Source organism: Pseudoliparis swirei, chromosome 12, assembly GCF_029220125.1.
Source record: "Pseudoliparis swirei isolate HS2019 ecotype Mariana Trench chromosome 12, NWPU_hadal_v1, whole genome shotgun sequence".
NCBI classification, from domain to species: domain Eukaryota; kingdom Metazoa; phylum Chordata; class Actinopteri; order Perciformes; family Liparidae; genus Pseudoliparis; species Pseudoliparis swirei.
The window spans coordinates 5,444,928-5,517,016 of record NC_079399.1 but is presented as its reverse complement, the minus strand read 5'-3'; the positions used below and the strand labels follow the sequence as shown (position 1 = coordinate 5,517,016).

General features: G+C 42.8%; 1 protein-coding gene across 1 annotated transcript; it reads right to left on the bottom strand.

The window, feature by feature from the left end:
• Nucleotides 1–23,193: 23,193 nt before the first annotated feature.
• On the bottom strand, nucleotides 23,194–57,070 carry syndig1l (synapse differentiation inducing 1-like). Its single transcript, XM_056428381.1, has 4 exons — nucleotides 56,982–57,070; nucleotides 49,818–50,486; nucleotides 31,839–31,976; nucleotides 23,194–23,409 (listed from the first exon to the last, which is right to left on the bottom strand). Exons 2-4 carry the CDS (start codon nucleotides 50,346–50,348, stop codon nucleotides 23,251–23,253), a joined length of 828 nt encoding a protein of 275 aa, XP_056284356.1. The 5' UTR covers nucleotides 50,349–50,486; nucleotides 56,982–57,070; the 3' UTR covers nucleotides 23,194–23,250.
• Between the last annotated feature and the right edge of the window lie 15,019 nt (nucleotides 57,071–72,089).

Here is a 72,089-nt window from a genome sequence, read left to right as displayed (position 1 = left end):
CCGTCTCAGTCTCTCTGTTCTTGCAGCGTGACTACGGAGGCGCCTGCCTGACCGCAGCAGCTGAAACAGTCTGTTGTTGGGGTGGTGAGGATCCTTCATGATCCTGCCGGCTCTGGTTCTGCACCTCCTGGTGTACAAGTCCTGCAGGGTGGGAGTGTAGTTCCAATAGTGCGCTCAGCCGAACGCACTACTCTCTGCAGAGCCTTCCTGTCCTGAGCGGAGCAGTTGCCAAACCAGGCTGTGATGCTTCCTGTCAGGACGCTCTCTACAGCTCCAGAGTAGAAGGACTGAAGGATCCTCTGGGAAACTTTAAATTTCCTCAGCTGCCTGAGGTGGTAGAGGCGCTGCCTTGCCTTTCTCACCAGAGTGTCTGTGTTTGTTGACCATGTCAGATCCTCGGTGATGTGGACTCCCAGGTATTTATACCCGCTCACCCTCTCCACAGTAGTCCCGTTAATCCCCAGTGGTGAGTACGTCCTCTGTTGTTGTGCCCTCCTAAAGTCCACAATCAGCTCCTTAGTTTTGGTGACATTCATGATGAGGCTGTTGTCCTGGCACCAGAGTGACAGATCAGCAACTTCCTCCAGGTAGGCCTTCTCGTCGTTGTCGGAGATCAGGCCCACCACCACTGTGTCATCCGCAAACTTGATGATGGTGTTGAGCTGAACCTGGCCACACAGTCATGTGTGTACAGGGAGTACAGTAGGGGGCTGAGGACGCAACCCTGGGGATCCTGTGTTCAGGGTGAGGGATTTGGAGGTGTGTCTGCCCACCCTGACCACCTGTGGCCTGGCGGTCAGGAAGTCCAGGATCCAAGCACACAGGGGTGTTCAGTCCCAGCTCAGTCAGCTTGCCGGCCAGTCTGGAGGGAACTATGGTGTTGAAAGCTGAACTATAATCAATGAACAGCAGACTCACATAGCCACCCCTCTGGCTGTCCAGATGAGAGAGTGTGGTGTGCAGTACCTGGGAGACAGCATCATCCGTGGATCTGTTTGGGCGATAAGCAAACTGCAGCGGGTCCATGGAGGAAGGGAGGAAGGCGCAGATGTAGTCCTTTATCAGCCTCTCAAAGCATTTCATGACCACCGAGGTGAGGGCCACCGGTCGGTAGTCATTCATACATGCTGGAGAAGCATTCTTGGGCACAGGGACAATAGTGGATCTCTTGAAGCAGGCGGGGACCACGGACTCAGCCAGTGAGAGGTTGAATATTGTGGTGAACACTGGAGCTAGCTGGTTAGCACAGGTCTTCAGTACTCGCCCAGATATGCCATCTGGACCTGCAGCTTTCCTGGTGTTCACCCTCAACAGAGCCCTCCTCACACTGTGCTCGGTCACAGAGAGTGTGTGTTCATCCCCAGCGGTAGAACTCACCTCGGCTGCGCTAACGGTGTTGTTGTTAGCCGGCGAGCTAGCGCTGTTGTTGCTAGCCTCAAACCGTGCATAAAATGAGTTCAGGTCGTCCGCTAGGGATGCGTCGGCACTCACCATTGCGGGGTCTGCTCTGGTAGTTTGTAATAGTCCGTAGCCCCTGCCATAGGCGCCTGGTGTCGCGCTGCTCCATCTGTGATTCCACTCTGTCTCGGTACTTCCTCTTGGCCTTCTTCACCGCCCTCCTCAGTCCATAGACCGCTGCCTTGTACTCGTCCATGTTGCCGGATACAAGACCGGAGTTATAGGCAGCAGTACGGGCGTTCACAGCTTCACGGATGGATCTATCAACCCACGGCTTTTGGTTAGGAAAGTCCCTAACTTTTACCGTGGGGACGATGGTGTCCGTTAGCGTTGCTATGAGGCTCATTGCTACTTCCGCAAACTCGCTGACGTCACTGGAACTGGATTGGATCATGTCCCAGTCGACAATACTCAGAGCGTCCTGTAGCTCAGCCTCTGATTGGTCAGACCACCGCATTACGTTCCTTGTCACTACCGCTTCCCGCGCGATCCTTTGTTTATACTCCGGAAGCAGAAAAATGGCGGCATGGTCTGATTTCCCTAACGGAGGGAGAGAGACAGCCTTGTAGCCTGTCTTGAATGGCGTATAGCAGTGGTCCAACGTTCTTTCCCCTCTGGTAGCACACGTAATGTGCTGGTGAAAGTTCGGCATGACTTTTTTTAGGTTTGCCTTGTTAAAGTCCCCAGCCACCACCACAGCCGCGTCGGGATACTTGTTCTGATGCCGACATAACACATCATGTAGGTCCGATAGTGCTACGTCGGTGTCCGCTTGTGGTGGAATGTAGACGGCTGTGGTGATGACCGAGCTGAACTCCCGGGGAAGGTAGAATGGGCGGCATGAGATCGTCAGATGTTCCAGGTTCGGCGAGCAGGAACGAGAAAGAGTCTTAATGTTCTTGGGGTCGCACCACATGTTGTTCGTCATGAAGCAGACCCCTCCACCCTTAGATTTACCAGACTCTTCCGTTCTGTCTGCACGGAAAACAGAGAAGGACTCGGTTGGGCATATGGCTCGATCCGGCACCAGCGGGGTCAGCCAAGTTTCCGTCAGACAAAAGATGTTACAATCCCGCATGTCCCGTTGGAATCTGATCCTTGCCCTAAAATCATCCATCTTATTTTCCAGAGACTGGACGTTAGCAAGAAGGATGCTGGGCAAAGGTGGACGGTGGGCTTGAACTCTCAGTCTGTTCCGAATTCCGCTCCGTTTCCCTCGATGTTTTCGTCGTCTCCCCGTAGTAGCGGCTCCACTGTTGTTGTTGCGGTTCGCTCGTACAATCTCCGCCGGCCACGCTGGATCGATGGAAAAGTTGACAAAAACCCTTGTTTTGCGCAAAAGTTTATGTCCAAAAGTGTGCTGCGGTCGTATGTTGTTAGTGCCGATGTGTTTGTGGCAAAGAAAATATTAAAAATAAACACAAAAACTAAAAGAGCGCACAATCTCCGCGGAGCTGCCGCGACGGCGACTGGACCCAGCCGCGCCCACAACCCGAAGGAGAAAAGAGAAAAATATATATATTTGTGAGCATTTAGATGCGGTTGATGACAGGTACGCAGACATTTGATACCTCCACATTTGTGACTTGACTAGAGAGAAAGCGCAGGCCGGGTCAGCAGTGAAGTCTGACAATAAGCAGGGGATTAAATATGATAACTTTATAAGCTTTTTATTCCGCGGCCACACCGGATAATGTTTAATCCGCGCCGTATCCTATAGAATTGTGACGCACATTTGTTTCCATACAGTGGGATATTGAGTTTGTTTTGTTTCTTCACAACTGCGTAGTACCACCAGTAAAACAGAGCCGGTGAGATCAACATATTAGGGGTAGTGGTGGAGTTAAAGCCATTTTACTATCACTTAACTTCCCTTTTATCTATGGAGGACTTAAAATGTCTTATGTATCAATAAATAAATAAATGCATGAATAAATACAAGAATAAATAAATAAATTCTTCAATAAATGTATACATAAATAAATACAGGAATAAATAAATGAAAGCTTAAATAAATGTATAAATAAATAAATACAAGGATAAATGTATTTATTTGTACATTTATTAATTTATTCCTTTATTTATTTGTTTATTTATAAATTTATTTGTTTATTTATTCCTATATTTATTCATGCATTTATTTATTTATGAGAGTCACATCGGCGTAATATTACCGAAATAATTAGCCATTGCGGGTTATTTTGACTTTCGATTAAACCGGCGTATTATGTCACCCGTCGACTGCTCTGAATGCTCAGGACGGGTTTAAATATGTATGTGACGACAAAATTAAAGCACCAACAAAAGAAAAAATCACCTGCAAATGTTAAAAGCTCTAAACACGAAACCCAGGATTTGTGTTATTCCTGATGTGGAGCCACACCAGCATTTAAATCCTGCACGCTCTCGCAGTGAAATCTATTCTGAGGCCTCGCTCGGAGGCGTGGAGTCGACCTGCATTGACTCGCCTCGACAGCGCCGACCTTTAAGGGCCGACATTTTTAGTTTGAGCTTTTTCTGGGGTGGTCGTTACAAACGCAATACAATATCACAACAACGTAATGATGCAAGACAATAGATATAATGTTTGAAATTGGAGTACATTAAAAAAAAAAAATAGCTTCATAGCAACAGCTTCAGATGAATTCATCACGTACAACAGATACTCGTCTCGCGGGCGCTGTTTCCTACTTCCTACTGTGTGACATCACCCGTAGAAACAGGCCCGGTCGTTGCGTGAGGTCTAAAGATGACGGCATCCTCCGAGCGATGGAGGGAATATCTCCGGTTCATTGTAATAATCAACCGATTAATGAGAATAAAGAGTCGTCTTTCACCTTTCCATCGAGCTCGTCCGTCTGGACGTGCATACTCAACGGCGTCGCATTTTCTCCGCATGTTCTCCCGCCCTTCCTTTTTATTTATAGTCCCATAATTGCTATTGGCTGAGGTAGACGAGGGAAAAAGGCGAGAGAACGAGAGACTGACTAATTGAGCCTTGGCAAAACTGCATGCGCCGTGTTAAGATGTAAATATAGAATAATAAGCTTTAATTTTTACCTCCACCTGAACACCTTTAGTGACAGCTCTGAAGCATCTAGTGTAAACGAATGGAATTGGGAGCCTCATTATACCAGATACAGACCCTTGTTAAACTGAAGTTGTTTTTGTGTGTGTTACCTTCCGGCGGAGAGATTTGATTCTGACAAAAATGTATCAATTAAAGATGAAAGTCCACTTTGCGATACTTTCTTCCACGACACGTAAAAAGACGAGAGCTCCTAGACGGCGTCATCGTTCCGTACGGAGGATGTGAACATGAGAACGCTTATCCCTCCTTCATGGGGCAGTGGTGTTGTTGAAGCCATTTTACTACTACTTAATTTCCCTTTTATCTATGGAGGACTTAAAATGTCTTAAGTATAAATAAATAAATAAATTCATGAATAAATACAAGAATAAATAAATAAATGCTTAAATAAATCTTTGAATGAATATGTAAGTACAGGAATAAATAAATGCTTAAATAAATATAAATAAATAAATACAAGAATAAATAAATACATTTATTTAAGCATTTATTTATTCCTTTCTTTATTTTTACATTTACTTAAGCATTTATTTATTCCTATATATTTTTACATTTATTTAAGCATTTATTTATTTATTCCTGTATTTATTTATTTAGACATTTATTCATGCATTTATTTATTCATACTTAAGACATTTTAAGTGCCCCATATTTATCAAACATACACACACAATATCACCAAAGCGTAATTGTAACTTTCCATTTCGCCCGGATATCTCTGGAGCGTCCACATTTTTTAAATACTAAACAATGAAGGTGAACTCTGCTCCCTCAACCTCGTTAGCATCTCGGTTTTTCCGCTGATGATTTCCAGAGGAAGTCCGTTTTAACACAATTATTAATTGTGTTTCCATTTTCTTGGTTGACATTTATATGACGAATGAGGGAGCATGTGAAATAATGATTTTTAGGATCCATCTGGTGGTGAGTTTTTCTTCTTTTGCTTTTTTTCACAGAGCAAATGTTTGGTTGGCTCAAGCTGTGAGGAACAAAGCAAATATTATTTAAGCCACACTTGTAGCCCAAACGCAGCATATTCTCCAACTGACAAACATTCCCAAATCTGTGCCTATATCAACCATATTTCCCGTAAGTATTATACAGTTTATCCTCATTATCAGCACAGAAATCCATATAGCCAAAATATCATGAGCAGAATTCGATACTGTTTCTTTCTCCGTCAATAAATATACACACACATACACACATGTGCAGTTATGTGCATATAGAATGTTATAGGGAACATTCATTTTCAAATTTAGTTTTATAATTTTACTTTTTATAACTTGACCACGCCCTGAACATATCTAATTTCCAACTGACCCATTGACTTCCTTTTTTAAATTTCTAGATTTCTTCCTTCCTTCTTACCTCTCTCTCTCTCTCTCTCTCTCTTTCTCCGACTTGATGACAGGAACCACGTGGGACTCAAGGGCCTCCCCTCCCCCTCTTTACCTCCTCGCTTTTTTACTCCTTTACTCGACACCCTTCCATATACATCTCTTAATCCCTTCATCCCATAACCCTCATCCCCTCATCCCCTTTTCTACATCCCTTCATCCTTGTCCAATACATCAACATAGTGTATACATTTCATTCATTAGAATTACATTTTTTGCATTTTCATTTATTTTCATTTTCAATTATTTTCATTTTCATTTCCTTTATTATTTTAATTCTTAATTGTAATATGCCCTGCTATTTTATTTAATTGTATTGTATTTATTGTAAACAAAGAAATGTTCCCCTTGGGATGAATAAAGTACATCTAATCTCATCTAATCCCACTTAACTTTAGATATTTGACATTGTTTTTGATATTCTGTGGAGGCCTTGAGAGCTCAAATAGTCTCACATCAAGACAATAAAGAAACATATTCACCAACGCGTGCACAGCATTTAGAAAACATTCACCTCAATTCAATTAAAACACATTTATAGCGCCATAAACAATCTTATTTAACTAGATGTCCTCCAATTAGCCGACTGCAACACCTTTGTGTGCCAAGAGCATGCATCACTTTAAAGTGTCCCCGTGGGAAAAAAACGGTTCCCGTTGTGTTTGTGAGCTCCTCGCAGATTAAAAAATAAAGATAAAAATGAGAAAAATCAACGCGCTTTATCAACTGACGTTTCCGTGTTTGTGAAGACGTCTCATCATGTGCGACTGTGTCTATCCGCAGTGCTTTGAGCTCTTGTGTCTCCCTTATTTAAAATATATATATATGTATCTATTTATTACATTATTCAACAGCTTTTTTCGGAGGATTAAAAAAAATAAAAGAAAAACACCGGCAAAACTTCAACAACACGGCGAGATATAACAAACAAGAAAGTCAGAAGCGTATTGTGAGCTTCGCTTTAAATTCCTCCTTTGAAAAATTCAAACCTCCGCCCCCCAAAAAAACTACAAAGACAGAAAACAAGAGGTCTCCCTTGTGAAGTCTTTGCATTGATTTGAACTCATTTGTGTCTTCATAAGCTGCCCGCTTCGTTGTGACACTTTTCATTTTTTCGGGAGATAAACAAAACCCACTGAGAGACAAACAAACTCCGCGCCTCCCCCGACGTGCAGTGAACATATTCAGTTTACTTCTGGCGCTGGGCTTTTGTTGTGAAAGAGAAAGGTGGGGGGGTTTTCTTCTTCAATATTCTGAATAAATACCAAAAAACACATATCTATTGGCTTCTTGCCGTCCGCTGTGAAAACCGACTGATGACTCCATCACTTGACTCCACCGAAGAGTCGCAAGTCTTCGCCGAGTCCCACCGAGACTTTTGATGACGTTGGGCGAGGCGCGCATGATTGTCAATGAACAATGTGCAGTTATCAATATTATCCGTCAGAGAAATTGACCATTTAGAAATGGTTATTTCCTTCTCAGGAAAAGTCTGAATTGGACGTTGGGATGAGGTTATAATAGCCCTGTTGTACACCCACATCAATATGATTACCTTCGCATTGAAAATGCGGAAGGTAATGTTTTGATCGCCGTGTATTTGTATGCGTGCGTGCGTGCTATTCGCATAAGTCAAAAAGTATTAAACCGAATCGCATGAAATTTGGTGGGATGATTGGTTATTATCATTTGATTAGATTTTGGGATCGATCGGGTCAAAGGTCAAGTACAAGGTCATGAAAAGATCAACATCTTCTTTGAATCGCATGAAATTTGGTGGGATTATTGGTTATTATCCGGGGACCATTTGATTAGATTTTGGGATCGATCGAGTCAAAGGTCAAGGTCATGAAAAGGTCAAAATCTTATTTTTACCATAGCGCGGTCAATTTTTATCCAATTGGCATGAAACTAATGCCAAAATGTTCATAACTCAATGCCCAATCTTGTGATATGCGAAGGTATGCACTCTACTGAGTGCCCGTTCTAGTTTTAAATGGATTGAGGACAAATATAATGATTCCTATTCAGCTGTTGGCCCAACAGACATATCAGGTTGACTCAACAGCTAATATCAAAAATATGTTCCTGACACACTACGTGGCACAGGTTTTTCATTTGAGGGGGGGGGGGGGGGGGCAAGTCTGAAATCTAATGGTGGGTATTTTATTGTATTGTTAAGATGCACAATATTCCGAGGGTTTCAAGGTCCATTAAGCGAAAGGCCTTCTGTCAGCGTGCCACCGTCTCTCTGCTCGCCGTGCTCTGCTTTTCAAACACCATATAAAAAAAACCTCCTTTAGCTGAAGCCAAAAGCTTTTTCAATGGCATTTTCATCCAATACAACTACTTTCGTCATTTTACGACGATGATGCAATGATGACGTCACCCGAGTACAGCCACGTGTGTTTGGCAGGAGAGCGGAGAGGTAAACTATTATTCAACCGCATTTAAATACAGAGCGAGGTGTTTCTGTTTAAGATGAGTTTCATTAGAACAATAATGTGTTTATTGATTATGAAAGTGTGAACCAGGGACGTGGTTGACTGACTATTATGATAGATCTTTAAACCATATATGCCGATAGTTTATGAATACTTCCCTTGTACCGTCGCTGCGAAACTACCATAAAAGGTTAAAATTCGAAAAAAAGAAAGAAACCCTTGACATTGAGCAGAACGGTTCCCTATTGACGTTTCTCCTCTTCCTCTCCAACCCACGCCCGGAAGGTAACGCAGCCCTTTTGTCTGGTGCGTGTGCGCTTTGGCATGTTGTGCAGAGCATGCGGCGTCTCACAGCAACAGCTGCGCGAAGGATGGGAGGGGGGTAGGGAGGGTCGTTCTACCACGATTAGGGTGACTTCAGGAGCGACAGTGGACGCCCGTGTGGCGGTGCGTCGGTCCGGTTCTGTAATCTCGTATCTCCGGTGAAATTGAACGGATCTTTCCGAGGGTTCGTAAATAAGTCGCGGCGCTCGAGGCATCAAGCAGATTTTTCTAAACCGCCAGATTGCCCCCGATTTACTCCAATTAGCCGAGTATAAATATCCCATTTTGTCAGGTTCTTGTGACGGGGTGAGGCTCAGGCGCAGAGAGACAGGCTGGACGCAATATAAATAACAAAAAAAGCACTCTTTAATGAGGCAAAACAGTTTACAAAAACACAAGGTCCAAACGGGGCAGGCAGAGAATCCAGGTTCGGGGCAGGCAGGGTCAACAGGCAGAACCAGGAACACGGACAGGACGACGGGAAAAGGACACGGAACTAGAGACGACAATCCGACAGCAGACAAGGGAAAGACTGACACAATATATAGGGGGGGAAACACAGGTGTACGACATCAGACAGTAACGAGACAAGAGTGGCTGAGGGCAGGTGCAGGGAATTAAACAATTAAGACAGAAGACACAGAGGAGACATAGGAGACACGGAACACAGGAGAAACAGAACCGGGTGTTACACATATTGGACATGGAGTACCCTCTTGGTTCAAATTGATTACTGGGCATATTTTTTATTTATTTATTATATTTATTTGACCCATTGTGACTCTAGCTGTCTGGAGACAGGCCTTCAGTGTGTGGATGCAGTCCTCTGCAGTGGTAACAATCAGGTAACGATCACGTTTGCATGTTGATAATTGTAGAATTATAATATAGCATCAATCCTGATCATATTTGCTCTGTATATTTCGTTGTATGTTCTTTATCTGTAACGATGTGATTCTTGAGATGATTTTAACAAACTCTGTTTTCCATTCAAAGGCTTTCCTCTGGCATTAATGAAAGACATTTCTAGATTGTATCAAAGCACATATTTGCATACTGTGTCTGTTTGTGCGCGTCTGTGTTTTTCTTTTTAATTAAATCATGTTATTTCTCATTCAAATGAGTGTGAAGCGCTGCGGGGCCGCCAGCATTGTAAACATTCAAACAAAACAGCGGTGGCGGTGTGAGACGGAACAACACAGGATTAGGCGTGTAAAAGAAAACAAAGTGCCTTGGATTGGGAAATACTCAAAGCGTTTATCTCGACCACTTTTTTCCTCCAATATCTGGATTCCAACTGTTAAAAAAAACAGGGGGCCATAGAAGAGTCGCTGCTTGAAAGAAAATGAAGGGAGAGCGAGCGCAGAAAGGCAAATCCCATCCCTCTCTCCGCACCCTGATTAATTAGTTCCAAGTTATCCATGAAAGTAATACACTGATAAGGCCGGGAACAAACAGAAGCCAATTACCAGCGTTTCCCTCAGAACACCGGCAGCTCTGATGGAAAACATCTGAGGCTGGGTCGGGTTGGCTGATTGGACAGGGGTAGGAGGGTGTAGGGGGGGGGGGTGTAGGAGTGGTATGAGGGTGTAGGAGGGGTGTATGAGGGGGTAGGAGGTGTTGGAGAATGTTGGAGGTGTTGGAGGTGGAGGAGGGTGTTTGCGAGCGTCCTCTTTTGCCTGGCAGTGAGCGGCGTGTCTTTTCAGCCTCATCAGCTGTTCTGATGAGACCGAGCATAACGCCGTCGTCACAACAACAGAGTGTGAATAAAGGGACCTGACCTCGAGGACACACACACACACACACACACAGCAAAGCCTTGCTAACGCCTCCCAGTAACAGCCGTGTGCTTCGCTCTGCTGTAATCCTGCTGCCGCAACACCGTCGATGCTTCGACCCCGCTGACCTTTGACCCAGACGAGAGTCTTCACAACAACCCGACCCAGCTGGACTCTTATGCCCACCGATATGAAGAGATTGATTAGCGTCCGACGCTCTGCTCATGCATCATGCTCAAAGAACCACAGGGCCGCGAGGCTTTTTCAAGCATGTCTCCATCTCACTCCATGCCGCTGGAAGCTCCGCCTCCAACCGGGCCATGACCTTCCCTTCTCCTTCTCCTCCTCGTCATTGTAACATGTTTCAGGCCGTTACCCGTGGGTTTTCCCCTCCAGCACCAAGGATCGGCCAGGCACCAAGACACACAACACTCTGCAGACCGCAAACCTGCGCCTCTGCTCACTCCTCCTGTCTCCACTCTCAAGTGGGAGCTTTTATAAGAGTGGCCTCGGCTGCTGACTGATTGCCAATCATCAGCAGCCGAGGCCAAATCAGAGACAGCTGCCACAGTCATCCATCCTTCTGAAACATAACAATCAAGGCCCATCACTCAGCCTGCAAGCACGGTTTAAAATGTGAAAAACACCTTCTGCTTCTTCATCTACTTCTTCTTCTTCTTCCTGTGGTGTAGGTGTGTCCCCAGACATCCCTCACACACCTTCCTTTCCCGATGTGCACAAGCAGGATTGATTGGTCACGGAGCCGCCCCCCGGGGGGGACTCAACAAAGCCCTCGACGCAGGCCGGCTCGCCATTGGACGGGCGGCGCCATCGGGAGGTAATTGACTGTCAATTAGGCGACCGAGACAACGACGTCGGAGTCGGCCGCGAGGCAGTAAATCACTACCTGCCTGTCAGACGCCGGTCGGCCGCCCCGGGCCTCGCGGTCGCTCTCTCTCTCCATCTCTATTTCTAGCATGTAAACGATTCCCTCTGAAGGACGCTGCTCTTTCGCTTTCTCCCGTGTCGTTTTCTTTCCCGATGACGTTTACAGTAGCTAATCACTCTACATCCAGACTGTTTGCTGTCCTGGCTCCTCAGTGGTGGAACGAGCTCCCCACCGACATCAGGAGAGCAGAAAGTCTCTACATCTTCCGCCGGAAACTAAAAACACATCTTTTCCGACTATATCTGGATTAAAACACAGATTAGCACTTCAGTGGCACTTAAATAGCTCTTATTATGGTACTTTTGTAGTTCGACGATGTTGAGGAAATGTTACTTTCTGTATTCTTGTTGTTCTTAGTTTGTACTCTAGGTTGAATGCACTTATTGTAAGTCGCTTTGGATAAAAGCGTCTGCAAAATCACATGTAATGTAATAATGTAATAATACATTAAGTACGGCTCCATTTTTCGCACGAGAACGCACCTTTTTTCCCCAGGAGCGATCGCTTCGTTAGCCGCTTATTTTTTTTTAGCAGACAAGGCATTTTCCTCCGTTGTGTGTGTCGTCTGAGTGCTAATGTGTTTGGAATGGAGCGCTGATCCCAATCAAAGAGGCTCCAGCGATGCTGCAATTATCCCCGCGCATAATCAGACTTTATTCCAGCTTCCTGAGCTGTAAACTGGGGGAGCTAATGCTAGCTCCACATCATCAGAGGAGAGGAATCCCACCTGGTACTGGCCTCTGGGAGACCTGAAGGAAGACTCTTGTTTGAGGGAAGGAACTACGAGTCGAGAAAGAGAAGAAGTTGCGAGTGGCGGCTGCAGGAGATGTTCCAGAGCTAAGGGTAATGACAGTATAAAGTGTGTGTGTGTGTGTGTGTTGGTGCATTTTTACCTTAGCATTGAAAATGCGGAAGGTTATGTTTTGATCGCGTGTATTTATTTATTTGTATGCGTGTTCCTCGCATAACACAAAAAGTTTTAAACCGAATCGCATGAAATTTGGTGGGATGATTGGTTATTATCCGGGGACCATTTGATTAGATTTTGGGATCGATCGGGTCAAAGGTCAATGTCAAGGTCATGGAAAGGTCAAAATCTTCTTTTTACCATAGCACGGTCAATTTGTATCCAATTGGCATGCAACTAATGCCAACATGTTCACAATTCAATGCCCAATCTTGTGATATGCGAAGGTATGCGCTCTACCGAGTGCCCGTTCTAGTTCAAAGTGTTACACTTTCCATTTAATATTGCTAATAGCCGCGTGCTACTGTGAACCTCATCTCGTCTACAGCGAGAGAGAGACTGGCGTAAAAAAATTCCCGCCGAGATGCCGCGAATTCCATCGAGCATGAGCGCACTCGAAGACGAGGAGGTCCGGATGCCATTTTAAAATCCTGCAGTCTTGTCGGAATCATTAACGTGACGGTTGTCTGGCCGGAGTCACGGGAAGTTGGACGGATTCATCAGTTGAGAGCTTTGCTTATCATTCTTACCATTTAATGACACTTTATGACCACTTTATTACAGAGGTGAGCCCATCTAGCACGGTCGCTCATCTAAATGACTCACACACACACACATACGTGTAGACACACACACACGGTGGCATTTGACGATTTGTGCGAGATGATGGAAAGTTGTTGAGAAAAAGAGACAAAATAATTGACTCGGTTCCCTCTCTCCGATGGGAGCGATATTCTCGCAACCTTGACATTCGAAAGTCGGTTTTGCCTTGTAGACATTGGATTGCTCTCGATTAACACCTGCAGAGTGACACCGCGCAGTCATAAATGCAACGGATGCCCACGTTTCCCCCGCAGTGTGTTCGCCGCTCGAGGCAAACTGCTGTTTTTTGATTAGCGACAGCTATGACGACGCGAAAGGTCTAAGCGCCTCTAACTGCCGCGCTGATTCCTTTTTAATGTCTCGGTTAATAAAACAGCATTTTAATCCAACTCGTGACACAGGGAGGAGGCGTCTGCGTCCGCCTTCCCCGTGAAAAGCGTTCGAGGTGACGAGTCTGCACCCTGTCCTCTTTATTGAGGGTAGTCTCTTTTTTATTTATTTTTTAGGGCCGCCATCTGTCACCTGACACCCGCAGGTTTCCGGGGTCGCTTTGAGATGTCCGTTTTGATGATGTTTCGTCCGAGTCCTGCTTCCTCTTCGTCCCCGAGGAAGACGGCTTTTTGAATTTCAGAGACGGAAATGTTTACGGGGCGGACGAAGCCGAGCGTCGCCGCGGAGGCGAGAAGAGATTAGTTTCCGCTTCTGCTGAAAAAACATGAACCGATGTGCTTTTGCCACGGGCGACAGATTTAAACGTGTGTTTTGGTGTGTATACCCGGTCGTATACACGTCGTCTCTCTCTGATGGGTTCCAAGGTGGATGTTGGTGTATCGTTAGGCCTATTTTAGGGGGCCTTCAGCCCCACTAAGATGTTCTTCAGCCCCCCGACATAATTTGGCCTTATTGGCTTTTTTGTAATCTATTGGTAACGAGTGTTACCTGCTTACATTTAGGTTTACTTAGGCCAATGAAAGGGAAGAGTTAGAAACGGTCTCCGTTGAGCGAGAGTGTGAACGATTGAGTTTGAAATACAAGAAATAACTATCGACAACCATCTTTACCTTCGCATTGAAAATGCGGAAGGTTATGTTTTGATTGCCGTGTATTTGTATGCGTGCGTGTTATTCGCATAAGTCAAAAAGTATTAAACCGAATCGCATGAAATTCGGTGGGATGATTGGTTATTATCCGGGGACCATTTGATTAGATTTTGGGAGCGATCGGGTCAAAGGTCAAGGGAAAGGTCATGAAAAGGTCAAAATCTTATTTTTTACCATAGCACGGTAATTTTTTTTATCCAATTGGCATGCAACTAATGCCAAAATGTTCATAATTCAATGCCCAATCTTATGATATGCGAAGGTATGCGCTCTACCGAGTGCCCGTTCTAGTTATCTCAGTGATAGTGTCCAAATTAACATATAACATCACTATGACCTTGAGATTCTGTCTCTAACCATGGATATCCAGGGCCATAACAAACATAACCAGGCATATCACTACCCTTGGGCCTTAGCCCCCCTTCTTTGAATCCTACAAACACCCCTGGTGTATCGCAATGTATTTTCAATATATCCAAAAACGGAAGCGAACAAATTAAGAGTTGTGGTTTGAGCTGTAGATGCTCGTATGTGGATTTTACTACCTCATGCTAGCTGTTTCCCCCTGTTTCTAGTCTTTATGCTAAGCTAACTGGCTGTGGCTTCAGTGCGAATAAGCATATTGCACAAAATGTTGAACTATTACCAAGCAAAGCAAAGACTTCACAAGTGGTCCGTTCCAACAGTCCGCAGCCCCGTAGAGCTGAGTGATATACGGCGCAGTTTGAATCCTCTACCCACATAGAAGCTAATTGCTTCGTCGGCTTTTACACAATCTTATCGTCTCGGAAAAAAAGAGATACGTTCCCGTCAGCTTGCCCAGCTGCTCCCTCTGACCAACTTTCAACAGCTGTACGAGCAAAAGACTCCGCTGTGCAATCTCATATTCACCCCCCCCCCCCTTTGATAGTCAGTGAGTTGATAAATACATCTTTTTTTTCCCCCCCGGAAGTATCCGGCTCTCTCCGGTCCTGGAGGCTTCAAAATCCATAACATTAAGTTCCATCTCGCCCCCCACCTTTTTTTTTTTTTACCCCCCCCATGCTCACAGATAAACTGACAATTGCATAAACGAGATAAAAGCGTGAAGTTATGTGAAAACAGCGGTTGCATTGCACTTGGATGGGCTTTCCTGGAAAAGCAACAGCGTATACTCTCTCCTAGAGGTCACGGATGAGAGAGATTTGTTTTCCCGGCAGACGTGCATTATTCACTCGCCGTTCCACGGCATTATCAAACTGCTGCTGCGAGGTAAACACCGATCCGGATGCAGTACAGAGAGAGAGAAACCGTTAACATGTGCAAATAATTGCACAATTTAATTCGAGAGCTCTTTGGTGCATATCCCCTTGACTCCAACTGCCACAGGTTTATTATGGTGCAGGCAGGAATCCAAACTCCCCAATAAGCTTCCCCATTATTTATTTTTAGGATGCCTGAAATCAGAGTTACAGCTCTAGTTCATGGTTCCCTGATTCCAATGATGTTTAGATGTGTCTTGCTGGTCTTCTTAGCGTTGGTTTCAGTGTAATCTGCGGCCAAACTATAGTGAGGATTTTGATTTAAGTCTCTCTATTTCCAGCTGTCTCATGCATAACCCACACATGCAGCACTTTTAATCTGTGTTATTCAGCAGGGGACAGAGTGTTCTTCAAGTCAAATTAAATATACCCACAAAGAACATCTGTTTGTGGAGGTATAGGTACAACTCCACAGCGGCGATGAGTTTTGAGATGGAATAAATTGGCACCAAAGGTTTTGTTTTTTCATCACTGGAACGCTTTTGTTCCGTAGCCTCGGGAACTGCGATGGAAATGGAGCCCAAACCAGCAGGGGGCCCGGCTAGGCCTTCTGTGAAGATGAGATCATCTGGAGAACGTAACATCTGCGTGCTATTTAAAAACTTTTATTTATACGGTTTGAGGCTTTTGAGAGTTTCCTCTCAGTAGAAATGCAGATAACAGTCTTATATAACCAATTCACAAAGGTATGTTTAAAAAACAGTTAATTGAGCTATTTTGATTAAGCTAAAATAACTATTATACACTTTTATTGATATGGTTTGAGGCTTTTGAGAGTTTCCTCTCAGTAGAAATGCAGATAACTGTCTTATATAACCAATTCACAAAGGTATGTTAAAAAAACAGTTAATTGAGCTATTTCGATTAAGCTAAAATAACTATTATACACTTTTATTGATATGGTTTGAGGATTTTGAGTTTCCTCTCAGTAGAAATGCAGATAACTGTCTTATATAACCAATTCACAAAGGTATGTTAAAAAAAACCTAAATTGAGCTATTTTGATTTAGCTAAAATAACTATTATAAACTTTTATTTGTACGGTTTGAGGCTTTTGAGAGTTTCCTCTCAGCAGAAATGCAGATAACTGTCTTATATAACCAATTCACAAAGGTATGTTAAAAAAACAGTTAATTGAGCTATTTTGATTTAGCTAAATTTACTTTTATAAACTTTTATTTATATGGTTTAAAGGCTTTTGAGAGTTTCCTCTCAGTATAAATGCAGATAACAGTCTTATATAACAAATTCACAACAGTTAATTGAGCTATTTTGATAAAGCTAAATTAACTTTTTTATCTGAGGTTGCAATCTTTTTAAAGCCCCAAGCTATTCCATTAAACCTAACAATTAGCATATCCTTTCTTTTTTTGTCTAATCAATGAAAAACTAAAGGTGTGGCTCAACGTCTACAAAACCGGTGAACCAAGCATTGATATGAGAAAAAGTTATTTGCATTGTTTCTTATTTTACAGCTGTAGGAAAATGACTTCAGTCGGAGGTTTACTCGCTTGATTTTTATCAGCTTCCTCACGATGTAAAGTATTTATCAGCGAAACAAACCTCAAAATAAATTGAGGGGAGTTTGGATCCTCAGAAATAGAAATACTGCGTATTACAGCCTCAATCATCTGGCTGGTTGGGAATACAATATAACTGCAAGTAAAACAAATGGCTGGATATTAAGACTATATGGACAAAACCAAAGTACAAAATCATTGACGGAAACAATATAAACAATATCTTATATATAAAACATAGCAAGCATAATACATATTACATATTAACAAAAAACTAAACGTAAGTAAAAGTAAACAGAGTATTTGGTTTGGATGTTTGGAACAAGGTTATTGATAACTGATCTGAAAAGTTGTCCATCAGTGTGAATGTTAAAAAGAAGAGAAGAGACGACGTCTCCTATTGCCTCATCCAAACCGTGAAGACTGTCATGTGTGAGAGCTCATATATAAAGCGAAGGCTTCCACGGTGTTGCATCATCCTCGAGTGAAATATCGGATCCAAATCTTACAGAAAAATATGTTGTAGCCTCCAGTTAGAAACACGACCTCTGCCGCGATAATCTTCATCATGATCCACTGACGCGGACAAGAAATGTTTGTCACAATGATGAAAACCCGACTCGCGTCATATATGAGAGACACTGGGGGAGTCAGATCCTCTGATATTTGGTTAAATAAAAAAATATATAAAAAAAACGATATAATGATTGAAAAGCTTGTGATGATTCTATTTGGAGCTCGATAATCACAGGCCCTCTGAAGATCTTCTGAACACATTTTTTTAAGAGAGCATGATGTGAAATCCCTGTTTGCACAAATCAAACAGACGACACCGGAGGACCCGCAAAATACGTTCCCGCTCAGTCTTGTTTGCTCCGGTAAAGTCACTCAACGGGAAACACGACAGTCTTCTTTTGATCTACGTTGCTTATTAATCCAGTCTGGCGGATTTTGAACATATCCCGGTGAAGGGAAGAAAAATAAAAAGTGGAGCGTGCTCTTTGTTTGGTTTTATATGAGCATTCTTCACCCTTGTTGACAGGGTATAAAACATAACGGCTAGATTACAAATTGGTGTAACTCTGATCTCAGTAAACTGCCATTCATGGGCTTTAACTCATGTGACTATGAGTGTGGAACCGCGAGCAAGTAGAGAAGTTGAAACAGTTTGCTAAAATGATAGCTGCAATGAATGAATTAGCCGTTAGCTATTTAAATTGAGCTAAAGCTCATACGTGTAAAGTTTTCGTGGACCACCAACCACAAAAAGGATGGATGGAAAATGTATATTCAGCTAGCTAGGCGATGTGTACGTTAGGACTGCGTGTGATTCATACTAAAGATAAACTGGAGACGGTGAGTGTGATTACTGACAGCCGCAGTTAAGCTGTGCCCGACTGAACTGAATCAATACTTAGTTTAGCTTTTATTGGTGTGACCCCAATCCGCCCTTTTTAATGGTCCGGATCCGTAATCTTCTTTTGTTCTTAGCAAAGGCACACGTGATGCCGCCGGAGGATTAATCGCTTCCCATCCATCTCTTCTGCTGTTGGTGCCGTTTACTGCCGTCTCAGCTCTGACGCTCGGCTCAGCGATTACCGACAGTGACGAGCGAGTAGAAAAGCCAACAGTAGAAAAGGCCGCCAAAGTAGCTCTGCACCCCCCAGTAATGTTTTTGGACAATACACCCAGATACACTACCGGACAAAAGTTTGGGGTCATCCAGACAATTTGGTGTTTTCCATGAAAACTCACTTTTATTTATCAAATGAATTGAAAATTGAATAGAAAATATAGTCAAGACATTGACAAGGTTAGAAATAATGATTAATATTTGAAGTATTAATTTTGTTCTTCAAACTTCAAGCTCAAAGGAAGGCCAGTTATAGCTTATATCACCAGCATAACTGTTTTCAGCTGTGCTAACATAGTTGCACAGGTTTTCTAATCAGATATTAGTCTTCTAAGGCGATTAGCAAACACAATGTACCATTAGAACACTGGAGTGATAGTTGATGGAAATGGGCCTCAATACACCTATGGAGATATTTCATTAGAAACCAGACGTTTCCACCTTGAATAGTCATTTACCACATTAACAATGTATAGAGGGTATTTTTGATTAATGTTATCTTTATTGAAAAAACAGTGCTTTTCTTTGAAAAATAAAGACATTTCTAAGTGACCCCAAACTTTTGAACGGTCGTGTATATGCTGGTAAAATATTTCAAAGTAATGAATTATGCTAAACTTTTCCCACCGTGAACAGAATTCATTACGTTTAGCTAGCTAGTGAAAGTCGCTAGCTAAAAGTAGCCTCATGAATGATGTATGCTAAGAGCTGAAATAGTCGTGGTAGCCTCCACATATTGGATAGATGGTGGAAATCTCTAAAAGTAGGCTCATGGGTTGAAGTACTGCGGCAATAATAAGTAGGCGAATGGACATATTTTGGAAATTACTTGCTAAAAGTAGCCTCAATAATTATGTACGCGAACTAACTTACTATTTCAACTGTTAGCATACAAAAAAATGACTTAGCGATTTTAACCATCTATCTAAAACTTTAATTATTGAATAGATGGTAGGCTCATGGGTTGAAGTACTGAGGTAATAATAAGTTGGCGAAAGGACATATTTTGGAAATTACTTGCTAAAAGTAGCCTCAATAATTATGTATGCTAAAGAACTATTTCAACTGTTAGCATACACAAAAATGACTTTTAGCGATTTTAACCATCTATCTAAAACTTTAATTTATTGAATAGATGGTAGGCTAATGGGTTGAAGTACTGAGGTAATAATAAGTAGGCGAATGGACATATTTAGGAAATTACTTGCTAAAAGTAGCCTCAATAATTATGTACGCTAACTAACTATTTCAACTGTTAGCATACACAAAAATGACTTTTAGCGATTTTAACCATCTATCTAAAACTTTTATTTATTGAATAGATGGTAGGCTCATGGGTTGAAGTACTGAGGTAATAATAAGTAGGCGAATGGACATATTTAGGAAATTACTTGCTAAAAGTAGCCTCAATAATTATGTACGCTAACTAACTAACTATTTCAACTGTTAGCATACAAAAAAATGTCTTAGCGATTTTAACCATCTATCTAAAACTTTAATTCATTGAATAGATGGTAGGCTCATGGGTTGAAGTACTGAGGTAAAAGTAAATAGGCGAATGGCTATAGTTTGGAAATAGTCAGATAATAAACAGTTCAATATTATAATCCATTCATAAAAACATATTTAGGCGGTGTCGATAAAGGGGTACTTTAGCTTTTCTGATATAGCGATGCAGGTACAGACGCATATAGATTATATGCATGACAATTACAACACACTAAAGCTATGTTAAGACTGCCTGATTGTGACTATCAAAATAATATAACGGGACAGTGTGAAATGTCAGTTTGTCCTGTACCTGCATGAGTCAGTGTGTGAAAGGCTCCGCATTTACGTCCAATAACCATGATGGTGACACAGAAAGGTGCACTTTCCGGCTCACAGCGATGAGAAAACTGCAGCCACGAATTTCAGAGTCTTTTTGGGGGGGGAAACCACCTCCACTCAATGACTCAGTCTGTGTAATTGTTTTAAGGACAATTCAAGCATCTCCATTACTGGGCCAGTTCTCTCAGGCCGTGAAGGTTTTTTGGGAGATGAATCAGACTATTGAGCTTCACATTATATAAACCACAGAGAGAGAGAGAGAGAGCGAGAGAGAACAAAAAAAACATGTTTTTCTTTTAAGAAAGGACATCCTTCCTTTCGGATTTATTCGTCATTACATTTGAACATGTCTTTATTTGCACTATGTACATTTTGCCTCCACACAAGATTGGAAAATAAAATCCCCAAAAACATAAACGCAATGAAAAATGAAAAATAAAACGTTGTCTTTAATTCGGCTTAAGAGAGCACGACGCGAAGAGAGCGCGGCATTGAGGGATGCGTCGAGCGATCGTCTTTGTTGCGCGGGTGTGTACATCAACTCGTCACAATGAGAAGGAAATAACAGCAGTGAGACGCGCACACTGTTGTAACACGTTGCACAATACCAGGTTGCCAAAGAAGCCAGATAAAAACACGTCATTTTGAATGACGCGCTACATGATACACAAAAAACATGTTCATCGTTATCAGCAATACGACTTCCTCCGAGAGATGAGAGCAGACGCAGAGTCTTTCGGTATAGTTACAGGGATGATGATGATGATCTGTGCGTACACGTATGAGGTGAATAACAGCGCCCCGAACTAACACTGAGAAACCAATCGGCATTCGGCCTCCGATTGCCTTTTCTTCTTCTTCGTCTATTCATACGGTCGGCCGAAAACATCAATCGAAAGAAAAGCTTCGAGTCTTAGCTGCAGTTTAAAAAAAAAAGAAGGAATTTATTTAAGCAAAGCACATTGGAAACTCCCCCCTCGTGGCGATTACGGGATAACAATCACTCTTCATTAGCGGGGCAGAACCGACTTGCGCGGTTATTTAAAAAAAATGTTCTCCGAGCCCACGGATGCGTTAATGGATTGTTTACTTGCGAGGTTCGACAGCAACCAGCGACGCCAAAAGTGGCTTATTAGTGAAATTAATGTGGTTGTGTTATTTTAGGTCTACGCTCCAGAGAGTACACGTTCCTTCAGATAAAAAGAAGGGAGAAAAAAAGAGTCATTATCAGGGAGCTAATTGTGCACCATGGATGTCAGGTATGACTAATGCAGGACCTGATGTCACCTCTAGAGGCTTGAGCTAATGTCTGCCTGGCTTTACAACAACAACATCTTCAATAATCCCTTCATACTAAGAGAATTAGCGAACTTGAGAAATAGGTTCTTGGCATTTGTTTCAATGATTTATTACGATGGAATATCCTGTGTTTTAATAGCCGAATTGGGGAATGTGATTTCAAGCGTTGCACCATTTTAATTGTGGCTTTTTGTATTTTTTTTATGATTATGATCCGACAGAAACAAGTTCTACCTCCAATCGGTCATGCGGAGCAGTCGACTGCTGGCATAGCTAGTCATGCGAAGAAAAATGTGACCACGGATAAACTCAAAAAGCTGTCGGACTGCGACTCTTTTGTTTATATGCACAACCCACAACCCTGCAGAATAGGTGCGGCCTGCCTTTTAACGACACTATCGGCCTCATTTGTAACTTCCTCGCCCATGGCAGTGGTCAATGATTCATTTCACACTGCCTTTCCAGATGCAGCGTTTCTTTTGGAGAATACTGCACATCGGTTTCACCTGCAATTTCGGACCATCTGGCCACCTTGCATGCGGCGCTTTACTTAAAAAAGGCGCTTTACATTCCTTAAAGCTCCATCAAACAAGGTGCCTTCAGACAGCGGGGAACACAAAGACAAAACATGAAAACAAAGCACATATGCACGGACGCAGGCAAACCATATCTGGCGTGAACAGATAGTGTTAGATTTCAGGACTTTGGCGGCTGGACACCTCCTCCTCTTCCTCTTCCTCCTCTGAGGTAAAATACAGGCCTGAGGCTCCATCAAGATTCTTGTTATTCATGCCAGTGCATAGTTCACTGAGACAGAAAACGGGTCTATTACCATGTGTCATCGTGTTGTTTCTTTACCCCCCCCCCCTCTCTTATTCTTCTTTGATTGAAATTAGAATCAATGGTTCTATTTTTTTCTGAAGTTTAGGGTCCAAAAAATTGAAAACGCCCTCATTTGTCAGGATTGAAGAAGAAAGACGTGAGCGCGGTCATCTGCCGCGAGGCAGGTTGCCCGGAGACAAATGGCAGCCGTGGTATTTTTCAAGTCCACGAGGGCGGCTCGCGGCTCGTGGCCCCCCGGGCGGCGCGCTGAGATGACAGGAGATCAGCTGGAGAGGCTCCAATTTTAACCGCACGACAGAAGAGTTGGTTTCAGAGTGACGTGGATTGATTTTCTAACAGTGACCTCTGCTCTTTTAATAATTGCTCAAGTGAACAGCGTTATTGTCTCAGTTTTTCCTCCTCTGTGTGTCTTGAAAGTAACAACAACAAAAAACAGCCAAAAGAGGATGAAGACTGGGATGCAAACTGGACTCCAACATGGAATACATCCATGACTCAAAAACCCTCTTCCTGTCTCAACAACAACAACAAAAAACACTCTCAATCCCCAATTCCCCTTCTTCTCACCCTCCAGCTTGACCTCTCTCCAGTCAGTGTGGCTAATCTTGGCTGACTGGGGGGGGGGGAGAGAGAAGCTGGAGAGAACCGAAAAGGCGGAGGAGGGGGGGGGGGGGAAAGACTGTACATTTTTGGGAGTGACGCGGCGTCCGCTATATGTGTCCTGGTTTAGAAAGGTAGGCAATGAGCGCCACCACCACCCCCACGTACACGCCGGTGCCTATGGTGATGGAGAGGGCGGCGAGGAACAAAGCCCGTCTGGAGGCGATGTTGGCCAGTGGGAAGTCGCCTTTGTTCACCGCCTTGGTCGTCTGGAAAGGAGGAAATGCAAGAAGAAGAAAAACAGTTTAGAAAGGGTCCTCGGGAGAAAGGCTGACCTATTTTTTTCCAAAAGGACTATAATTACAGAAGCTGTCTGTTATTTTTTTGTTTTTTTTTGGTGTGTAGCGGTCTGAGAAAAATATGAAACCGGAGGGGCGGTGGACGCCCATTGGCCGAGCTGCTCGCCGCAACCCAGGAGAGCTCATCATGCATGACGGGACCAACAAAAAAAAAGAGGCAATTAGTGTGAAAATGTCAAGGACTGAAAAGGTTCGTATCGGCGGCTGCCTCTGAATCATAAATGACATCTGAGAGAAAAAGCAGATTTATCATAATTAAACACTGACAAAGAACCGCGAGAGACTCGGCAACAGAAACATCTTTCACGGTCAGACACAGCAATAACAAGAGGAGGACCTTTCTCACAGTGCTGCAATTGTTTGGACACCGTTCTGGAAGATATGGGTAATACATCAACAGCTTGTGCTCAGAGGTGAAAGATGAACATTGAAATGCCTTTTGAATCATTAAAAAGCAGGTTCTCCATGTGCTCTTTTGCATGAAACAACCCCCCCCCCCCCACACACACACTCAGCATGACCCACTTTCCAAGTATTTAAGGCTATAGTGCATTTTTACAACCCACGATAGGCACATATCCTCTTTAAAGGGTTGTTGTATTCACATTTCTGCTTTAAAAAAACACTTCATTTAACTGAGACTGACCGCAGTATAAAAAACTTTAAATCTTTCAGAGTCAGGCGGCGGTTCTCTTTAACGTTGCGTGTCGTTAAAAAAAAACCTAAAAAAAATCATCGCCGGAACAGAACTATTGATCACAGCAGTTTTTAACGTTCTCCATGCAATATTCAGAGCGTGGATATAGCAGCAAACAGTAAAGATATCGAGGAGGATTCCAGCTGAGCCGGTTCCCGACGCTACCGGCTACACGCTGTGTGGAACCCACTGATCGGCTCACAGAGGCAAAGAATATAATTGGCCGATCCAGGACCAGAGTCTTGATAAATATCCGGGTCGAGGAAGGTCACTTCCTGTTGTGATTGCCGTGGTGTACGTGACCGACGTACCTTAAATGTTATTCCCCTTGCAGACAGCGGTTTTTGAGGTGGTCAGAAGCAGATGACCACCGCTTGATATCAGATGGCGAGCTACCCACGAGTGTGAATGATAATAAAAATAGTTTATTTTTCATTATAAATATATGTGTGTGTTGCTTGATTTTTGTTGAAATACCAGTAAAACCCTTAAAAACTGAACTATTTGATGTTTTTTTCCCACACCAATTGAGCTCAGGAGCCAAACCTAGTGACTAGTCCATGAACTTTGATTAGAATTATTAAAATAAAGCCACAGGTTACATGTGTGTGTGTGTGTGTGTGCAGAGGCCACAGATGTGTTCTGAATGTCCAAACAAGCAACTTTTGGAATCATTTGATACTTAATAACTTAAAGGTGCCCTGTAGAGTTTCTCTTGCAGGCAGTATTTCGAACATCTAATCCTATTAAGACGGTTCGATAACGCATTAAGTCTCCGTTAATGAGTGAGACGGAGGAACCGGGCCGACCTTTATGAGCCGGGGAGGACTTTTCCAACGGAACAACGAGCACGTTCCCTTCACAGTTGCAGTATGCACAAAACATGAATTACCGTAATCACAAATAATAAGAAATTGTCACCGTTGAACTACATCAGTAAGAGATATGGAATAACATTTCAGGGCGCTGCATTTTCATTCATAAAGCTGAAAGTGGAAGAGTTTGAATTGTTACAGTGGCTATTTTGGGGACTTTTGTATGTCTACACCTCAAATAACTGTTTTATTTGGATCACATGATAATAATAATAATATCTGTAACTACTAAGATGAGAAGGTGTCGATGGACAACTATAATTTATTGTACCTATAACACAAAACACCGGTCCCCCTTATCGAGCTGAATGTTCGGCCAGAGCACTCTGAGTGCAAAATGACCTTCGTTATGACCATTATCATTTACACATTTTCATTAGTAAATGATAGTGGAGCTGATGTGTGTGTGTGTGTGTGTGTGTGTGTGATGAAGCAGACATCAGACCTCCATCCTGAAGGCCATGGTCATTTCTTGCCAAAAAGAAAGCAAGCCCCATTCATTCATTTTGGAAGTGGAGCTGGAAAATAAAAGACAAGGTCACGCTTCTTGTTCACGGCTGAGGTTTAAGAGGAACTGCGGCTGCAGGAAAATAAAACACCAAAGCAAAGGCGCTACACAAATCAACATTTGATTTTTCTCTGTGGCTAGAAGTAGTTCAAATGAGGCTTTTTCTCTTGCAGGATGCCTAACCTTGCTCATCGTCACCGAATGAGGACTTTGGAGCCGAGCCACTGCTTTTCCTCATTTAGAGGAGCCAGCTGGTTCAGGTATCCGACCCTGTTGCTCCTTTATTTATAGCTGCGCTATATTAAGGGAGAGCCTGAGGTGAATAGAGAAACTAGCAGTCGGTTAATCTTTCAGTATTCAGCAACAAAAAGCTCAGACACACAGGCTACATGTTTTTTTGTGTGTTTTAATCTTTTTAAATGAATATAAATATTAACTGATGCCTTTTCATCTGCACGTCGTACCTAGAAATATTTTTTTTTAAAGATACTGTATTATTCATAGACTCCGCTATTTGCACTAGAGTCATGCAAACAGAAAAGAGGATCCGCTTCAGACTCCCACCTCGACTCTATTCCTCCACCCGGCTCGGCATGCTTTTCTTTCTGTCTGTACGATTCCAGCGAGTTAACTCGGTACGACGGATGCAAATTACAACGGACACAAGGTGGGATGCGTCCTGGGTTTTTAATATGAGAATAATTAGACGGCGATGGCTCATTTACATGATAAAATACTGGAAAACAAATGCAAAAAAAAAAAGGACAGATAGCTTTCTAGCTAACGGTGTAAAGGCTTTCGTGGGGTACATGTTTGTTTTAGTTGCACGTCACTCTATTAGGGTAATTGGAAAAGACTCTGAATAATATTCATATTATGTTAATATGGTGACTATTTCCCGCAAGCCTTTATGTTTTAGGTCCTTTTATTTTGAGACGGGAACTACTTCCCAACAATGAGAACGGAAAGTATTCAGACCCCTTTACATGTTTCACTCTTTGTTTCTTTGCAGCCATTTGCTAAAATCAAAAAAGTTAATTTTATTTCTCATTAATGTACACTCAGCACCCCATCTTGACAGAAAAAAACTGACATATAGAAATTTTTGCAAATTTATTAAAAAAGAAACTGAAATATCTCGTAACATGACTTCACAAAAAGTACGTTAGCTAGGAGTACTGAAGGAAAAGGTGTTCATGAGTTTTTTTCTGAAGTACATAAGTCACTTTATGAACGGCTACACACCGAGCTGGAACCGGAACACGGTACTTTGTGTTTTATTTGGGCGTTGACTACATATTTAGTGACTTTGTGTTTAATTAATTAGTCAAAATAATTGTAATAAGATGCTAATGCTAGAATTGAGCTATATGTGTCATTAAAGAAAGAGAAAATGTTGTGATTAATGTCCACGTTTATATGAATGTCATCTAATTAATGTTTACACTCGTATACCTTCTAATGGTACATTGTGTTTGCTAATCGCCTTAGAAGACTGATATCTGATTAGAAAACCCTTGTGCAATTATGTTAGCACAGCTGATAACAGTTATGCTGGTGATATAAGCTATACAACTGGCCTTCCTTTGAGCTTGAAGTTTGAAGAACAAAATTAATACTTCAAATATTAATCATTATTTCTAACCTTGTCAATGTCTTGACTATATTTTCTATTCAATTTTCAATTCATTTGATAAATAAAAGTGAGTTTTCATGGAAGACACAACATTGTCTGGATGACCCCAAACTTTTGAACGGTAGTGTAGCTCTTGTGGTGATTTCTGGAAATTAAATGTAAAAGGAGAAACTCTTAAATGTCTGTTCGTCAACACGGCTCACGGTTAAACATGAATAAAAGAAATTCTGGGAACATCAGGGCGCTTCACTATTGTTTGGCTGGGGTCCGCTACAGTTATTAAGACATTTATCAAAGATCACATATATAAAACTCTATCCATCTCTGGATCTCACACAGTGTGCTATAGGCACAAAACACACTCCTCATGGAGCCGCCAGCGAGGCGTCTCTCAGCGTCTTTAAGCACGGCACTTTATCACCGGAATAATAAACGAATAATACTTGTAAAAAGCAAAAACGTCCATTCTCAGTGGACGTTACATACAGAAGAACCCCACGCATGAACTCTCTCCCCCCCCCCCCCACGCACCACATGTTTCATTTCATTAGTGCCGAGGCTTAGAAGACGATGCCTAATAGTCCAAGACAAAGACGGCCTGATGAGAACCCGAGAGAGAGGCTCTTTAGGAAAAAAAAGGCGGGGAAGGTCAAGAAGAAAATCCTGAAAAGGTACAAACCCTTTAGTTTCCACATCAATACCGTAATTATTGAAACAAAAGCACAGTTAAGGCGGAGGGGGGGGGGCCTTATGGGACATTCGGTAGTAGTTTGCTTTCAGGCGCTTTCATTATGTACGGTCTCCAGAAAGAGAGAATCCTAAAAAGAGTCTAACGAGACACCCGATGGTTTCATGCTCCGCATCACTGGCGGGAAGCAGAACTGAAGGGCACGTGACACTCGAGTAATTTATTCACCGAAAAAACATGTATTAATCATTTGCTTTATTCAGAATTTCCCCCACCGAACACAAATAATTGCAACATCAGCATGTTGTCAAATGTGTGTGTGTGTATGCTCTTCCCCCTGTCAGCATCAGTGTGTAATGTGTATAATGTGCCGTATATACAGCATTCTCTTCCTTGAATCCCCTTGAGAGGAAAACGGCGAGAAGCATGAAGGCTTTATCTCCACAACCTTGACAAAATGATTGAAATGTGGTGTCATGGAAAAGCAGATAGCATCGCAGACGCGCTCTCGGAAGTCAATTCAGCCTCATAACAGGGTTTCCTTCTCCACGGATGTCTCTCTTTCTCGCTTCCTCCGTGTCCGTCTATCGCATACAAATAGACACAAAAAACTAGAATGGGCACTCGGTAGAACGCATACTTTCGCATGTCACAAGATTGGGCATTGAATTATGAACATAAAAATTGACCGTGCTATGGTAAAAAGAAGATTTTGACCTTTTCATAACCTTGACCTTGACCTTTGACCAGATCGATCCCATAATCTAATCAAATGGTCCCCGGATAATAACCAATCAATTCACCAAATTTCATGCGATTCAAAGAAGATTTTGACCTTTTCATGACCTTGACCTTGACCCGATCGATCCCAAAATCTAATCAAATGGTCCCCGGATGACAACCAATCATCCCACCAAATTTCATGCGATACGGTTTAATTCTTTTTGACTTATGCGAATAACACGCACGCACGCATACAAATACACGGCGATCAAAACATTCCCTTCCGCATCTTCAATGCGAAGGCAATTACATAATCAGCTCATCCATTTCCATCCACGGCGATGGCTGTTGTGCCGTGAGATAACTTCCTTATTAACATCGCGCGAGGAATCGCAGCGTGTCCTCGGCCCTCCGACGTCTCCGAGCTGAGAGAAATTCATCAGCCTCTCGAAACAAAACACTCACCCTATTAGCGGCAATAATTGAAACTCAATTCTGCTTCTCTATCAAAATGCTCCGAGCTAATTCCACCCCCCAGATATTCCCTGTTATTTTACTCATTATCATTCGTGTGTGTGTGATGAACGCTGCGTCCTGAACCAGTGAGGCACCGTTTGCCGTGAAGACATAGAATTAAAGATGTGGTCTTTGGCATGCGAATGCAGGTTTCACTGTCTCTGCCGATGCCCTCGCTCAAACGTCTCTCCTCGGGAGGTCGTGGCAGCGCCTCTCTCTCTCCGTCTCCACGAGGTCTGACCTTCCATTTAGACAAAAGACACTATCGACCTGCCGTCCACGGACTCCATTACGGCCGCTAAGCTGTTGCCAATGCCCTCGGAGTAAGTGGCCGAGCCGATGCGTTATCAATTCTAAACCTCCCTCCCCCCCTCCTGCCTTTGTTTAATCCCATAATGCATCTGCATGCGTTGCCCGGCGAAGGCAGAGAGAAGCAACGACATGAAGAAAGGTACATTTGCGAATGGGGCGTTTGACGTTTTTTAAGGCTAGTTAGCCCAAAACGGTGACTGTTCTACGCCATTGTCCCTCGTGACGTGAGAAGAGCCACAGATCCCTCTACTCTCTTCTCTCAGACGGGGCGGAGTTCACAAGTTCACTGTTAACAAAAATAATCGTACATAATCCTTTGCGCTAAATCCTGCAGAGTTAATTCATTTAGTTTTGGGATCGAGGGAGGGGGGGGGGGGGGTAGCGCTCCTCAAACGATAGAATGAAATGAAGAGCAGTGAAGTGGGTTATTGAGCTATAAAATGAAGAGACTCCCTCTATATCTCTTTCTGACAGCTCTTCTTTACGCCACCTTCTAAAAGCAGGGAGATTGGCAGAAAAGCCATCCATCCCTCAACACAGCCATCACTTCCCCGTAATTACCCGGGAAGAATCAAATTAGCTCATGACAAGATAATTCACTGACTGCCTTCATCTGCCTCCAACGACGACTTCCCCGCGCCGCCGCCGCGGATAAGTCGGCTAAATGCTCCGGCTTTTGATATGAATTCAAAGTCAAAGGCAGAAGAATTCACTCAAAAGCTTCTCTGTCAGTCGTGTGTGTGGACAGCGTGTGTGTGTGTGTGTGTGCTTTTTGAGAATGTACACACTGTGTGACCTCTAGCCGTCGATGGTGCACTCATTAGAAAGAGACTCCTTGGGAGGGGGTGGGGGGAGGCATTCGACAAGTAGCCTGGATGAATTGAAAATAATATGGTGGTAAGAATGATATAAATTCAATTATTATAGTAGGTTCAACATGAAGGCGGATGATTTATGTTTGATTTATGTCCGTGTTTTTCTCTCCTTGCCTGATTGTTCGCATTGCTGTTATGTAATTTCTATTTTTGTTGTTGTTGTTTTTGGTTTTCCGGTCATGTTGTAACTTCTAAAATCTTAAAATAAAATGATTGGTCCAAAAACAAAAACAAAAAATTATATAAAATGATTGGAAAAAACAAAGAGACTCGAAATTGTGACGAACGAGTAGCGACCCCTCGGCTCCTCGTTGGACCGACACCTCTTTGGTGCCGTCGTTTGTTTCCCTACGCGAGTGAGACGAGAGAGGAAGTCCAGTCGGCGTCCGTTAAGACGACTCGTTACGTGTGGATCGCCGATTATCGGCTCGTTCTCTGAGAGACAAACTGCAGTAACGTGGCTTCATGTCTCTCCGTCAAAGCAAATATATCTGGATACGATCTGATAGCTAAACTGTAGATTAATCACAATTTGGTTTAATTCCTGAACGGTTAACGGTCAAAAACAGAAAAAAACTAGAACGGGCACTCGGTAGAGCGCATACGTTCGCATATCACAAGATTGGGCATTGAATTATGAACATGTTGGCATTAGTTGCATGCCAATTGGATAGAAATTGACCGTGCTATGGTAAAAAGAAGATTTTGACCTATCCATGACCTTGACCTTTGACCCGATTGATCCCAAAATCTAATCAAATGGTTCCCGGATAATATCCAATCATCCCACCAAATTTCATGCGATTCAATAATGTTGACCTTTTCATGACCTTGACCTTTGACCCGATCGATCCCAAAATCTAATCAAATGGTCCCCGGATAATAACCAATCATCCCACCAAATGTCATGCGATTCGGTTTAAAACTTTTTTTGTTATGCGAATAACACGCATACAAATAAATAAATAAATAAATACACGGCGATCAAAACATAACCTTCCGCATTTTCAATGCGAAGGTAAAAACCAAATCCAATGCAGCGAAGTACTTTTCCATTTTAATGAGTCTGAGTGCCCCTCGCCTCTAAGACGTCAGCACACCCGTAATTTCCTTCAAGTTCCATCCTCTTGAAAACACCGCCGTTCCAAAGGCTGTCCCTCTTTTCTTAGTATTCGTCTTGCTTTTTATTCATTTCCTAGAGGCTTGAAAGTGATTCACATGCTCCTCCGAAAGGTTTCCAGAGCATCGGGCGGCCGTTACCGATTGGCCTTGATTTGTCGATGGAATGCCGAGTGAGAAGAGGAAGAGGCCTTGCGTTGGCAGTCAGTCCTTTTTCATGTGTGAGGGGCCTTCATCTTTTAGTGATGAGTCATAGCGCTGAGTATGCGCATGTCAACACACTGTGTGTGTGTGTGTGTGGGAGGATGCACCTGCTTTATGTTGGATACGCGACAACTTTTGGGGCCTTTGGCATTGTGTGTGTGTGTGTGTGTGTGTGTGTGTCCTCACCCCTTGTGAGAAGTAAAACGCTGCGATGCCCAAAGGCCAGAAACAGCAGAGCATGGAGAAGATGGCCAGGCCCAGGTGGTCCCGTGGAGGGACAATGATGAAGTTGTCCTCGCTCTCGCTGTCGCTGGAGCAGTCCGTCTGCAGACGACGACAACGACAACAACAACAACAAAGGTTTAAAACACAGACGACACAAACAGATTACTTGAGTAACTGGGTCATGATTCCTGGACAGAAACAAGTTTTAAAATGTTTTTTAATGGGGCACCCCATTCCAAATGCCATACAGTCCCATGATATTCGAGGAAGTGAGACATCTCTATGGACCATGTGTCCAAAACTAGGCAACTCAAACCAAAAAAGTCGAGACTAAAGGAAGTATTTTTCAAGTTAATTTACACTTTTATTCATCCCCGTGGGGAAATTCTTCTCTGCATTTGAGTCATGAAGGAGCAGCGGGCTGCGGTGGGGAGCAACTGGGGGGGTCAGTGTGTTGCTCAAGGACACTACAACGTGAAGCTAACGGGGAGAGAGGGCATCGAACCCGCTACCTCGTGGTTAACGGTACGACTGCTCTCTCCCATGAGCTACAGCCGACCCCCTTTTGGGGCGAACTTTTCCTTTTTCAAATTATATTCATATGTTGCTTTAAAAAATCCTCACATGTATGAAAATGACAAGTCATGGTTTCCCAAGGAAGTGGGAAGTGTCAACTTCACGGCCGAGAAACAGTCTGGCACATAATCCCCCTTAAAAAAAACACAACTTGTTATATTCACACTTCTGTTTCTGATTATATGGACTTAGAACTTGTCTTCGGAGGTGCTGGTAGTCGGACGTTGTTCTCATCGGGCAGTGTCCGTCCGTCTCTTTTTTTGTCTGCTTCCAGTCAGATAACTGGCTGCTGGCAGCAGCTTCAATATTTCAGCATACACACAGTGGTTATGAATCTTACTCATCAAGCTCTTGGCAAGAAAATGAAAAGCCGTGCTTTCCAAAATGCCAAAAAACGATTCATTTTAAAAGCAAACCCTTCATAATTACTTGCAAAGTCATACAGACTTTAGTGGTTATATTCGTGTCCTCATCTGCCCTCATGTCATATCTCGTCTCCGATATTTGCAGCGTCCCTTCGGGTCAGTCGGAATCAGTGAACAGACGCTGTCAAAAACAGCCAGTGCATCCACTTCCTGTGAAATGCGGAAGAGGTTTGATCATCGGTCAAGTGGATTTACAGACGAGACATGTGGGGGGAAGGGCGCCGCAGTGCCTTGTAAAAGATGAAAGGACGAGAGTTTTTCTTTCTCCGTGAAAAGGTGGAGGTGACTTTCTGTGGTCGACTGAGAGGAGAAAGAATCTGCGAAGAAGAAGAAGGAGAAGAAAGAAAGAACAAAAGCTATTTCCCGTAATGGGAAACAAAACATCGACGAGTCCCTGCATGCCGGATCATTTCGTTCCCCCGTAATGTCAGAGCTCGTATTCATGGACTTTTTGTGACGGCCCATTAGTTTCTCATTAGTTTTGAGATATGCAGATTCCTACATTTCAGCATCCAAACAACAGATGGCATAAAAAAGAGAAAAGAAAAAGAAGAAGAAGAAGAAGAAGAAGCAGCTACGGTGGATACGGTCGAAGGTACACTTCATTTTAAATGTCAAATAGTTATGAATCAAACACACCTCCTCCCTGAAGCCTTATGGATCTATTTCACGCTCCATGCAAAGTTCCTCACATGAAACCGAAATAACGCCTTCGGCAGCAGAGAGTCGACGCTCCTACATCTGCATACGGTTTTCGAGGGCTCTCTTCCGCGAAGCCACGGCGGAAAGAATCAGGGTGCGTTGTTACACATTGCGTATTTTTCTTTTATTTTCCACGACCGCATCGGTCCAAACGACCTTTTCACGCGAAAAACATCACGAGTATTTTGTCCCCAACAACAAAGGACGAGGATGAGAATAGAGATTTATTTTTCCAGGGCGCCGGTAATGAAAATAAATCTCAGATTGAGGCCGCGGTGTTCTAAACAAGCCATTAAGCTGCATCCTTCACCCATCATCCCGCTTGAAGGATGATCCACGGCTGGAACACGAGAGAAAATAAACGGAAGATATCAAGGCTGACGGCGTGCTGTTGTGTCACAGAAATAGAGCTTCAATGTGAAGCTGAATATTTCATCATATCAGATGAGTGGGACCAAACATGGGGACTATCAAAAAGCCCAATCAGCACATTTGAGATGGAAATCTAACAAAAGAAATGCTCGCCCCTCATTTTCAGTGACGTCTTATTTCCGCCGGTATCTTCACTCGGTTCGTAACGCTTTTACATGACATCACATGTCATTTAGCAGACGCTTTTATCCAAAGCGACTTACAATAAGTGCATTCAACCTAGAGTACAAACTAAGAACAACAAGAATACAGAAAGTAACATTTCCTCAACATAGTCGAACTAAAAAAGTACCATATTAAGAGCCATTTAAGTGCCATTGAAGTGCTAATCTGTGTTTTAATCCAGATATAGTCGGAAAAGATGTGTTTTTAGTTTCCGGCGAATGCTTTTAATCCCTCCGTGTGTTTTTTTGTGGTCGTTGTGTAGGGATTTGTATTTGACCTTTTCATGACCTTGACCTTGACCTTTGACCCGATTGATCCCAAAATCTAATCAAATGGTCCCCGGATAATAACCAATCATCCCACCAAATTTGATGCGATTCGGTTAAAATTTTTTTTTGTTACGCGAGTAACACATACAAATAAATAAATAAATACACGGCGATCAAAACATAACCTTCCGCATTTTCAATGCGAAGGTAAATATAAACATACTAACAATATACACATACAAAAAATGTAAACATACCTAACATATAAACATACTAACAATATAAACAAGCTAACGATGTAAACAAACATAACAATATAAACATAGTAACAATACAAACATACTAACAATGTAAACACTAACAATATAAACAAATGAACATTATAATATTTAATTACAAATATCGGAATTATAATAAACAATGAAATCATGAAGCATTATACAAAACCATATGGCCTTAAGTCTTTACAAATGCTCTTATGATATAATATATTATAAAGCATTGTGAATCTTTATGAGTACTTAAGTCTAGTTAAACATTGCTAGCGGCAGATTATAAAGCATTATATAAATAAGCTTATACAGTGGCATCATAGAAAGTGCTCCCACATTAGTAATGTTATTTAATGTTATATTTTCTTAGAGGTGAAGGGAAACGAAGGGCAGCGGGACTTGCTGAATTTTGAGTTTTACTCTTATCTTGTTAAATGTAAATCTACATTTTAGGCAAACCGCTCCTGGGAATTGAGGCTGAATAATTTAAATGAACAACGGCAAAACTCTGAAAAACAAATGTAATTCTGCTGTGTTTTATGTTCCGTTTGTGCGAGATATTTATTTCAGTCAGCAGCAGAGCAGCGTTAGAAATAACTTTTAATGCCTTGTATTAAAAGTTAAGTTATTCCAACTGGGTGAGAGTGAAGGGAGCTAATTTGTTTTTTAGGGGTGGAAACATTTTCAATTAGGTTTAACAACACGTGGCCCTGGGACGCCACATTGCCGGATTCACACACACAGTTTCTATGTTAATCCCCAAAAATAGCCATCCTCGGTGACAAAACAAGTATGATAAACTCCAGAAATCCAACGAGCGAGCCAAAAACCCGCCTTAATCCGTCCCAGTGGTCTCAGACCACGCCCCCCCCCCCCCCCCCGCGTTGTCAAGCATGAGGAGCTCACACATCTGCTAAAAAGCTGTGAACGCAGACCCCCTGCCGAGATGATCGATATATATTCTCACACTCTGTCGTAACGCGATGCGGTAGGCAACACAAAAATAAAAAAAGGATCCCGACACACGGACCCTCATTCTGCATCACGTATTTCTGCGTCCTCCGGCGAGCGGCGTTGCGCAATCTCTCTGCAGAGCGAGCTCCGCGCCTCAGAGCTTTACCGACAATATCTGCACGACCTTCTGGCTGTTTGGAGAATGAAACCATACATCATCTGTAGGGAAACAAGCTGTTTGCTTAGCCTAAGCTATCGGGGAACAGGGAAGGGGGTAGAGATAGAGAGAGGAGGAGGAGGAGGAGGAGGAGTCACGCCAGCGAGTAGGGATGGGAATCGAGAACCGGTTCTGTTTTAGAACCGGTTCCCAGTGAACCGATTGTTTGGGATCGTCAGCCAAATTCTTTAACGGTTCTGCTAACGGTCCTCTGTGGCGTTGCGCATGCGCAAACTTTTTTAGTTTCTTCTTCAGACTGCAGCAAACATGGCAACGAGGCAGAAGCGTTCTAAAGTTTGGCTCTATTTCACACGACAAAATGACAACTACGCCACTTGTAACGTGTGTAAAAAGTCTATTTCGTCGAAGGGAGGAAATACAACAAATATGAATAAGCATTTGAACACAGCGTGGAATTAAATTACAGGAATGTCATGTGTTCGATGCAGCAGCACTTGGTATTTGCCACTGCTAGTTTCATTTTTGGCAGCTCAGTTCATATACCCTTTAAAAAAAAGGAAGGAGCACTGTAATTTCTAGGAACATGTTTAAATTAAACAGAACACATTTTATTTAAGTTATGTAAGTTTTATTTTAAGTTCAAGAGGAATATGTATAAATGTTTTTGGTTCTTTAATTTTTTTTAAAATGTGTATGTATACATACTGTATATGGTGTGTGCAGCATTATAGAAAATTATATAAAAGAAAATTAATGTAAATAAACTCTTTTTTTCACCCCTTGCCCAATAAGAATCGATAAGAGAATCGATAAGGAATCGATAAGCAGGAATCGATAAGGCATCGGAATCGTTAAAATCGTATCGATTCTCATCCCTACCAGCGAGTGATGAGGTCGGCCGGAGTCGGGTGCAGACAGAGCTGCATGTACATGTCCAGGACGGGGGAGGTCATGAATCATGAAACAGGCCGCCGGTCCGCGTATGATCTCGCCGTCATCTTTTATTTCCCCTCAAACGGTTCAGACCGACAACACTTTGGATTTACCGACAAGACGTTTCGATTCAACGTGAACAGAATGTTGTTTTCCCGTCCCCGACCTGCCGCTTTAAGAAGTGTGCGTGTGTGTGTGGGTTGACAAGTCCCACGTGCCCGAGCGTCCTAATGATGACGTGTGCCGCCGCCGCACGCCGCTCAGATGTGCCGCGCGGGGCGTAGACCCTGTCAACACGAGGCAACAGGCTGACGGGTAATGAACAACTAATGGATGGTTTCACCACTCAGCCGAGACGGCGTCACCGCGAGGAGGGCGCGTATAATTCATCCCATGTCAAATTGCCTCGCACGGCACGCGGAAAACGTGCCCCCCCCCCCCCACCTGTCCACCCCCAGCGTATTTTTTTAACCCTCTGCTCTGTTTTTTTCCTCCCTTTGTGGCTTTAAAAAAATTAATATTCTTTTGTCCCGATGTCAAGCGAACGCGTCGTACGAAGATGGCGTCGCGGGGGGGGGGAGCCAACGCGAATTTCAACGCCGGGGTCGAGACGCTTGTTTTCTTATTTGCGATGCGATTAACGCGTTTCACGAATATAAAAACGAAACGCGGCGAGAGTGGTTCACGTGATTTACTCACGCCGGTGGAAGAGATAAATATGAATATGAAATGTGAGCACTCTAATACCAGGCGTGCTACCACTTATTTAGACTCTTTTAATAAACGAACCATGTCACCATTCTCAGGTTAACTTACGAATAAATACAATTCAACAGTTTTCTTCATGTGTGACTTTGATGCTTTTTACCGGATTTATGTGCCGACTGGTTATATTTCACGCCACAGCGCTCTATTAACCGTAATATGCGATAACAACATAGTCAGTGAGTCGAAAAAACAACAACTGTGCATAAAGAAAATTAATCTTTTAGATCTGAGCAATGCTTGTGTGAATATGGATAAGAGGAAAGGCAAACTGCACACGCCACAAACACACTGAATCAAATCACAGCGACCTCAGGAATTAATATTGTCTTTTCAACCATTTCATTGGGGCAAAAAAAAAAAAAAAAAACAGCGGTTCAGACTTTTTACGTGAATGCTGTGCAGCTAGCGAGGTCCGGATAGTGGAAGAAAGTACTTCACAAGCAAAAGGGAATTCAATTACTCGGCTGAATGCGTGAGCAAAGTTAATGAGCGGGGGGCCATTAAAGATGCAACACGGTACCGAAATTGACATTTTCCAGCACTTTTAGCATCCTGATGGAGGAGAAGAAAAAGAAAAAAAAAATCACACAAACTACGAGCCCGATGTCGCGGGCTGTCAAAACACGGCATTGAAAAAACAAAAAGAAAGGCAGCAGACGCACATCGTTAGCGCCGTTGCCCTTTTAATAGTCCCATCTCATTGAATTACATTTCTAAAAAAAAAGATGCCGCATGTTCGCCGTGCACAAGTGTCATCCGGTCTGTCGCCACGCCGTTCCAGACGAGGAGATATCCCCCCCCCCTCCCTTTGCATCCCAATGCGGCATCAGTGGAACATGGATCTGTGCTCGTACACAGACACACACTCTGTGGCCCCGATGCTGCGATCCAGATGGGCACGTTTAGTTTCTCTTAAGGTTTTGTCATTTACCAGACGGTGTGATTGAGGAGGGGGGGGGGGGGGGGGCTGATGAAAAGGAAATACAAGCTTTACCGCCTGCTTAATAGGAACCTTCTGATTTACACGGCGCCTCTGGACCCCGGCAAGCCCTCTGAAGCCCTCAGAGGGACACTCAGTCACCGAGTGTGTGATCACGGTGATAAAAGCCGTCCTCTCAAACCGGGTGTGTGTGTGTGTGTGTGTGTGGGGGGGATGTGCTATACCTGTGGCGAATTAATGAACTCAATATTTGTTATTTCCTCTCTCAGCCCGCTGGCCCCGCTGGCCTCTCGTTGACAGGCGATGCAATTCGGCAGCGCGTGACGAGGCGACGTCGAGGACGGGAACGCCGCTCGGCGCGCTCGGCATTCCCGTCCAAGCTCTCTCCGGAAAAAAACGTTTGAAATGCAGGAGCACGACTGTGTGGTGATGAAATCGGGGATCGCATCTGACGAAATTAACAAGCAGTCCCTGTGATGTCAAACCGGAACACCTTGTTGATGCCATGTTTATCTAGTTGGTAATCGGGCGCCCCCGGTGGCCTATCGGGGTATAACGGGGGTAACCGTCTGGCTTCCATGGGACCTACTACTACTACCCTCGTCTCCTATCACCTGTCCACGGTGTGTCTCTTATAAAAGCATAAAATTCCCCTCAAGCAAAATAAAAACATATACATATATTGATGTTTATTAAAAGAAGGGTTACGCTCAAATAACCCACAGTCCATGAACACATCAAGTGTTTCTTTAAGCAGGAGCACTTGAGAAAAACTCACACCTCACACCTCAGCCAGAAACTGCAGATGGGACTGGATTACACAATCTAAATATCAGCTCAAAGACGACATATTTAAACACGACGGATCCAAAATATTTTAGCCACAGTCGAACTGGAAACCTTATGTCGAGATAAAATCCACCAGACTGAGTTTAACCCTTGTGTTGCCTTAGGGTCATTTTGACCCGATTCAATGTTTCACCCTCCTGTTACCTTTATATTTTATATTTATATTTACTTTTTACCCTTTGGGTTCAATTGAAATTTAAAAAAAAAATAAAAAAAAATAATTAAATTAATATTTTTGTTTTTTAAGTTGTGCACTTTTTGTTTGTTTGTTTTGTACCGAAAGAACACCGACATTAAACATTGAATGGGGTATTAATAATAGCGGGGGGAGGGTGTAATATTGATTCGGGTCAAAATGACCCTAAGGCAACACAAGGGTTAAAGCATCGGAGTGAAGCAGCGAGCATCTATAATGTAGATGGCGATCGATTAGCCTGCGCATGTAACCATTTAATATGCTGTATTACATATTCACACCCAATGAGAAATGGGCCTGTAGGAGTTATGAAGAGAGTGGCTGAAAAGCAATATATTGTAACAGATGGCTGATTATACATAACTTTATTTTAAACTAAAACAGCTAAATCCAACTGTCCCCTCAAACGGCTCCGATTTATAACAAGTCATCATCCAAGAAGAGATGACTCAAAACTCGTTGCATTACAGAAGCCTTTCTCTCGATTATTTAAAAACTTTTTAATACTCTCGAGCTGCCGTTCGGGCGCGGATTATGGAAACGCCGGAGAAGTTTGTCAAGAGAGAGAATGCTGTGCTACTTTTATTTACTTATTACCTTCGCATTGAAAATGCAGAAGGTTATGTTTTGATCGCCGTGTATTTATTTATTTCTATGCGTGTTCCTCGCATAACAAAAAAAGTTTATAACCGAATCGCATGAAATTTGGTGGATGGATTGGTTATTATCCGGGGACCATTTGATTAGATTTTGGGATCGATCGGGTCAAAGGTCAAGGTCATGAAAAAGTCAACATCTTCTTGAATCGCATGAAATTTGGTGGGATGATTGGTTATTATCCGGGGACCATTTGATTAGATTTTGGGATCGATCGGGTCAAAGTCATGAAAAGGTCAGAATCTTCTTTTTACCATAGCACGGTCAATTTGTATCCAATTGGCATGCAGCTAATGCCAACATGTTCATAATTCAATGCCCAATCTTGTGATATGCGAAGGTATGCGCTCTCCCGAGTGCCCATTCTAGTTATATAAGGAACTACGTTGGAAACCAAGAATAAGGAGAACTTTTATATTTGACCTTTTCAAACACAACTCTCACATAGTACAGGGTTCATGTTGACCAATGGACTTCCATGACACAACGTTTTGTTATAAATCTCCGTGGAGACACGAAAAAGTGAGAAAACTTAGTATTTAAACAGACTGAGAATCCACAGAATACCTTAAATTACTTCAAACTCAGTCTAAATGAACATTTGAAGATAACAAATGTCCATCACTTTCCCAAAAACATTTGGGATTACATTTTTTTCGAGGACTTCTCCTGGTCTGGAAATAACCATTTTCAAATTCCATGTCTTTCCCAGGTTTCCCATGACCGTACGAGCCCTGATAGTATATCTCCTCTACCCGAACAGCCCAGCGTTCAATTGTACGCCACACATTTAAAACGCATGCTGTTGCTCGATATAACCGACGTGAATAAGAAGGAGAAGAATGGAGTCGTCTGAGTTTGAGAACGAGTCTCTTTGACACTCGCTGTCACTTTTCCGCGCGATGGATGTCTTCCAGGAGCGAGTGCCAGAAACTGTGCGCCGTCATCCACATATTTAAACAAAATCACATCTGCCCACTCTCTGGTGGTTCTGCTCTTCTCCCCGTCTTCAAGCGTGGCCACTCCGACATCTATTAACTCTTCTGATTCCTGATGAGGGATGATTTTATGACGTATAGTCATTTTCTTCACGGCTTTTCCGTTTTTAAAAAAACTCACACAACATAAATAACGTGAGAAAAGAAAAACCTATGTGGCGTCTTGATTTAGTGATGCGAGCAGGTGTGACGATAGATGTACGAATACTGGAACGGCGTCCAGATTCTCGCGCTGCGATAACGCCTACTCGCTCTGGCGAGGTTGCAGACAGCAGACAGCCAATCAAACGGCACCAATCACTGTAATTGTGACACAAATCACCCTCACCAGTTCCCCAGCCGGGAACACTGCCAACCGTGGGCCTCGGTTGAAGAACTGCTGCCGGCGTTTAATCCAAAGTCTCTGTATTGGTGGGCGATTGCTTTTTTCATCCCCCCCCGGAACAACGCTTTTGTTCCATATACTGACTGTCGTGTCCTAGACTGATACTCCTGCGCACCTTTTTTTATTATTGTGGATTATATCTTAAAATTATGTTTTCAAAATTGTGAAAACTCGTGTTTTTCATAGCTTGAGCATTAAAGATCTGAGGGAGGGCGTGATCGACGTTGGTAATATGGCCTTTTTTACGATATGTGAGCTTTCAGAATTTGCCTCTGGAGCTCAATGGCATATCTAGTCACTTCACTTTTCTGAGTAATTTAAATCGTCAAAAATCGGAGCCGTCAAGGCCAGAAAGGAGTCAGGGTTGAGTCGTTTTTATTATTTTTATTAGTTGAGCTGTGAGATTTGAGTAGTACGCTATTTAAAAAAAGCAGATGTAGAAAAAAAAAAATCTCATTTAATTTTTGTCTTTAATTCTGTTTCATCAGTCTGTCTGTAATTTTCACAACAATTACACTTCTAAAATTTGCTAAGACAAAAGAAAAAGTTGAAGATGCTGACTAATGATCTGACATAACAGTAAGGAATAAAACCACAGAAAGTACATGTTGGGATTCTATACGGTAATTACATTGTGTTTAATTTCGAGTTTAATCTCCTAATTTAAAACCTGAGATTCATGGGATCTGGAAATAAGAAAAAGGGACCTATTTCTTCCAGGAACGTTTACAAAATATAACAATTACATGACACTCTCATACTCAATTTCCTGTCCTTCTATGAAGCCACAATGCGCACAGAACCCCCCCCCCCCCCCGAGATAAATATCCCCCGGTTGGCATAGGTGAGCGAGCTTTAAAATCCAATGGGCAGACTCGCTTACCGCTGAATTGAAATGATCCAAGAGATCGGTTTGTCATTTACTGCCTAATGACAAATGGGATATCTACGATAGATTATATGACGCGGGCTCATATTGGAGTCTGGACCCTTCAGGAAAGGAACAATGTGTGTGCACTGAACTGCAGCACGACTACATTGTAGATTTAATGAAGGCGAAAGCTCATGTCCCCTCAGATTTAAGTGGGAGCGGATAAGCCCTATAATCAAACCTGGTCTGATTTAAAAGGCTGCACAGGCGAGGCCAGAGGGCAGTTGGAGTAGAAAAAATACCCATCTATACATTTGATTTCACGCCCAGGAGGAATTAGCACTCTGATGCCGATAAAAAAAAGGTTCAATCAGAAGAGCCGAGTCCATATTTATGGAAATGTTGCATAAGTGGCACGACTTCCACGTGTTGGAATCATGAGGTGAATATGATATGGTCTGATAAACGCACATTTCAGTGACTGGAGACGGCGTAACGGATGGCAGACAAATAGAAATGGAGAATCTTCTCCACAGATCGTGCGATTTCTTATGCAGGTGAACATTTCCATTTTAGCGCGACGAATACACAACTTTAAAGATCAAAGTCGTGACCTGGTAAGTATTCCGGTCTAGCCCTTTACACATGTTTCCATTCATTAGTTACCTCTAAACACAAAAGTGATAATTGTCAGTGTCAGAGTTGCTGTTAATACCGGGAACAGAACGTCTTCTATTTTTAAAGAGGAAGCATATTCAGATATAAGACTATTTGAGGAGGATGGGGGGGAGATTATCGTGGATACGGCAATAGCATCTTATATATCGGAATTGGAGAGTACCTTATTTTTTTTTGGAGAAGAGCAAAGATGGGCACTGAATGCTTTTCTCACTCTTCTCCCGACTGGCTTCGTCAAGAGTTTGATTGACAGATGGTTTGTCCAATCCTCTGCCAAGTATTATAAGAAGGCGCTTGCTCTTTTTTTCCTTGAACACTTTCCAACGGGTGGCTTCTCAGATGGTTCTGTGGAACGAACCATCTGGTGAGTCAGGTTAGCTCGAAACCTAAATCGAGCCCTTGGTGAACATGTCCTTTCAAATGGAAAAATCCGGGACTCGGTATTCAGCATTACCGCCAGTCACCAGAGGGGTCGCCAAATCAACGAGAACCAAAGCTCACATAGTTAAGACTAAATCAAATTTGTACTACATTTGCCAGGTGTGCCCTCATCTAGAATATAGAAGATTCACCACCTGACACGCAGGTCCACACTCGACGAGCCTGGACAGCAACGGTATGCTTTCTTTTTTGGGGGGGGGGTGACGTGATCTCACGATGCCGGGGAGCCATGAGACCATAGAGGGAGGCGGAGACCGAGCCGGGTCCGCTTGGCAGACCTCCAGTGCTCATTGTGCACCTGTTAAGGCTGGAGCCGATATCAAAGGACACAGATTAGGTTGTTTGGGGTTTTCCGGCATAGAGGCCCTAAAACGTGGAAGATGTTAGCTCCTGTGTCGGGCTTGTCGGCCTCTGAAGGCAAAAGTGGTAAATTCGATTTAGGGGTGACAGAGATTCGGTCTCTTTTTCGGGTGATAGCCCGGGTCCACCCGGTCCCGAATATGTCCTTTTGGTCTCAGTACCCCCCAGGAATCACCCCGCAATAGGCGGTTGAATGCGGCTCTCTATCGCCACCATCGGGTGGACTCTCTTGGCTTTAATATCCTGTATGAAAGGCAGAGGTCACGTTGATGCAGTGCCTTGCTTAAGGTCTCTTCAGCAGGGGCCCCCTGCTTATTGGACGTTCGGCTTAATAACGGCACTGCTGCTTTATCCAATATTCCACTCAAACAGAAATAAATGCCAGGTAATGAAAAGGAAGGGAAAGTGGTGTTACCTGAGGATACACAAACACGTCTCTTACTGTATGATTTTTACTAGTAATAAAAGGGAATTGCTATGTGGAGATACAAGCAGAAACATTTATAATTGGATGTTTTTTTTGCGAGGCGTTTGCCGTATGCAGCTAGTACCGATCTGCAAAGTGAGAACGAGAGGTTCGGATCTGAGGAGGATTGCAATTTATTAAAATATCACAGTCGTTTCTTATAATGCACATTTGAGTTTGAAAACAGAAACTCATTTAAATCTCCACTTTACTGAACCCCCCCAAAAAAGGCTATCTGTAACATATTTTGATAACTGGGAGAACATGTGCCGTGTTGATTAAAGCAATTTAAAAATAAAATGCTTTCACTCCATCGCAGTAGTTCCCCCCCCCCCCCCATTTAATTGTTTTGGATTAGTTCTAAAAGCACAGCAGGTGTTTAATATCTGCACGTCAGAGAGAAAGCAGACACATCGCCTTTAATTAATAATCTTGAATGAATTGGTGAGGATTTAGAGTTTATTATTTTACAGTTTTCCCGTGTAGCGTGCAACACCTGCCCAGTGTTCCTCCGTCTGTCCATCTTCTGATACTTGATGCAAAGTCTTCCTCCAATCCGCTGACGTTAATAACTGATCGACGTCATCCTATTACAGCAGGTTAATGAACCGCGCTGCATATTTATTTGCTGTAGGAGAAAGTTAGCTAATCTCAAAGAAAGCTACAGCAGGTAAATTACATTTTAAAAATCAGCTTTTCTGGCATGATTATCATCTCATTTTGTTAAAAAGTGCAGCCGGAAACTTTTTTTTCCGGGATGACGAGTAATATGCATTTGAAAAGCCTGTATTGCAGGATTATGACGATTAATGATTGGACCCCCAACTCTTTTGGGTGCTGAACAGTTTTGAGCTGAATCAGGCAAAAGCCACGATCACACCCTACTGATTCCTTTAAAAAAAATCAATACGACTCACTAAGGACGAGCTGCGTCTATACAGAGAAACAAGATGAGATATAAAAGGGGAAGTTTAAAAACTTTGAAAGACGCTCATCGGCATTTTCACTTGGAAGAAAAAGGAGTCGCGGATAAATCCCTGAAAGATGTTCCCCGTAGAGCCGGTCACACCAAATTGCGCGACAGCTAAATTTAGTGTCCAATTTCACACCGTTTATTTAAAAGGAGACACATATTTGTACTGCTGACCCCCCCTCCTAGTCTCTGAACCACATCGTACAACGCATGCATGAGCACCGTCGAAGGACACAATGATGAGCGACGTCTTCAAGATGTTTTTTTTTAACTGCTCGCATTCCCATCTCGAGCTGTCGGAGCAACTTGATGCCACACTAATAAAAGAAGAAGAAAACGAAACACGACAAAATCCATCAGGGCCACAACCGTCTTTTTCCGACAGAGCTTCCTAAAAATCCACCACTCGACTGATTTAGACACACAAACTCATTGAGTGGCGACGGATAACTGAACAGTTTAGATTATACCGGAAAATTGCCTGGATATAAAAGCATCGTGTTGAATCCTTTCGTCACATTCACAACCGTCTTCAGAGGAAGCCTCGACGACCCACATCCCTTTTTCCGTCTTCTTCTTCTCCCTCGTGTAGAGGAAAGGAGATTGGATTCTTCGTCAGCTCGGTTGTGCGTCAGAGTTTTCATGTGAAGGTTGTTTTTTCACGAGATAAATCTAGTATTCGCATGAACTACAGTGGAGAATTTTTTGCCGGCATATGTTAATAATTTAATTCACACGCAAGTCAATTAAACTCAAGCACACACTCACAAATAAACATCCACATTACACTTAATAACAGATGTAGATTTAATTAAATCAAACTATATTTGTGAATAATTAATCACAGCCATGAAAGGGTCCATGTGAACTTTTTGACTCTTTCAATTTAACCATTTAGTATCATTTCGTACAGATTTCATTCAATCTCACCATATGAGTCACAACCAGTAGATTCGCGAAATTTTCTGTTTCCTTATTATTATTTACGATCATATAGGTGCATTATGGCTACCAGTTTTAATAAACTTGACTTTTGTTTCTTTGAAACAGATCTAAATACGACATCACCCATGTGCCTCGGTCACCGCTGCCGCGGAGGAGGGAAGTGATTTGAGCCTACGTTGTGATTGTACTCCTTAAACTGTCAGGTTTTAAATACACAGGGAAGGTGCAGGTGATTGGACACCGGGAAACGAGACACAGGTGGACACAATGAGGGCGGGGCTAGCAATCACACAGGTGGGAACAATCAGGAACAGGGCAGATGATCACAGGGACAGGAAACAGAGGACGTGAAAGACAGGGCCTTCAAAATAAGACACAAAAACTCTGGATCATGACAAAACTGGCTTCCAGTGATATGTATCCCAGGATATGGCGACTTTGATACTTTTCATTTGAATTTTAAATACAGACATTAACCTATCTTTTTCTATTCTTTTTTGGTAATTAAAGATACTTTGAATATGTAACCAGGAGGGATTCATGCCCTTGTAAGTCTCAACCTTGTCTAAATGGGCCTTTTTTGTATCAAGGGCTCCCTAAATAGCTGCTTTTATATGTGTTCCTCTATTATAACTCCAGTTACAGTTTTTCTGAAGCATTTAGAGATTATTCAAGCATAAATATAAATGCAAAACCGTGACATTTCTCTCTCACCCATTGTCCTTTTATTTAAAAGCACAAACAGTTCAATTTTGAATGAAGCCAAATAAATCAATGTTTTCCAATTGAGTAATTTTTCTGTTTTTGTGTTGTTGCACGGAACACAATTCACATTATTCCTGCCGCATATGTCCAGCGGTTCCGCGGGAACACTTGGTGGCAGTAATGTGCAAAGCATAGTCAGCGAAGAGCAACGCTGCACGCTACAGGGGCAAACGTGCACGTAAATATTGCGCAACTTTTCGGAAACTCTTTATTCATCTTTATAAAAGCCTCCCAACAGTTTGATAGAGCTCGAGGATACAATCAATGCTTTTCTAAACATAACCTTGGTTTGTTTACAGCAAAACTCCACAGGGCGGCTAATTAATCATTTTCGCCAAACAATCCCACAGAAATATATATTTTATCTCAATGTCTTCGCCATACCGGCCCCTTTAGTGGTGTCAGTGGGTTTTGCTTGGAGGCTCCATAATAAGTCCCACTGTGTATTCTCCTTTTTTTTTGCGTCTTGACACTGACTGAGGCGACGGCTGATGCTTTTCCTTCTTTCTTTTTATTTCATGCGTGTGGAAATGTATGAACAATATGCTAATGTGTGCACTTGACCTTTCAACTGCCAAGAGGAGCCTCCAGTTAATGCATCATTGCGTGCAAAACATTATTTTTATCTTATTCATCTGTTCTTATTTTTTGTCTGCATCCACCTACGTTTACGAGAGCAAGAGAGAGAGACAGAAAGAGAGAGAGACCCGGAAGGAACTTCATCACCTCAGAAAAAGCATTTTATTCACCATAATACAAATGTATTGAGGATACTCGCTCTTTGACATCATGCACAATAATGTATGTCTGTGAAGTTACTGAAGAGCCATGTTTTATTTTCTTTATTCATGATGAAGCCCTCGAGCGCTATGTAACCGTGTCACGAAGCATTCCAGCAGCTACATGTTCATCATACGGATTTCTGTTCATTCTGGCGGACCCGCGGGTCGGTTCATTAGTGTCTTGCAGGACCCTGGTCGTACTCGACATCATTTATTCCGTCAGTCCAATCCCCTAAATCCTTTAGAGTGCTTTGCGCTGTTGGCCACACCGGTTGAGGGTGAAAAACTACTGTACTGCTGGAGTACCGGAGGACGTGATAACCCTGGGTGAAGCCGCCGTGGGTGATTTATTATTATCTGACGGTGAATTTTCACCCGAGTTGGGAATCGAGGCCAAGGTCAGTGGATCAAGTGGGATTTGTGGTTCGTAAAATGTCAGTCTGATCCAGGCGTGGAGCCCAATCGTGTGCTGATACGAGTGTGCAAATACCACGGGGCTAGCGGAGCATGCTCGCGAGCAATTAACACAAACGCGGTACACGCCAGCGCTCGGACACCTGGATGAAAACATTAACCTAATGATACGTTAGGAACACAAAGTTTCTACCCGACTCCCAGAGAAATGAACCTCCACTGCTATCGAGTATCTTACTAAACAAAAACTATACTTTACTCGGGTAAATTTACTCGCTTGACTATTTGTGGCTTTTCGCATCATTCGCGCCTTAGAGGGGGCGGGGCTTATCTCCGTGGCTTTACTCCGTGGAAACGGTTATCATTTCCGCCATCCACCATGGAATAAATAACCACTAGTTTATACTTGTTGAGGACATCCCACAAAACATCGGAACATCAAACGCCCTCGCGTTTGGGTTCATAACATTAATATCATAAATATATATATATTGATACATGACATCACCCGTAGGCTCACACAGCTCGGTGACTTTCACCGACTACGTCTGAATAACTTCCGCTTCCAGCACTACTAGAGTAGCAGCAGTTAGATTCACCAGCGTCACGATGTCAGTGACGACGGGTCTAGCATCTCAACGCTGATTGGCTTTGGCAACTCAGCGTCGGGCGAATTTGAGGCGAATTGTTTTTGCTTCGCTTAATTCACGGCATTCGCGCAATTCGCGGCATTCGCAGCATTCCAGAGTTACGAGAGTAGCAGCAGCCAGTTAGATTCAAGAACGGTGGAGCAACTCAAGGCTGATTCGCTTTTCGCAGCGTCGGCCGAATTTGTCGCCAAAGTTAAAAATAGTTCAACTTGAGGCGAATTACGGGAATTTTTTCGCGCCGCCCGGCGGAAATTCGCATCAAACGCAACCATTTGCGTCTGTACATTGACTTTGCATGTGATCTACTCTTGGTGTGAACGCAGCATTCAGCCTTCTGCATGGATCCCTTAGGACACAGGTGTCAAACACAAGGCCCGCGGGCCAAATGCGGCCCGCCACGACATTTTATGTGGCCCCCTGATAGCTTGAAAGACATATGATCACCTTTTTTTTAAAGAAATCTGAGAAAAATATCCTGTGCTTTTGTTTTGAATGTTTCAAATTAAATGGATTCATGTTATAATATTAGAGACATTTTCTTATGTAGAATATTTCTACATTTAAATAAACAATAATAAAATGCAAAGGGAGTTATTTAACAACATGTTCGGCAGTAATTTATACAAACCGGCCCTTTAAGAGGGCAGTCATGATCCTGATGTGGCCCACGAGGAAAATTAGTTTGACACCCCTGCCTTAGGTGATAGTGCTTAGCATCCTCGATGGTTTTGCACACCGCTCTGCATGATGGCATAAAACTCAAGGCTAAGTGCGACATTCTTTAGGTTTTATTTGATTTCTTAAACTTAAAAGAACCTCTTTTGAAAATAAATATTTCGCAGCTCGGAAAGAAATCCATGCTGGTTAAACGGCTGGTTCATTACTTGCTCTCTTACCTCGTACTCCACGTACTCCTCCTCCTCTACCTCGTAGGAAACCGTCTGGATCTTGACGTGCTCGCCGCCGTCCTCCAGCAGCTTCGCCTGGGGATCCTCGGTGGCGGTGGGCGTGTCCGCCCCCGCCGCGTTGGACGCCTCCTTGGCTTTCTTCTCCGTGAACGTGGTCTCGCAGCACTCGCTTTTGTATTCCTTGGCCTTGACGCCGTCGCTGTCCTCCTTGTACAGGATGAAGTTGGGCCTGTAGAACGCCTCGACCGCCAGGTGCAGCGAGGTGGCGTCCAGGAGCTGCTGAGATTTTACCTTCCCGTTGGTATTGTAACTACCTCCTCCGCTCATCACAGTGCCGTTGTTCGCCTTTCCTCCACCTCCTCCACCTCCCCCTCCACCACCTCCTCCCTCTCCTCCAGCAAAGTAATTAATAATGTTTTCCTGGTACTGGTTATTCGGGAAGTCGCCCCCATAACCGTTGACCATGTGCTTGCTGTTTTTGTCCAACAACGGGTTCTGGAGCTCACTGAGATTCTCCATGGCAACGGAGGTCAGAGGTCGACGACGGCTCTCGCGAGGAGACGGCGAAGGACGCGGGAAGAAGAGGAAAAGGATGTGCTCCTCAGTGGCGTGCGTTGGTGTCGGTAAAGATGTTAATGGCGTTCAGCATTCAGAGATCTAGGGAGGACACAAGACGGGGAGGAACATGTAAGGATGATTTTATCCGACAGCTACCAGCAGGTAACAGTTTGCCAAACACGTGCTCGCGTTAGATCAAAGTTCGGCTGTCGTTCCCTCGGCGGCGACAACTTTTTACAGCCTGTCGAGAGTTGTACCCTGCAGATAATTCAACCAAGTTTAATTTGCTTCCTCGCTTTAAACACAAACACACACACACTGTACCACGGTGCCAGCAGCAATACATCAACGAGTTGCCTTCTTGAACAATATAATTTGATTATAATTGCTCATTTTGTGTCGTCAGGGTGTCATCAGCCTGACTTTCTGATCTGGGATCAGTTGAGCGCCTAAACTGTGAAAGAATGATCAAAGTAATTTTTAAATTCACAGTTGGCATATTATTGTTTTTTGTGTCTTGTAACCCGTTATGAGGGTGAGTTCACTAAGATGGACGAATCTGCCTCATTTTTAATGCATTTGTGGTGATTAAAGATCTTATTGAGCAACTCAACACTTAATTCAAATTGGGCGCCTGATCATTTACATGAAAAGGACAAATAAAATGTTCAAAGAGGGAAATTTAAACCACACAATTCCAGATGAATGGTTTTTTGAAGTGCTATAATAGCGTTAAGCATTCAGTAGTTGTGAATAGACACTTTTTCGTATGTTCATGGGAACATTATCTATTTCGCAGAATCTTATTAATTCCGTCTTTGAGACAATTTTTACACCCGAAGGAATATATGATTTGTGATGTTGGACCCAGATCTACTTTGAAGTCAGATGTGTGTCGTTCTGAGTATATAAGTAAGCACAACTGAGGCTCATTGGGTTTGTTGTATTGTTCACACACAGAAGAAGGGAATTATTATCGGTGGCTGAAGGACTTGACAGCTTTATGGCCAATGTGCTTCGATACATGTCCCCCCTTTCTAAAATAATATGAGCAAAAACATAATTTCTGTCCGTTTGTCACAAAGAGGTCAGGTCCATAAATAATCTCATATTCCTCATGAATTTAAACCAAAGAAAGACAGCCATACAAATAGAAGGTTGCATACTTTAGTTGCATAAAAAAGCCCCCGTTGATCAATCTTCGTAATACCGATGCCAACCCGACAGCAGAATATTCATATTGTCTCCATCAGAGGACACCCGGTGTGCTCCGAGCCACCCGATTCATCGGCTGAGATCAGCTCTCCGTTTAGTTATCGCAAAAATCAAAACCACCCTTCACCTTCGTCTGATTAATCTGCGTTTAAAACAGAAATGCCCCCAAAGCAGATTCTCCCTTTGGGGTCTTGACCCCAATCGTGCACGCCTGGCTTCCTACACTATTTCCCAAATGCTGAAAGAGAAAGTATTTCAGATACGAAGACGACAAGATTACACGCGATGCCAAATAGCATTATGGTGATGGGATATGGATAATAGCTTGTTGGTGCACAGGTTAATAACTTGTCCATTAATCATCTCGTGGACGATTCATTCCCCGCCCCCCGTTATCCCATGGTTAATCATGGTCAGAAACCTTTGCCGTTTCATATCCAGCAAACACAATATTCATCTATTAACCTTTAAAATTCAGTGTCATACATTAATTCAGCGAGAGGTTCAGGACGAGTAATGAAAATATCAAGATCTCCTCCTCATTTCAAATTCTTAAGCTCTGCACAACATGATGTAATGGAGGAGTCTCCCATCGGACCGACTGGCCAATAACCTGCATTGTGCTTCGTCCTCTTCCTCCCCGCTGAATCCTCTGTCCAATAACGCGCTTTACATTTTCATTATCTCCGGCGAACCTGTGGGGAGATCGCGTGTTCGTGCTGTGTGCGTCCGTCCGTCCGCGGCTAATCTCGCCTCGGCATGTCGCTCGTCATTTACGACTCAACTCTATTTCTCGCGGTGACGTTGATAACATTGAATTTTTTTTATTTCAGGGTTCGTACACTTTTTGACCAGTGGATTTCCAGGACTTTAAATCGAATTTCCGTGACCAAACATCTTGTGAAATGTCGGAAAAGTGAGAAAATATAGGACTTAAACTAACAATGAGAATTCCAAACCATACAGTATATACTACCAACTATTCATACACTCTGTCATATTCATCAAATGTGTTTTAACTCTGTTTCCTTCTGTACACATTTATTGCACCTGTCCATCCTGGAGAGGGATCCTCCTCTGTTGCTCTCCTGAAGGTTTCTTCCCTTTTTTACCCGTGAAAGGGTTGTTTGGGAGTTTTTCCTGATCCGATGTGAGGTCAAAGGTCAGGGACGTCTATGTGTACAGATTGTAAAGCCCTCTGAGGCAAATTTGTAATTTGTGAGAATCGGCTATACAAAATAAACTGAATTTAATTGAATAAACCATGTAAATTAATACATAAATGTAAAAAACGTCTATGACTTTTCCAAATTTTTGGGGATTTTATTTTTTCAAAGACTTTTCCAGTTCTGGAAATAATCATTTGAAAATTCCATGACTTTTCCATGTTTTCCATAACCGCACGGACCCTATAAAGTCTGACTCCTCCCCCCTCTTAACCGCCCAGTGTGGCCTTCAGGGCCTTCTCTGGCAATCGTCTGGGCTAAACCTTCATTGACATCCATAGAAAAGAATCCGGAGATTAATTCCCTCCCTGATATGTTCTGATCCACGAAAAATGTCCGGCGCGATACGATAAGAACAAAGCCTCATTTCATTCATCTTCATCTCCATCTTGAACGTGAGGGAGCCGGCGGGGACAATTCCTCGTGTGACATCGAACTCTTCTTCTGGTTTGGAGTGGAGAGGCAGAATCATCTGCTGGTGGATTCCTGAGAGCACTTTCCTATAGTTTTACCAACTAATAATTATCCCCGAACAAAATTCTTCTCAATCTCTCCGAATCTCTCTTCCTCGTCCTCGTTTACCCCGACGTCGGATGTTTCTGTTTGCGGTACCTTTTCTCTTTCCAGTGTTTTCTGGCCCCATGAATAAAACACGATGCCCCCGCGGGGCGCTGCGAGGCTTCCGAAAGCTCAGCGAGCAACCGGACGGACGAAGAAGGTTCTTCGCCGGGTTCCCCCTCCCCCCCTGGACCTCCTCCCGCCTCTGAATGTGCTGACGTCGATGTTCCGCGGCCCTTTTGGTACCGCGCATAGCTCCGGTTATCGAGTGTAAGGAGTGGGCACTTTGCGTTAAGAAGACGACCTGAAGACGAGCCGCTGCCGAGGGCTTCTCTCCTCGGGAGGCGGTCGCTGCAGCTTTAAGGGGTGGGGCGCTGTCTGAGCCGCCAGAGTGTCCTTAAAATACTAATGAAGCGTCACTGTGATTTGATGAATAATCCAAACCGATTACGTTTGACATGAACTATTTTTTATTAATTTTTTTCTACGTCTGCCGCTTTCTAATAATTGGTTTCCGGCTGTGACGGACAACTTTCACCCCTGAGTTTTAAAAAAAAAAGTCAGAAAGCATCATTCTCAAGCGGGAGGATGTCGACTTAAGCCGAGGTGGCCGCAGAAAGCGCTCCGACGTCAATAAATCACCGGCGCATTAAAACGCCGCCGTGATTACCGCCATGGAAACGAGACGGCCGGCGCGAGGACGAGCTCCTTCTACCGGCTTTCGGACACGTTTTGATTCGACGATGATGCCTCAGAGAAACAAAATGAAGGTTTTATTTTCTCTTCAGTGAGCGGAAGGCGTCGGGGTAACTCCTTCTCTCCTCTGACATGGACCCTGAACCCAATGGTCCATAAATAGCCTCAATAAGTGCTCTTCCAAGTAACCCGATACTTTCCGGTTCCCGCGACTCTGACACTCTGCACAAAAGCTGCCAAGATGACAGCGGATTAATTTCCGTGTCAGTACTTAAGATGCTCTGAGAAAGATCTTCTCGATGTTGTCGGGCTTCCAAAAATACGTTGCTTGGTGCAGGGGGGGGGGGGGGGGGGGCTTTTAAAAAACCAAATGGGAATTTGAAGTGTGTGAGAGCTGAGTAATGTCGTGTGTGTGTGTGTGTGTGTGTGCGGCACCCATTTGTTTGGTGGGTGTTTGTGTTTCGTGCCCAGCGCCGCGGCAGCTGTGAGTAAATATACGTGCGCACGAGTGGGTGGAGGTGTTTGCGAGAGGGAGAACAAGAGAGTGAGAGAGAGAGAGAGATCATACTTGTATGCGATGTGGTTGGGGATGCCGGGAGGCGCCGAGAGCTTCGGGAGGCAACGGCTGAAAGCGAAATGAGGCAGAAAGGGAAACAATCCGGCGTGACGGAGGCGGCAGAAGGCCCGTGTGCTGCAGTGCCGCCGCGCGACAAGCGAGCCCCGAGGTGTCTGTCAAAAGAAAGGGGGAGGGGCTAATAGACGAGCGAACAACCTGTAAGCGTCCAGGTGAGCGAGCGCCGCCAACGTGCCGCGTGGCTTTCAACCCCATCGGACTCCAATCGGCACGCTCTTTCATTTCCCCGCGTCAGCCAATCAACTTCAGACCTTTTGACCCCCCCTTCCCCGAAGCCCGAGAGCGGTTATTATCAGCCGGGGCCTCGGGAAAAAGGCCGGCTGCGTGGCGAGACGCAGTTGAATACCAATGCGTCTTATCTCCCCGCGCCGTGTTTACCCATTTCCATCAGCGCCGCTTGCTTCCTTTCCCCCCCGCCATGTGGAGAGATCTGCACACTTGTCACTCCACCACCACCAACAACAACAACAACTTTATCTTTCTGTAATTTCAGTGGCCGGCTGGCGTGTAATATGCATAATAAGCTAACGGCAGGTGGTTATTGATGACGGCGGAACGGGATAATGCGCGAGAGCTCGTTGCAGGAAATGCAAATGCCTCCGCGAGGACATTCAGGGAACCTTTACCCCCCCCACACCCCCGGGCCCTCGGCACATGAAAGTCCACCCTCAGAAAAGGGGCGAAGGGGAGTAATGGGCTTATAACCGCGTGGACTGAACTAGTATCATCAAAGGAGACGGCGTAAAAAAAAGAAGTCATAATCCACTTGAAATTAATCTGAATCCTATTTCCTGTGTCTGATGGTCCCCTCTGTCTATCTGTGGAGCCGACACAAGCGCCACACCCCTCCACCAAAGGAGTTAGCGCTCCTCTGGACCCTTTCCTCGTCTCCTCCTGTGTACCGCGACACACTCTTGTTGTTTTCCACGCCTCCGTCAGATGGTCCTTGATGTGTAAATCCTCCCGCTGAAAAGCTCCACGCCACACGCGTTTGAATAATCCAATGAGACGCGGCGTGTACGCGAGTGGGCCGTCGTTAAGCGAGAGGCTAAGTTGTCTTCATTGCCTATTGAGCATGGCCTCCAGTCGCTGATGGCAGAACACCAGACTCTAGATTGTGTTCAGAAGTTATTCAGATAGATAGGTAGATATATAGCGAGATAGAGAACACCATGCAGCTACTTTCTGGTGACGGTTTCCTCTCAATCTATTCGGACTGCAGCTCAAGCAGCGATCAGACCTGACATCACTTGTGCCGTCCCAATTGTTGCCGACACCAGGGGCAGATCAGAAGGAAAAGGTGGGGATTGAGTGTGTGTGTGTGTGTGTTAGAGAGGGAGGGGTGTGGGGGGTTATAAGCTCCTTGCTGCATGCCTCTTTTGCCCGAGCAGCTGAATCTTGGCTGCAACGTTTATCCCCGTCAACACCTTCAACAACAACTTACTGCGTGCATTAAAAACGAGGCTAATATTCCCAAAATATCCCGAGTGTGGACGCTCAGCGCCTCCTTTTTCACGCTTTTGGATGTAGGTATATATTGGTGTGTCTTGGCTGTCTTTGTTTACATGAAGAGAAATATTCTTGATTTTAAAAAAAGAAGAGAAAATTTATTTTTTATTATATAAAAATTATATAAATTATATAAAATTATATATATAAATCTCCACCTAAAAAAAATTGAATTTTTAGAGTCCAGAGCCCACATAGAGACTTGATGACTTCATGTTATTAAAAGCTTCCTCCAAGCACAACACACATACACACACTCACACACACACACACACACACACACACACACACACACACACACACACACACACACACACACACACACACACACACACACACACACACACAAAGAAACAGGGATGGATGAGTCGTCGTAGGTGTGCAGAGTTCTCTCCTCAACAGCACCCTCCGTCACAACACACACACACACACACACACACACATAAACAGGGATGGATGAGTCGTCGCAGGTGTGCAGAGTTCTCTCCTCAACAGCATCCTCCATCACAACACACACACACACACACACACATGCGATGCGACACGTCACCACTTCGTCTCTATTACACACTGTCACGTAAATGTCAAAACACATCCTCACGTAGAGCCGTGCATGCAACAAATACCTTCACGCGCTTTGGAGCTTTAAGAAGAAAGAAAAAAAACAAAATGTTACGCACGCTGCAAAAAAAAGAGAAGAAGAAGCAAATGTGTCTCTAGTTTGGAGCTTTAATGGATGAATTATAATCTCCTTACCTTTTGGAGTTCTCAACAATCCAAATATTGTTTGGAGGATGCACACACTCCGGCGTGCTGACGGTGTCGCCCAGGGAAATAGACATTTCTCAGACTTTTTTCATTTGAAGAAAGAGCCAATCATCTCCGTCTGAACGGGTCTGCGCTCGGCAAACCGCCGCCGTCACAGTGTCGTTATCTCTCTCTATCTCTCTCTCTATTTCTATCTCTCTCTCTCCTCTATAAATATAGAGGTCTCCCTTCTCCACAATAAAGCGTTTACCTTGAGAGTGGACTGAAATGTTGTTGCCTTCGGAAAGTTCAAACACCCTCTCCCGTTGAGCTGTGCGCGAGAGGGAGGGAGAGAGAGAGAGAGGGAGAGAGAGAGAGGGAGAGAGAGAGGCGCGGCTGGAGAGAGGAGGAGGAGAGTCCCGGATACGCTTCGCAATGCGCGCAAAGAGAGAAGAGAGCGCGCGCCCTCCCCGCGTGCGCTTTACTTTCACTGGGCGCGTGAAGAATGTTCTTCGAGAGGATGTTTTTTTTTTCTTCCTCTCCTTTCTTCTTCTTCTTCTTCCCAACCGTCACCAGGCAGCAGTATCCAAAGCACTAGACAATAACAGTAGATTAACCCCTTCTGTAAATCAATTACGGAGCTATATTTGGAAAAGCAGATGGCGAGCCTGCAAAACTGTAACGTTGTTTTATGAACATGGTAATAAAGTATGAGTAAATAGCAATAGAAGTGAGCCGAGGATTTGATTGGGTGGCTGGATTGTCATCTCTTATAAATCTCCCCGTGGACGGAGAGCAGCCACAGGAGAGCGTTTCTCAAACAGCCCACTACAATTACTCGGAGTGGACCGGGGGACGCGTGATTTGATTAGTGCGAGTGAACGGCCATGACGTCATCAGCGAGCCCCCTCTGACATTTTGTGGCACTCACATTAGTCACTTTAACTTTCTTCAGTTTTTTTAAATAGAGCCTCGGAGCCAACACGAATAAAAGCCATTCCCTCAATCAGCTTTTTATTATGAGTGATGGACTACGCCGTCACAACACTCAGCCGTGTAGTTAAATCAATATTGTGTTGTGGCGTTGTGTTGCACACGCGCTTGGTTTCAAGTGGGCGGGGCTCAGTTGGTAAACGGTGACGTCACCGATACTTCGATGCACCCCATCAGGTTTTTTTTAGGAAACGTTTTGAAAACGCAAGTCTGTGGGTTTGCTTATGTTGCCCGGCAGGGGCGTTTGTAGGATTCAAAGAAAGGAGTGTCAGGTCCTTGTCGCGGGGCGAGGCTCAGGCGCAGAGAAACAGGCTGGGAATAACAACACGTGAATAACAAAAGGCGCTTTTTAATGAGGCAATAGTTTACAAAAAAAACAACAAGGTCCAAAAAGGGGCAGGCAGAGAATCAGAGTTCAGGGCCGGCAGGGTCAAAACAGGCAGAACTCGAATGGGCACTCGGTAGAGCGCATACCTTCGCATATCACAAGATTGGGCATTGAATTATGAACATTTTGGCATTAGTTGCATGCCAATTGGATAAAAATTGACCGCGCTATGGTAAAAAGAAGATTTTAACCTTTTCATGACCTTGACCTTTGACCCGATCGATCCCAAAATATAATCAAATGGTCCCCGGATAATAACCAATCATCCCACCAAATTTCATGCGATTCGGTTTAATACTTTTTGTGTTATGCGAGTAACACGCATACAAATAAATAAATAAATAAATAAATACACGGCGATCAAAACATAACCTTCCGCATTTTCAATGCGAAGGTAACTATAGACGACAATCCAACAGGAGACAAGGGAAAGACTGACACAATATATAGGGGGGAAACACAGGTGTACGACATCAGACAGTAACGAGACAAGAGTGGCTGAGGGCAGGTGCAGGGAATTAAACAATCAAGACAGAGAAGACACAGAGGAGACATAGGAGACACGGAACACAGGAGAAACAGAACAGGGTGTTACAAGGGGGGCTAAGCCCCAAGGGTAGTGATATGCCCGGTTATGTTTGCGAACGCAATTTCTTTTGCGGGCCCCGGAGACATAATTTCAGGGTCATAGTGATATTTTATGTTCATGTGGACATTATCACTGAGATAAAGATGAACTAGTTCAGTGTCAAATATACCATTTTATTCAAACAAGTATTATAATAATATATATTAATGCAAAGAATAGGGAGATGTCGATAGTTATTTATTGTATTTCGATCTCACTCTCGCTCAATGGAGACCGTTTCTAACTCTTCCCTTTCATTGGCCTCTAATAAACCTAAATGTAAGCAGGTAACACTCGTTAATAACTACCGATATATGACAAAAAACTACTTTTAAAGCAAATAAGGCCTAATTATTTGGGGGGGGGGGGGGCTGAAGAACATTTTAGGGGGGCTGAAGGCCCCCTAAAATAGGCCTAGCGACGGCCCTGTTGTTCGGGCCTTCTGTCTGGATCCGATTAAATCAAAACGCATGGACATTAGAAGTGGGCGTGGTCACCGTGACGTCACCTGTTGGTTCGTGGACTCTGGTTTTGAAGCCTTGGAGTTCAGCTTTTTGCTCCTTCACCTTGTTTTGGTTTTTTGTTTTTACAACTGAATGCCGAATAAGATGTTTATGCACCCAAATGGTTGCAACTATTTCATAAATATTAAACCCGGGCAAATACAGCACACTCTGCTTTATGGTTTATTTTACTCTGAATGCATCATTTACTAAATAAACATCATGCTGTAAGGAAGAAGACGTGAAACTAGAGATTGAGACATAAACTCATGTTTACAATGTTTACTGAGGGAATGAATCAAGAGAGAAGTCGAGTAGTTTTACTATCTGACTTGTTTTTGCACCAGAGGAGTCGCTCCATGGTGGATATTAGAAAGAATGCAAGTTTGAGGGACTTCTCCATAGGCTTGACTTTTTAGATTTGTAGATTTCCGTGCTGATCAAACCCCACCAGCACAGTCCTGAGAGAGAGAGAGAGAAATAGTTTAATATTGATTCTAAATGGCTCGCTGTCTTCTCGTCTCCAAGGTCTTGTTATTGTTGGCTCAGTAAAAAAAAAGAACTTAAAAATCAAACATACACACCAAATCCCACACGCAGTGCAAATGAAAAGACTGAAATTCAATAAATACCTCCCAGACTGATGGTTAGCATCAGCGCCGTGTGGAAATGAAACCCAGAGAACACCATCAGAGGTCGGCTCCGTACGGTTTTTGGGGGCGATTTCTGTCAGTATACTTTGCTGATTTAATGCTCCCCCTGTGAAGAAGAAGACGAAGAAGAAAAAGAAGAAGAAGAAATCGCTCCCCGGCAGCCGCACGGCAGAGAGAACCAGCGGGATGAAACCGCCTGAGGTGCCGGTGTATTTTTCTCTTTCTGTAGCACCCCCCCCCCCCCCCCCCCAACCACGAGGAGCTGATTGTTTGAACATTAGGACGACTAAAGATGTGTCTGGTGAGTTTTATTTAGTTTCAGGTTGATTTGAAGTGTGTTTTCACCAGTTTACAAGGCAATGAAACCAGTCTGAGTTTGTTTATGAAAGAGGAACTGTGATTCAGAAGGTGTCCTGTTGCTCTCACGTGGTTTGGTAATGACGCGGCAGTTTGAAAGTCATTTAGCGTGCAGTAACGACATCTTCCTGGCCATGTTGTTGTTGTTGTGTATTTCATTCAGTCAATCATTGCAATACAATACAATATTATTCTATATAATATACAAAACAGAAGGACTGAAAAGGTATAGGTAGAAGCAAATAATGCTTATATATTCCTATCCTAAATTATTATTATCAAATTAATCAGATAATTCAAATAAAATAAAGAAAAAGAATAAAGAAAAAAAAATTATAGATATATATATATATATTTACATACATCTTCCATATACATACGTTTCACTCACAGTCAGTGCGTTTACATGCAATCGAATTATTGGCTTAGTCGGACTGAAATCGAATTATCCGTTTCATGTAAACACCTTAGTCGGACTATGTGCGGTCCGACTTCGGTCCGATTAACACCCCTGGATAGCTCGGTCCGATCCAGTTGATAATTCGACTCGCGGCATGTAACTCTGAATTCGATTCGGAACTGGACTTTGCGTCTTTGCGCATGCTCGAGATCCCGCCGCCCTCCTCCCTCCCTCCCATGTCGTGACCCGGAAGTCGAAAGAGACGATAAATTGTTTCTGCCGGCCAGGTTGCAACAAATAACCAGTCCCGCTGCTAACCATGTTGGTGCCCTAAGCATAACTCCTCATGATGCCCCCCTGAGATAGGGTCTGTGTGCGCGGATGTGTCGGCGCATCACGGCAGAGCGATGCGACCCGAGAAGTGTTAACGGGGGGGGGGAGTTGCTGTGAGCGATTAAACATCTCTCTTGTTCTGCCTGTTTTGTGATATACATGCCTAAAAGGCGCCTAATATTTCTAGACTGAAATAATATCGGCATTATAATTATTATAACTATGAGGATTTTATTAGTTGCCTATTTTGTGGTGCCCCCTCAGGACTTGGTGCCCTACGCGCAGCGCGTCGTGCGCGTTATGGGAGCGGCAGCGCTGCAAACAACGCTATGGAGAACACAAGAGCCACCACACATCTCTGGACCGAAGAGCAGACAGAATTTATGCTTAATGTATTGAAGGAGTTGAACATACTAAAGTTCATGGTTCTTTCTCGAAATGTTGATGTTGTTGTTGGTGGTGGTGAAGAGGTCAAGCGGAAATGGCTGTATCACCACGAGTTGTAATGAAAACAGCGCCACCTATCGTATCGGATATGACATGCTTTCGGCCAATGATTCGAATTACTCACTGCCATGTATATTGGGATAACAGCTGATCCCCCAAAAGATAGCATAGTCCGACTAAAGCAAGATTCGAATTATACCATCATGTAACCGCACTGACTTATAACCCTCAAAAATTGTTTTATAAATAATCCTTTTGAAAACCAACAATGAGTTAAACCATTCTTACATCCATTTTAACGTTGTTCCATAATTGGACTCCTACAATAGAAATACATCTTCTTTTAATCCCTTTTTGACTAAACTTACAAACATCTCTCCGATCATATTCACACTCGTGTATTGAAAACAACCTTTGTCCACAGTCTGGCAGCGAGTGCTGAATACGTGTGAATACACGACAGATCGGAGCAGGTGACGTAGTATAACAGGTGAGGAAGACTGCTGTGGACATTGCACCTGAGGCCTGAGTGAGCTCATCGTACTCGGGGTACGCAGGAATGAAGTCGCCGTGGAGAAGTTAATGTGTTGGTGAGATGCATTCCTGTAGAATATAATTAAATCCCCCTCATTTTATAATCACTCAGTGTTCGTATAAAGTACCTGAAGGAAGGTAACGCAGGCCAGCGCTGGTTATATAAATGTAATTTATGGTGCTGTTAGGCTGCCCAATTAATACAGGTGTGTGTGTGTGTGGTCCCAGGCAGGAGAGCAACATGATTTATTCTGTTTTTTAACTCATTGAACAATTTTTTTTTTTAAAAGGCCAATAAAACTTAGAAGCAGAATATTGTGTTAGATAAAAATCAAATAATCTCTCTTTTTTCAATACATTTGGAGTTGTTGTATTCACATTAGTCAGAACCAAACCTCCACGTAGCCGCCACTCACGGATAATATTCTACAAATGGTCGGCTCATTAATACAAATAATATTAGAGGAGCCTCATCTTCATCAAATTCAAACGTCAACGTCAGGAATTAAGCTTCGGAATATTTAGTGCAGCCCGATATTAGATTAGATTAGATATTCCTTTATTAGTCCCACAGTGGGAAATTTCAGGATATTATATGAAGTTTAACTTATTATTATTATTTTATTATTATTGTTTTTAATTTTATATATGTATATATATTTTTAATTTATTTATTATTATCTTATATATATATAAGATAATAATAAATAAATGTAAAAAAAAATATATATATATATATATAAGTTAATAATTCAAATCAAAAATAATACAATATTAATAATCAGTAAATTATACTTCATATAATATGTATAATAATATGTATTTGCTCACATCGGAGTTGCAGTTACTTGTGTTACATTGTACATATTTTACTGAGTTTAAGTACTTATTTCAAACCCAGTTTCCTCAACCTAAATGTGTCCGTTTCACTGAAACAATGTGCCGTAAAATAAGACCCTTTGTATATCCTGCTATGTTTACGCCTTCCCATAAGGCCAGGTTGATTTTCCTAAGTGTAACAATAGGTATTGTTTATTCATCAGATGTGGAAAACAAGCTGGCATGGCTACGCAGCTAGCATCACGGCTAGCATCACGGCTACGCAGCGGGAGAGGGATCAAAGTTCCCGCTCAAAATATCCCGATCTGGGTAATCTGGCCCTCATCTCCCATCAGCTCTGATTAGACATCCACATTAAAGGTGGAACATTTTACTTTTAAGTTGAAGGCAGTCTCCATGGGGGTTAATGTGTATCGCTCACGTCGCTCGTTGAACTGAAAGCACTTCAACGGTTGCATCGCGCCAACGTCTGAAATCCCACATCGTTACCCGGGCTCTAAATGGTCTTTAACATGCAATGAGAACGGTCCCGACCACAATCTCGGGCATTTTGATCTTTTGAAGAAGAAAAAAAACCTCCACTCCTACGTGTTGCGGGCGAGGGGATCTCGCGGCACTGAAAAAAACTTCCGTTCTTTCATGTGCGATTGGCATTTTAAAACGTGTGTGAGAAAAGGGAAGCGGCTCAAATGCGGATGTAGTCGGCGCTCTGACCATGGGGGTGGGGGGGGGGAGTGAAACGGGGGCAGGTACGTAGGGACTCGGCTCTGATAGAATAGAATAGAATATACACTTTTATTAATCCCCAAGGGGAAATTAGTTCTCTGCATTTAACCCATCCTTAGTTATTATGAGCAGTGAAGCGCCGAAGCAACTGGGGTTCAGTGCCTTGCTCAAGGACACAACCCACAACCCTGCGGTTGCAGGACGGCCCTCTTACCCCACTGAGCTAAAGCCGCGTAATAGCGTAATAGCCTCGAGTGTTCTGAAACACTGATCACACCTCCGTTTCAGCATTACCGCCTTCTGTTCCTCGCCTGCAGTAAGTAATTTCTTTCTCGGGACGTTTTTTTTCCCTCCTTTCTTCTTCTTCTCCATGTCGTCATCTACTGTCTTTTTTTCTCTTCTTTTTTTCCCCCTAACTCAATATCACTGCACTCGTATATTACAAATAGATCCTGATCCACTGGCCAGCTGCACCCAGGACCCCATCAGAAACCTATCAATCATAAATATATATATATATATATATAATATATATATATATATATATATTAAATATATATATATATAAATATATATTATATATATATATATATATATTTATATATATATAAAAGAATATATATATACCCCACACAGCCTTTCTTCCTTCCTTCACTCCTTTTATTCTGAACCCAGCTCGGCCCACTGAACTGAATTTGTCTGTCTCCTCCTCCGCCCGTCGTGTCGGGTCATTCTGCATCCCGCTCGTACCGCCGGGCATGACTTGCATCCCAGATGAGCTGCGAGATCCAATTTGTTTGTGTTGAGATGACTCCAGTTCCTTCGCCGCAGAACATTAGGGCTGCAAATTAATATCCCAGGGCTCAGCGGGCTCACAGGTTCTGTCTCTGAGACAGGTGACAGGCACACTGGGATAATGGCAGACGCATGGAGGGGGCTGAGGTATCCCTCGTCTTTATACAGCCTTATACCAGCCACATATTTACATTATTCATTTTCTCAATATTTCTCAATAATACTAATAATACAACAACAGTTGCAATGGGATGTGTTCAATTGGCCTCACGCAATATATGCATTCAAAAAAAAGTGACTTTGTGAGATGGAAAGTTTTCCATATTGTGTGTATTAATCCATAAATTAACCAACATCTGCTTAAAGGTGCAGTGTTTATATTCGCCGAGCGCTAGTGAACGGCCTCACAGCGTGTGTTTTGGTTTGTCCCCTCTGGGCTGCTGTAGAAACATGGCAGCCTTATGTAGATATAAACAGCTAATTATAAAGGTAAAGAAAAACACAACGTTTCTTATATTTCCGCTGATTATACACAGACTTTTTTAAAACCAAAAATACGTTTCATTTCTGCCTCAGACACACCTTATTTTTTTAACACTTTAATTTTAAAAGACAGCACAGCGATTTGTGCCAGCTTTGACTCTGGAGCTTTTCGGCGGTTTGGAGTCTCACCTTCACTTCATTCACTGCCGAAGCCTGCCGGCGTCTGATGGGGCAAAAAAAAAAAACTTCCTCGAGGTGAGGAAGGAAAGGAAGAAAAAGAGAGCAGATTTTGTGGGCTTTAAACTCTCCGCCGCTCAGGGTGAGATCAGTCCGGGAGAACTTCAGTCACGTATCCATCGCATAACGCAGCGCCTGCTGCCAGCTGGTGCCGGCATGCCATCAACACGCCATTGTCATCCCTCTGGACTCGCACAAAGCAAAACCACACCGGTACCTTTCGTTGTTGGGGGTATAATTGCCGCTTCATCTTTTTGACTTCGTCAGTTTGAATGCACGACGCTTACATCTGCGTTTAAAACGCAATTCTTTTTTTAGCAACGTTCACTTTTCTGTTAACTGTAAAATGGATAAAAACAAGTTAAATCTTCATCCGTGCTTTAACTGAAATGTACACTACGGTTCAAATGTTTGGGGTCATCCAGACAATTTCGTGTCTTCCATGAAAACTCACTTTTATTTATCAAATGAATTGAAAATTGAATAGAAAATATAGTCAAGACATTGACAAGGTTAGAAATAATGATTAATATTTGAAGTATTAATTTTGTACTTCAAGCTCAAAGGAAGGCCAGTTGTATAGCTCATATCACCAGCATAACTGGTTTCAGCTGTGCTAACATAATTGCACAAGGGTTTTCTAATCAGACATTAGTCTTCTAAGGCGATTAGCAAACACAATGTACCATTAGAACACTGGAGTGATAGTTGATGGAAATGGGCCTCTATACACCTCTGGAGATATTTCATTAGAAACCAGACGTTTCCACCTAGAATAGTCATTTACCACATTAACAATGTATAGAGGGTATTTTTGATTAATGTTATCTTTATTGAAAAAACAGTGCTTTTCTTTGAAAAATAAAGACATTTCTATGTGACCCCAAACTTTTGAACGGTAGTGTATTTTCTGAAGATTTCTTATTTTTTGAGAACAATAACCTCCCATAAACTCCTTGTTTAATCCATTCTGGCTCAAAGGGAATTATTATAAATTTATTTATATCATATTTATTTGCCTCGTATGTGGAAAAAGTACAATACAAACTACTACTAATATATTAACTTCACATAAAGAAACAACCCTGATGAAGGCTTTATGGCCAAATGTTTGAGATCCGAATCTATATCGGAGAAGAGTTTTACAACTTATTTGATGGATGACTTCATATTACGACAGATGTTGACATAAACCAGAGATAATGATCCAGTGAGCCTTCTTTTCTCTCCGTTTTAATTTTAATTTTAAATGCGACTAACTTCATTTGTCACATTCATGCCCACCTCCATGTCAAACAGTCATTGTTTTTAGCACCCGTCTGTTCATAGTAACTGGCTTTGTACTCATAAGCTTCATTATAGGAAGCCATGAAGCCATGAAGCCTCTCATTTCATGAGTTTCTCTGTTGACATAATGGTCACTTTGTGCAATTTCTATTTTCCGCCAGAGATCCACATGTTATTTTTGTCGTGTTAGACTCCTACAAATAATTCCCTGCACTGTCGTCTCTGTAACGCCTCTCGGTATTCAGTGTTCTCATAAAATACCCACTTTTTAAAATAATTTAAAGTAATTGTTTGCACGCTAACACCATCATTACCTTCGCATTAAAAATGCAGAAGGTTATGTTTTGATCGCCGTGTATTTATTTATTTATTTGTATGCGTGTTATTCGCATAACACAAAAAGTATTAAACCGAATCGCATGAAATTCGGTGGGATGATTGGTTATTATCCGGGGACCATTTGATTAGATTTTGGGATCAATCGGGTCAAAGGTCAAGGTCATGAAAAGGTCAACATCTTCTTTTTACCATAGCACGGTCAATTTATATCCAATTGGCATGCAACTAATGCCAACATGTTCATAATTCAATGCCCACTCTTGTGATATGCGAAGGTATGCGCTCTACCGAGTGCCCGTTCTAGTTTTGATATGAAATCGTTATTTTCACGTCTAAAAATAAATGGTCCCCTGTGTAAAGTGAAATCTATTCTCCTTTCAACCACACACAGACTATAAGTGAGTTCAAAAACTTTGTTTCAAATATTTCAAAACTATCCCCGACGAATTGATAACCGTGCATACAAATGGAAGTGGACAAATAAAAAAACGGAAGAAAATGAGTCGAGTTAGACCGACTCTTTACCGCAAAATGTCCCGTCGGAGCCGGTTCGTCTCGGAGATATGACGTAGCGCTGCCTCGCTGTGGCGCTCATGAACACACGGCTCTCCAGGAAACCAATCGAATCATCACCGATTGGTCGGGTCTCAGATGGGATGTGTGTCACTGGGAAGCCTCGTCGCGGGTCGAGTAGCCGGTGACTTGAAATGCTGAACGAACATCCAATAAAGAGTTATCATGAAGGAGATCCAGAAGCTCTATGACCGAGCATGTGTGTGCACGCGTGTGTGTGTGTGTAGTTGCACATAAATCTATGACTCCTACAAAGTGCGTACATTCTCTTCCCGAGTGTTGCACTGTGGGTCTGGATGCTATTTGTCCTGCATTTTACATTCCTATCATATCATATCCACATGTAGACACGACTTGAGTTCTTTGGGACTTCATCCCTCGGATGGCGGCTGTCGGCTCGACTTTCTCTTTGATCAGGACCTTCTGCGTCTCCGTTGCATCACTGCCAGCCTTTGGGTGCTGTTAGGTTGTCATAGTTTATTTTGATAACATCTGCAGAGGTCTTATGTTTTAAATTAATACATATAGAAAGATATTATAATAGAAAATATTAGGGAGAATATTGATATTGTTATGAATGTATTATGAAGCATAGGGGTAATGTTTACTCTATGCAAATGTAAATGGCAAGAATTAATGTATGTTGCATGAGAGTGACTGTATGTTAGTATTATAGATTGACGAGGCCGGTTGAATTCCATCAAGTAACTTACAATAACAAGGGACTTTTATTGTGAAAGTGACTTTAATGCGGACAATAACAAGACGGGACTCTTATTGTGAAAATACTTGTTTAGCGACTTGACCGGAAGTGACGTTTTGACCGGGCCGGTGACATTGAGTATAAAACTCCGTGGATTAGAGAAATCGGGTCTCTTCCACAGGTATTCTCGACGCCGGAAGGAGGGCGGAGGAGCCGATGAAGATCACGATCGTGAGCCTTGAATGTTTGTTTTACACTTCCTGCCATTAAATGTTGATAACTTAATTCACGCGTCTGGAAGCCTGTTTTCCATCATTTGCGAAGTGCCCAGTTTCAGAACTACTTTACAGTGCCCTACCATCTCTCTCTCTCTCTCTCTGGCTCTTTGGTTCCACCACCTGCCTTCCCTCGTCGTGACCGTTTCAGCCACCAACTAGTGTGACCACCGTATAACCCCCCGAAGGCTACTTTAGAGCCAATCCTCGAAGAACAAATTGAGCTTTCGATGTTGTAAAGAAGAAAAGAGTCTCGCGCAAACCCCCCCCAAAAAAAACCTTCGCCGTGCATTCTAATGCCCGCGGGAGCGCGGTCTCCTCGGCAATTAATTAAACCGTTAATGGGATCGTCTTAATGGGAATATATTGCAGAAACAGTTGTGCAGCTGGGCGGAACATGTGAGAATCTTTGAAGAAGAAAAGAAAAAAAAAGGAAAGAAAGTGGTGCATTCCCAGCCCGCCGTCTTTTTAAAGGGCGAAGGAAACGCCGCCTCTTCGGTGAGTTTAGAATCGGCGTGTAGTTTAATTTTTACGTCCGGCACGGTATCTTAAAAGAAGGGTGCGTGTCAGAATACCAGGCTGGATTCCCCCCCCCTCAGCGCTCATGCAAAAGCCTCCCGTGGCGGGCTCGGCCTTGATCCCGGCTCGGTGATTGGCAACTGTCTAATGAGGCCCCGTGTACCTTTTGATTACGAGGCCCCGCTAATGAACAGCGTGTCGGTTTCGCCCTATTAGCAGAGAATACAGCGCCGGCTATCCCCGGGTAGTCAGCGGAGCGGCGTGTCCAAATGCCAGTCAAAGGTCTTTTGGATAATATTTCTGTCGTCGGCGCTGCACAGGAGCCTCGAACGAGGGTCGCGCGTATCGATGCCATCGCAATATTTATCACGTATACTTTCTGACATACGGATCATGTTGGAAAAAAAAAATTATATATATATATATATATCAATATATGCTGCAAGGCTGGCCTGGTAGGAACGAAGGTTGTCAAGCATGGCATCTAGATTGTAGAAGATGAAGTCAATATTAAATTCAAGATGCTTTCTTACCTAAAAAGGAGCCTGTAATGTGGTCGTATGTATCGATGCCCTCACAATATTTATCACACATACTTTCTGACATACGGATATATTTTCAGCTCTTGATGGAAAACCAGACCCTGATAGCAATATGTATATACATATATATATATATATATATATATATATACATATATATAAATATATATATATATACATATATACACATATATATGTATGTATATATATATATATATAAATAAATATATAAATATATATACATATATATAAATATATATATATACATATACATATATACATTCATATATATATTTTATATATGTATATATATATATATATATATCAATATATGCTGCAAGGCTGGCCTGGTAGGAGCGAAGGTTGTCAAGCATGGCATCTAGATTGTAGAAGATAAAGTAAATATTAAATTCAAGGTGCTTTCTGTCCTAAAATCCCACCACATGGATAACAGGAGACTAAATCTCATCTACGATTCCCCCTTCAAGTCCTTGAATGTTTTTTAAGTGAACCAACTGAGATATTATCTCCCTTCTAAAAACCTTTTAGAGGATTTCACGGCAGGCTGTAATCGCTCTGTAATCGCCCAATCCAGAGAGAGAGGGCAAGAAATCTCCCAATTGTATTTCTCCTTGATCCAAGCACAGTTTTTAATTCCGTATAATCTTAACATTTTATAAAAATGAAGGTGGAATTAGTAATAGGTATCACGGGTCCGCACTGTCATCATTTCCCTGTAAAAAGAAGGAAAAATAGCAGCTTCTCTCTTTATATTGTTTAGCATTTGTATTTTGGGCATAACAATGCGCTTCTATGCAGACGACGGCGTGTTGCTCGGAGCCGTGTGATTGGTCGGCTTTCCCCGTCTCTTCTGGGATCTTTGTGCTACTTTTCCTTCTCGGTGCCTTCGAGCTCAGGTTTTAATTCTCCAGGAAGCAATGTAATAAACACCCACGTGACTATTGTTCTTTTATTTTGTATTTTTTTCATCGATATTTGGGCCATTGACATTTGAGTATTTACAACCATGGTGAAAAGTCTCCCCTCGCAGTAAGAAACAAAAACATGAAGACAGACAACCCACGTGCAATTAGTTTGAACCACACGTTTGATAAGCTGAGTATATTTTGGGGACCGGGACTGAAAGAGTTCTTACACACGAAAAAGTGACTTGACTATTGAGTTGAGATGTCAAACTCAAGGGGTTTGAAATATCACGTATGTATATATTTTTAGCATCCTTATCGTACGCCGACAGTGCAAACCGACCGTGCTTCTGCAGAGCAGCGGTCACTGCAGTCACCTCCGTCGTCGGGGGCCGACGTCTGAAGGAATCTCCTGATGAGTCGGAATGCACAAAATGAGATCTTGCAGAAGGAATATTCACAGCTCAGTGCAGATGGAGCCAAGGGAGTCTAATCAGCAGCCAAGACTGACACACACACACAGACACACACACACACACACACACACACACACACACACACACCTGGAGAGACCAGATTCTCTGCAAAACAAGACACAATCAGCGCCATGCTTCACTGGTCTCTCGCCCCAAACTGATTCCAGTGCTGAGCTCATTTGAACATTATCTACGTGAGATATGGCAATAAATTAACAAACTTTACTTGAAACTTTGACACGTTAGTTATTGAGTCGAAATTTGGAGATTTTCTATTTCATAAAATAGAACAAATAGTTCAAAAAAAAGATCTAGTGGCTAATTATGGCAGACCTGTCTCTAATGGTATCATACATTAAATATATATATATATATGTGTAAATATATGTATACATATATATATGCATATATTAAATGTGTTAATATATGTATACATATATATGAAATGTGTTAGTATATATATATATATACATATATATATATATGAAATGTGTTAGTATATATATGTATATAAAATGTGTTAGTATATATATATATTTAATGTGTTAGTATATATATATATATATATATATATATATGAACACATTTAATTTATACATACATATATATATATACTACGGTATAAAACACAAATATATATTTATATATATATGTATATACTTATATGTGTGTTGTACCATTAGAGACATGTCTGCTGAAATTAGACACTATTTTTTTCAGTGTTTACCTCAATATAAAATGACTTGCTAATTACTGAATTGGTTTCCTGGAAATCAATTACATCTCAAGTATTGCCAACGTATCACCCTTCTATTCAAATTCAAATATGGGGCCCGATTCCTACTCATTTATTCATATATTAATGTACATAGTGGATGATTTACATCTCTTCACTGCATTAGGATGGTTCTAGTCCACAGGAAGAGACTCACATTTGGATCTCGTCAGATATGGATTCACGGGAACGAATAGGTTTGTGGACATAAGCTTCTCGTTAATGCCCCCAATTCAATTAAAGGCTCATTTAATACGTCTCATATATCCTAATCTCTTTGGAAAATATATTATATTATATATATAAGGGGGGGGGGGGGGGGGTCATGTGTGAAGTAATAAATGTCCTCTCACTCTGCGGAGAGTGATGACACCCTCCAGCTCGG

Coding starts and splice junctions, on each gene's coding strand:
- syndig1l (XM_056428381.1), bottom strand. CDS start 50,348: ATGGAGAATCTCAGTGAGCTCCAGAACCCGTTGTTGGACAAAAACAGC. Junction 31,977..49,817: donor AGGAGTACGTGGAGTACGAG/GTAAGAGAGCAA, acceptor CGTCGTCTGCAG/ACGGACTGCTCCAGCGACAG. Junction 23,410..31,838: donor CGTTTTACTTCTCACAAGGG/GTGAGGACACAC, acceptor CCTCCTTTCCAG/ACGACCAAGGCGGTGAACAA.